The following is a 72089-nucleotide window of genomic DNA, read 5'->3' as shown; positions in this document are numbered from 1 at the left end:
ACGAATCACCACTCTGGCTGGTAGTATCCATGGAATCCGATCCCAACTTCATCACTTTGGTCTCTTTTCCCCTTATGCTTTCATCGGTATCACTCCTCAAATGCTTATTGTCACATTTGCTCTCCAGAGCTGCTTGGAACTTCATGCATTCCTCCACCGATATCTCATGGCCCATGAAGTCATGCTCTGCAGTTGAGTTGGACGTGAAGCTGTCGTTGCTGTACCTGAGGTCGCCCCCGCTGCCCAGGCTAGTGGTATCCACTGGGAACTTCTGGTTGATACTGGCATCATCTACCAAGATCTCATGATCTGAACTCTCATCGTGTCTCGTACTCTCATCTGTAGCTCTGCCCACACCACTGTCCTTCTCTAGATGGTTTGAGGTGTTGGTTGTTCCTGTATCTGTGGTGCCATCATCATCGGGTCTGCCCTCCTGCAGCACAGAAAATACCAAGAAAAGATACGACAAAAATTAAGAAAATGCTTCTTTGAATTCTAATCGAATCATTCTGTTAAGGAAGAAATAATCTTGAACGTCAAACTATCAATTCCATACTCCATTGCAGCATTTTGGCTTTTGTTACAATATACTTCAATAGCCAACTTCAAGGACACATTTCTGCATGTATCTAAATGCATCATTCATATAGTCAGGTCATGTATCTTACATGGCGTCATATTTAATGATCATCCAATATTCTAGTCACAAGTTCAAGGGAACGCTTCTCAATCTAAAGACCACATTTTACACATATCTAACATGTCTCGTCTCCTTTATTATCTCATATTCTCGTCACATTCTACCCTACCTGCTGGCGGCCCGCTAAAGTGCATTCTTGTGTCATCTTTCCTATTACCTATCCTCGGCCCCACAAGAGGCCGAGTCAACAATCCGCTGGTGAAATGAAATGTGTCCAGCAATCTCCTCTTCCTTTTTTTTTTACCTGCTTCTAAAAGCATCACATATCTGTCTGCCAGTCTGCCTACCTGGCTCCACATTCCGTTCCCTCTCTTGTCTTCTCCGCATTTTACTACATTTGTCGTTTGAAGTCTGTCTGCTAACTTGTTCTCTCTTGAATATGATTTGATAAACTCCCTCTGTTCTCTCAACTCTTGTATACCAATGGCCCTGTGTCACTTGCTTGTCTACTTTTATAATTCTTTACACCCTTATTTCTTTCTCTATCTATCCCTCTTTTTCTTCTCTCCTAAATTTCTTTCTAGATCAGTCCCTCATGCACCTCTTCTCTCTATCCATCTCTCTTACTATCAATCAGTCTCTCTCTGTCCGTGCTCTTGAATGAGAAACATTTGAATTCAAACCATATCTTCCATTCTTGTCTCCATTTCTTCTGTCGCAATCCCTTATTCTTACTTTCTTTCACTTGTTTATTCTATTTTTAAAAATCTTTCTCCTATTGTCCTCCTTCCATCTCTCATCTAAAAGAATATCTCCCCAGGTGAAACTATTATCAGGAGCTATTTTCAATACCTCATCTCATCTCTCTCTCCGTCCATCTCCCTCCCAACCCATCTCGCATCGCTCCAGCTAAAACGCATACCTCCCCGGGTGATGTGACGTCAAGCTGCTATTTGCTGAAGGTGTGCGGATATTGGTACATGTGCCACAAGTGTGAATGGTTACAGCGAAGGGAAAAGGGGGTGTTACAATACTATGCTTTTCCTGAAAGAGGTTGGATAAAAAAAGTGTGTGATATGTGAAGGCCTTTTCCGAGTCTGCCACCATCCGTCAATCAATAGAATGTTTCTCATTGTCTGTATGTTGCATTGAAAATTCATTTCTTGGAGATTGCATCTTTTTGTGTTCAATGTTCACATCGCTATACTGTTACAATGCACTCCACACTTTAAATGAGGCTATTTTTTCATAATCGAGTGATTGAATGAAGCCAGTTTTTACAAACTTTCTGTGAATTCTATCAGCATCCTCTAACATATATATATATATATTTCTACATCTAAAGAATAATCATCTAATTTGTAATTTTACCGTATATAGATTCTAATTCTACTTGAAATTCAGTAGTATTATCTCATATTGAATTACTTTTCCCATATAGAATTCCATTAACTCAATGTGTGAAAAATGAGTGCTTGCACGTTTAAGATTTCCTAAAGACAAGGATCGCATTATTGCTCAACTCTATGCTCAGAAAGTTTAGATCTTTCTGAACCTCGAGAGAGTGATTTGGTTATCAAAGAATATAACTTTTTTTTAAGCAGAAGGTCATCTTTGATGAGTAGCCGCACTAGACTTGAAATAAACAAAGTATCCGACTTCCCTTCCTACACCATCAGCTGTATACAAATGAGAATTGAGAATTCAATCTCTAAAGTGACCCTGTTTATCTACAATAAATCGTCACCGAAAGACACTGGAGAGGAAGGATGGCTTTCACCACTGGAACTTCTCAAAGTCTAGGTTGAGAAGTGATCAGGTCAGAGTTTGATTTATAATGTGATTCTCCATAGAAAGGGTCAATTCTCAAGATCAATGTGAAAGCTATTGTAAGGATTAATGATCAGAAAGAGGCTTGATTGTGGAATGAAGGACAGAATCGAATGCACAATTCAAGGTTTCCAGATTGTTATTTCATCTGTTCTCTCTCGTCAGAATTCTAGTGTTATCATCGATGCGAATAAGGACTCGGAGTTGACCAGCTTAAATTTGTTTTTCAAAAGTTTCTCTTGTTTGCAAACCAAATTCTTCTCTTGGAAATGGCTGAATAAAAAAGGATGAGTCACTTCAGTATTTCCCTCAAAATCGAAGCAAATAGAACAAAAATGTGGCATTTAGAGGGCAATTTACACAGTGACACCACTTTAGGGGCTCCCAACAGAATGAAAGGGCGGGGGTAAGGCGACTCTTCTATCAAACACATCTGACTTGCATGAGACCGCCAGCATGAGACTGTGGTCGATGGTTGGCTGCAAACCATCCCAGGCATGATTAAATCGCCACGGCACTGCCGAAATCGCACTCCCGTCTCGGCCACAAATTAATAGTCGTCGTTGGCTGTTGCAGAAAAGCGATATCGCTCATGGTTTGAGGCTATTTTGTCAGAGCAGTAATAACAGCCATCAATTTGTACTGGGGCGAGAGAAGTTAAAAATGCAAATAAACTCCTTTCCCTCCTCAAACGAAAATGTTCCTTTACTTTATCTTTGAGGACAGAGGAAGCCCAACATGACAATAGAACAAGTGTGAATGCCCTCTGATACCATCACGATTCCATCTCAAATACCTGACCGCATTCAGTTTGGGAGCAAAAAACTTCAAGAAACATAGACACCGTTCTCACTACCTTCCTATAACTAGTTTAGTGGAAACTAGTTTAACGTGTAATGAGAACGGTCGAAGCGATCTTCAAAAACCACCTCGCGATGTAGATTTCAAGATCGCTTTGCCTCGTTAAACTGGTTTTAGCGTAAGTGAGGACACAACCGTTCTTCCGGAAGCGATCTTCACACATTTTGAGCGCGCTCCTCCACACACTGAATGTGGAATGCTTACGCTGCGGTTTCAAATTTCACGCGAAACGTGTGTCACCCCACTGTGAGCTTTCCCGTAGCAACAAGATTGCTTTACGTGAAGTGATTTTGAAAACAACTTTTAGGTGATTAGATGGGAACCATAACAAAGCGATCTTCCAAACTGGTTTCCTAAATCGGTTTCCGGTAAACTAGTTTTAGAAAGTGTAATGAGAAGGGGGTCATATATTGGGAAAGCATGTATTGGCAAAAGGTCCCGTATAAGCTTTGGAATAATGATGACACAAGTGACTTGAGGGTGGGTTTGCAGGATAAAATGAGGGGGTCGGGATAATTGTCATTGATGGTATATCTGTCATGATGATGATCAGAGGTTACAGAACTTTTGAACTTGTCTATCACTAAAGTATTTCCAGCCATCTTCATTCCACAGGCAATAAATCTCTCTTTACATACCTCTTTGTGCCTAAAGATATTCAGCATAGCATTCCTGAACCCACAATCATAACACAATTTTGGACTGTTTGTCATAAAACAGGGCATTAATGTACACTTTAATTTGGAGCTGATTTATCTTGAATTGCATTGTTTGGATTGCGTTCTAAATCTTGGTGCAGGAGCTTTCTTGCCCAAAGCATGTAGGTCATTGACAAGGCAATTATTTTCATCGACCACTCTTCACCCAGGCATTAAATAGGCACCCAATAGGATGCAAAAGCGATTTGCTTTGCAGAGCATTTCAAGAACCACAGAAACTTGCTGGAAGACTCGAGAGGAAATTAAAATCATAGGTGTATGTTGTTCCGGGGTGACCAAAAGTCCAAAATTCTTAATTATGATATATCTTCAAAGCACTTTTGAAACATCACTGTTTAGGCTCCACAACTAATAAAAAAATTATTAATATTATCATAATTACCATCATGATAAGATGGTATTTCCTTGGTCCCTCACATCGATGCTTGTGTTATGGTACTGTGGATCTTTCTAACATGCAGGACGCACATACCCTTCTGAATTGTTAACATAATCTGTCACTTTGTGATACACGCTGGCATATTTTCTCTTCATAATTGATGTCCCTCATGTTGCCCCAAGACTGACTGGAATGGATGCATACATCCTCCACATTTACATACCAGGCATTTCACCCACCATGCAGCATCCCGGCAAATCGGTTAAGTCCCGGAATGTTAACCCAACAAAATCCAAACTCCTAAACATTTAGATAGTCCCACATGTCCACCGGTCATCACCACTTTCAAGTTGTGAAAGTCAGGAAGGAGACAGAAATGAGTATTTCAAAAGCATAATTACTAATAACCTGTGGTTATATGTAGATATTCGATATATAAATATATATAGGCTATATATGTATATAGAGAGAGAGAGAGATTTCCCTTGGGTGGGTCATATTGGGGAGATGAAATGAATTGAACATCAATGATAGGGGGGGGGGCGTAAGTGTCTCATCTGCCATATCATAATACAACGCAACAATCAAAATAGAGCCGACTACATCACCTCAAAGGAATAGACAGGTAAAAACACCTTGTGGGCAGTCAATCAATTCTGATCATTCTATATATAGAACATAACTAGTTCAATATAGCTTTATTTCACAATGCAACTATTAAAATAGAGCCGACTACATTAACTCAAAGGAATAGCCAAGTAAAACCTTGTGGACGGTCTATCCATTCTGATCATTCCACAGAACATAACTAGTTCAATATAGCTTTATTTCACAATGCAACTATTAAAATAGAGCCGACTACATTAACTCAAAGGAATAGCGAAGTAAAACCTTGTGGACTGTCTATCCATTCTGATCATTCCACAGAAAATAACTAGTTCAATAAAGCTTTGTTACATAGGCATATACGCATGTCTCTTAGTCCTTCATTTCTCAGTCATTCTTTCTACCCCTTCTCCACCTGTCCTCCTTTCCTTTCATTTGTAAGCTTTCCAATCCTCACTTTCTCTTCTCTTTCCCTCTCAACCCCTACACCCCCTTCTCTCTCCTCCAATCTACTCCACCCCCCTCCCCTTGCCTCAATCTAATCTCACATCCCTACATCTCCCTCACTGGCAGTGACTTCAATAATACCTCTTTAACGATTGGGCTCATCCTCCTTTTCTCCTCACAATGGCCGGGCAATTACCATGGTGATCTAACAGGCTATCATATCGCTATCACGACTCATCCTCTAAATCACACAGAGGGTAACAATACCCTATCAAATACCCATATAATACTCCCAGCTATACATTGTCTATTTATAAAGTCTTCCTACAAGACTTGACAATTTTTTTCCCTCTTAGCTTCAATCCATCTGTCAATGCAGTTTTAAATACGAATTGTAAATTATATTCTGATCATTTTCTTGGGCACCATTTTTCCGGACATGATATTTTTGTATGCATCATCAGTGCCTTAAATGTTATGTTTATGCAGAATTTGCGGTCTTTTTTTTTAAAACTATAAACTGTAGTTGGAAGCTCCTTCCTCATTCATGAATATAACTGGAATATTAGTCGTTTTCTGATGAGTTGCCTAATATAATTTTTCAAAAGGTTTCCATGGAGAAAAACAGGGTCACAGATTCAACTTCTATCAAAGGGCTTTGTGTGGTAGACAGACGGAAATCAACGGCCTTATTTATTAATGTTAAAGATTTTAGTATAGATAAATCTAGCTTCCAATGACGACCATGTACATGCCTGAGAAAAGATAGTGTCTTGTGACTAGGCTAGAATGAAAGACTCGGCAGATTGTGTTCATTCAACAGTGCTGCATCAAACAAAACCTGTGAGTGCTTCACGCTGACTGATGGACCAACTCTAGACCTTTCAAGACAATATCAGCCCTTCTCTGACTTTCTGTCTCTTGAAATGGCCTCACTCACATCCATCATCTCTATCATTTTGAAGTATCTGTGTGTTTTTTTCTTCTTCTGATTCTCCATCAGTCCATCTGTCTGTCAGTCAGTCTGTATGACTCCCAACTCTGTTTATTTATGTGTCTGTCTCTACAATTCAAGCAAAGCAAGATGTGGATATCTGCATTTTCCTTCTCCTGTATCCATCAGAGTAATTTTTATGGAAACTCTCCCCGATTTTAGGTTTATTTTCAAGTTCAATGTTTCCTCTTGTAATCATATTCTCTCTTCTTCATCTAGTATTCTTATTCTACAGCCTGGGCCATGTTGCATAAGAGTTACCAATATGCTAACTTTGCCATGCAATGGTAACTTGCATGGAATCCTTGATTCTGATTGGCTGTTGATCAGCATTACCAAGGTAGTTACCACTGGATGGCAGAGTTACCATAATAGTAACTGTTATGCAACGAGGCCCAGATAATGTAAACCCGAATAAATTCATATGTATATTACATACATATTAAAATACAGGAAAACTTGCTCAAGCCAACCTGTCACAAGCCGAATACTAACCCATCTTGAAGCAATTTTTAGATCAGATTTTGTAAAACACATTTTTTTTTTAAGTCACAAATTTCTCCCAAGTTGAACAGATTTATGTGGTCCTGATAGATCTGACTTTCACAAAGTTACCTGTATTTGCAATTGGTGGTATTGACCAATAGCGCAATCCCTATAATATCTGGTTGTAACTTGTACGCAAGTATGTTAGTTCAAGAGCGGGATGGAAGATTGTGTGCTACTCACCGAGTGTAATAGACAAGCAGTGAACTGCATGGCTTCTTGGTGCGTCTGTTCTAACATGTCCATCTGAAGATCGTCAAGAAGAGCGTTTCCTTCGTACAGACAGTCTTCAAACTGCAGAAAACAACAAGAAAACAATGATATTGTATTGTATTGTATTATATACTCTGGAGTGTAGTGCATGTTTCATATTTGTAAGGATGAGAAGCAATTTACGATCAAATTCTTCAACAAATATGCTTTCATCCCTATTGTTTCATCATTTGTCCAGCGGTTTCACTGCGAGTTGTTGAAATGGGAGGCATATACCGGTAGAGTCCACCTGATTGAAGGAAAAGTTAGAATATGAAAGAAAAATATGATGGCTTGAAAAAAAAAAATTATAACAGAAATGGAATATTTCTAGGTTAATGTAATCAACAAATATGCTTGTTTTTTAAGTTGAATAACCTGAGACATGTGATTAAATTATACTAAACTTCTTTAAAGATTGACAATTCATTGTTGCCACTTCAATCGATACAGCACTTCTAATACCCCACGTCACAAACACCTGCAATGAGCTCACTTTTCACACTTGGCTCATGCACACATCCGCTTTTGATCCACGTTGCTACATTTCTCACGCATAGATGTTTCAAAATAAAATGTATCCATGAAAGCGTACTTGATCCTCTTTTCACAAATACAAGATATACCCCCCCCCCCCTTATCATCAGCAATTCATTACATATTCATCAATACCCCTTCTGAGTAGTGAGCATCACTGCCCTACTTACATGTCATTTGACAATTTTTTTTGTTGTCCTCGCCGCTACAATCAATAGAGTGTTATCCCTAGCATAAGATTTGCGAAAGCGGTTTTAATCCGTTCGCTCCTGAATTGTTAAAGGATACACAATTCCCCATGCATTATACATGGCATGACATCATATATGAATGCATTTTGCCACAATATTAGATGCAAAGTCAGATAGCCAGCGGGAGGAAGGGTTTGGACGGAAATGATATCTTGCTCCGATCTTGCACGGACGACAAATTACAGAGTCGAATCCCTTTTGTAAGGTGGGAAGGTAATGACGGTCGCCGGCTACGCTTTTCTTTTTATGTTCTCGCCGTGGCCTGAAACCTACTTTCTATGGACTGACACCTCCTACATGAATGGCATTGTGGGTAGTCTACTTCTGCGATTCTCAGGGGAGGAGAATTAATAACTTCAAATTGGTTCCTGCCCTCAAAATCAGTATTCAAGACATGGTATGATGGATGCAAGGTGAGGGGGTTGATACTATACGCTTTGTATCAGAGCCAATAGAGGAATCAGTGACAGGGAGACGCAAGATTTAGTTCCTGTTCTTTGAAAACAGATACTGTGAAGAAACAGGCCGAGATAAAGCGAAAAAGCAGGTCAAACCCTAATATCAGAATTCTCTATAAATGGATACATGTTATCCAAGGTACAATGCTTTAAAGAGAATATATAAATAAAATCTGCAGGATTCCATTTGATACAGATTTTGAATTATTGGATCGAATATTCATTTCAACGGACGCTAAAAGATTCTATAATTGAAAAGAGGTCAGTACCAATGCTTACCTGCAAAGGTTCATAAACATTTTCAATAGAAATAGAAATATTTTTAACAGATATAATGTTCCAATTCATAACTTGAAGATGCAACAAAATAAATCTTACATGGAAACAAGTTGGACCAACATGAAATTGATAGTATACATCTGATATGCTATTACTCTTTTAAAAAGTGTTATAGGATGTGTAAACTGCCGGCTTGTTTGTAAAGTCTGCGTAGACTTTGTCACGGTATGGTTTACCAGCGAAGACTTCTTGACCTGATTGCATCCCGTTACATACAATCCCTTCTGTGAGTACATGTACATCCCAGGAAGATACAAGAAATAAGGGTGTTTGTTTTAAGCAACGATGTCTGGATGGGATGGTTGGATACTTTAGAGGTTAACAGAGTCAAGTTACTGATAATTTCTAAGTCAGCCAAATAATAATATTGCCATCGAGAAGCACACTATCAATAGAATTGATTGATATATATGAAGGCTAATATATGTTCATTTGATGATTCTGAAAGTTTATGTAATTGAGATCAGATTACATTATATATTGTTGTATCATTGATGCCTAGCAGAAAAATATATTATTTTATAAATAAATTGATTAATAAATTAGTAACTAAATGAGACATAAAGGAAATTAGGAAACTTTATACTAATTTCATATTCATATCTTCCAATTTTCATAACACAAGATTATGAATAAGAAAGAATAAAATCCTGAAAAGAGACCTGAAGTCATTACACTTCAATATGATCTGAATATTCCAATCAATAATTAATAAACAGCAAAGATCTTGTAGAAAAACAAAACAAAACTAAGAATATATAAAGAAATTAACTCTATTTTAACTTTTCAACTATATTCACATCTACTGTAGAAAGCAACAATCTCTTGTTCTGTGAATCATATTACTCACTTTGAAATCAAAGCTCGTGCTTAAAAAGAAGAGAAGAAATTAATCAAATTCTGCAACTTCTCAGCCACGCCTGTCTTATTACACCAAGGCCTTCAATCCAATCTTGGCAAACATGCAAGGCTGTTACGGGCCACTACCTCCTTTAATGAGGTATGTTTCCGTTTCATATCATCCATGGATACCAATTACGGGATTAAACAGACATCTTTCCTCCTCCCCCTTTTTACCCCCTTATAGATCTTGACATGAAGAGTTGCACAGTGAGCAGACCAGCGAAAAATGAAAAACATTCTGTTTTTCTTGCATTTCTAGCCTTCCACTTATTTCTGTGGGAGAATCTTTTAAAACATGTGATTTGCTTTTAGAAATATAAAGTCTTCAATACATAATTAATTAACTCAGATGTCCATTTAGAACTGCAGAAGCTAATGTGGATTGGTTAACACCATAACCCCACTTTTTTATCACTCTTTCCTAATCTAGTAGAGACTCGGGAGGATATGTGTGTTACTCCTCACTCTTTCACTTCATATCAATAATATTACTCATACCCAATCTCAAGTGTCTCACTACCAGGCCTGCTAATGAAATCCCCACATGTTGCAAACCAGCAAGAAAGTATATATACATAAAACAAAGCCAGGATCGCTGCTGCTTTCAGCTAGCCTTCAAATGAAGTCAATGCTTTTGCGGTCATGAACGCAGTAAGCCCTCTGTAAAGACTCTTAATGGTTTCATTCACTTATAATCTCCCATCCCAATACATCATGGTCGGCTCAATTCCATGTTACCCCCCTTTCCTTGGCGCTCTGGCTTCGGGGCAGGGAGAAGGGCTTAACATCCTGCACGTATCCATCAATGAATGACAGGTATATGGTAGGCACCCTTCCTACTCTTCTTATCTTAACCCCCATATCATGAAGCCAATGACAGAGTATGTGGACATCCCAAATTAACACCGCTACAGGGTTACTCATTAATGTATTTTCACCTCTCAGAAGCATTGCCCTGTTTTGGGGACATAAGTGCCATCATTGGGTCGCTGGAATGACAATGAGGTGGGACGGGATGAGGACTCTCTATAACAAGCAAGCAATTATTGACCGCTTTGCACCAATGCTAATGGCTCATTAGGGATACCCTGTGTTGCTTAATATCTTATCACTCCCATACAATACTGAAAGGGAAGGGGGTGAGAAAGTAGAATCTGATGGAGAATTAGATGGGGAATAGACAATGTAGGGGGTTGAAAAGGTGAGAAATCATCTTGCATAACTGGGAAAATAATTATTATTAGTACCTTACACTAAAGCAAACATACTATTGATAAAAAGATAAAGGGAGTGAAGGGAGTGAAGGGACACTAAAAGTGAAAACCTAAAAATCATGACTGCCTCAAGTTTGAAAATATCTTTTCTTTTAGGTGACATAAATCTATAGATTGAAAATGCCTCAAGTTTTTAAAATATCTTTCCTTTTTCATCTTACAACTGTTAGGATGAAAAAAAATTATCAATAACGACAAGGTTTGTGAATTGATGACACATATTTCACTGCAAAAAATAAATGTTTAAAGAGCACAAAGAATCAAAATTCAACAACAGAAAAGCAAAAATATATGTTCTTCCCAAAAAAAAGGATGGAATGAGGAACTAGGAAACGTGTGCGAGAACAAAACTATTTTTTCACTATGACTTCATATCTAATTCAGCATGAATATCATTCTCTGCCTGAACTGAGCTCCCAAGACAGTAAATAGAACTTATTAATAATTCCCAACGTCTGTAACGGAAAACTGTCAGCTATACATAGCAGATTGTGAGTCTGATCAGGCATACAGATACATAAAGCCTTTTACTAAACGCTGAATTGGGTAGCTAAACACGCACCCGCAAATCAATAAGTAACACCCACCCAAGCAGAAAAAACTTGGGGCTGCGAAAGCCGGATCCATTACAGACGTACCTGGGTAAGCGTTGGCGCTAAATGGGCTGGGTTATGCAATATTGCATGTTGACACCAGTTCAGCCATGAGTGCTATTGATTTATTGATATTTATGATATTGACATAAAAATTTGTACAATGTTTACCCGACACGTTGGACTGGTTGATTCTGATTACACCCCTAAATCATATTGCAAAATTTCTATATGTGTTTTAGGAATAAATTCAAGGATAAAGTGATACAGCATCGGCAAACACACTGCTATTACCAAGATTTGCACTGAAATTTATCATGGGTAAACTTTCATTTGAGTAAGTTCTCTTGCTGTATAAAGCCTTGAATAAATATTCATTTCAATATTTGCAAAAAATAAATAAAGATAATTTTGAATTCTCTAGTGGCAAATGGAGATGCAATTATGTAGAAATCATTTTATCAAAGTGGTAAAAAAATAAACATAAACATACAAAATAATCTGCATGATCTGAAAATCATGAAATGTTAGCAAATTTCACATTTAATGAATACTTCTATATTTGATATAAATGCATCTGTGAGATGACAAAATAAAGACTACAAAAATCGAGAGACATTAGGAGAGGTCTTTGAATAATCAATCTTTAGTAGGATGATGACATCTGATCTTTCATGACATTTAATGAAGACCATGTTTACAATCAAAACTTTATTGTTCGGTTCAATTCGAGAAAAAGTGATTCCGAGATTTAATCTGTATGTTTCTAACTCATGCATTAGCTCTTTTTAACTGGGCTAATTATTTCCCATTATTCCACATAGTGAAGAGTAATAACATTTTTCATAGGCAAGGTAATTTACCAAATATGGGTTAATGAATGATGAAAGGCAACAGAGGTAAAATAGGAATAAACTGAGCCAGAAGGCAAAACGGAGAGATGGGGGAAGTGAGACAGAAAGTAGCGGAAAAGTGAGAGGATAAGAAAAATAAACTGATTGACAAAAAATAGACTTTTGATAAAAAATGGGGAAAAAGAGAAAAACTGGCAAAAAACAGCTTGAAGAGATAGCTGAAATTAAAAAAAAAAGTACATTTTTTTGCAGTAGCTCGAATGAACCTCTTATTAGAATTTGAAGAAAATTATCCATATATTTTAACAAAGACAGATCATTTAAATGTAGTCATAGTGTCATTACATTCAGAGTATACATCTATTTGCTTTAAAAAAAAATGCTAGCCATATTGATAAGAATTAGTAGATGAAGATTCATTTTGAAAAGCAATAACCAAGAGAGAAATGATAAGCTTGATTTAAACACATGACAACTTGCAGATCAGCATAGCAACATGACGAAGGCTAAACCATCAGAGATGACAGAATCATTTCTACTTTTATATGACAAATAGGATTATGATGTGAATTGGACTTGCAATAACTGCCAGTCAATACAGCCTGGTTATGAGACGGTATTTACACAAAGATTCTTCCATGGCACGTTTTACTGATTACGGTGTTTGGAAGAGATTATGTCCACCTGAAATATTCTGACAATATGTGTGAGAAATTAGGATTTCTTACTTCTTAGAAATGAACATGACAGATGACAGGTAAATATCAGGGTATCTAAGTTGTACAATTATTTACATATCAGAACAATTTATCATATTTGCATTCAAATAACAGTAATCATGCAGAAAATGAAATGACATTTTAATATTACGTCTATCTTGCCACAAATCCAAGTGAACTGCTCCAGATTTTAAAAAAGTACTAAAAAATGAATGCTTTCTACAAAACGTATAACTACTAAAAAAAATTCCATTTGTTTTTGCTATAATATTATGTTTTTTGTTGTTCATGTTCAAGTGACTATTTAGAAAAGCAAAAAGAAAATCCCTCATATTTATTCTAAAAATTTTGATATCTATCATTTTAAAAGAACCCAAGATACAAACTAACATTATGAATGAACTAAGTGTATTCTTAGTATCAGAGCTATGCCGCTGGAATTCAACCAATGGATTTTGTTGACCTACATATCATTACCACCAACACCACAGCCATTTCGCATTGGAAAGTATCTTAACAAATGATGGCAAGTGTTGAGGTTCATACTCTTGCCTAACATAGCATAGCTGACACAGATTGGGGTCGATACTTGGTCCAAACAAACACATACGTTGTCAGATGTAGGAAGGTGGAGGGGCAGTGATGACTTTGTAGGTGTGTTTCTTGCTAAAGCTTGTTCTCACTGCACTGAGAAGCTAGGAAGACATATTTTACCATATTATCGTAATGCTATTTGGGGCTGGAGAGATGTTCTAAAAGACTATATCCAAACTTTGTTTGATGATTATTACAAGATATTTGGTGTCATTAACTTGATACACAAAACATATCCATTTTCAAAATCTGTTTTAATTTTTTAATAAATATCTAAATATATATTAATAAATTATAATTCAATGAATTATTACTTTTTCACAAATTGCTATATTGCTTGCTATGCTTATTGGTCAATTGAGGTGAACCATAGGGCAAGATTCGCCTATATTACTAATATGTGTAGGGGCCAGGCTCGACTAGCACTTGTGCTATTTTCTGGTCCATTTTATCAGCTCTTAACATATACATGTATGTTTCATTTCTGTAATATTTATATGCATGACATAATAATGTAATATGTAAACATCTGTAAATATGTTGTTATCGTTGGTGAATAAAAAATCAAATCAAATCAAATCAAATGTGACATTAATACAAGGAGCCTAACACCACTTAGGACTGTTTATGGATATTGTAAGAAATAAGAGTAAAATATCTAATATCAATGATATAGATGAAGAAACTAGGCAGAGAGGAGCAAAGATGTCCACATTCCTTAAAAAATCAGATATTCCTATGTTACAAGAAAGGATAAGCACATCTCATTTTAACATAACACTCAATCGGCCATTTCTTAAGAAACACCATAGAACATCTTCTTTAAAAAGTAGATTAAGTCATTACTATCTATCATGTTATGGTAATCTACAGAATGATCCTGATGGGATTAATAATCACAAAACCCTTAAAGTGGGGCTGGAGGGTAAGACTTGGACGAGAAGAAACATTGCCCCTTTCTACTCCATCCATAACCCCGGGCAGCAGACTCACATCCTATGATTCCTACCACCAATCATTCCACATCCAATGGGTTCTTCTGCCCTTCGGAAACTCTGCTAATGCTGTCCTAAACCAGCCATCAATCTATCCCAATCATCCAATCCATAAATCTTTTGAAACCTCCACATTTTGTTTTTTGTTTTGGTCTATTTTAAGCCACATGATTGGCGCTATTACGGCCGAATTAGAAGATATAAATTATGCAAGGAGCTGGCAGCGTTTTGCTTTGTCATTTGCCGACACGCATGAAAGCGAAACAGGGCTATCATGATTTTCATCCGTTATCGTATATTATCCTCAAGCATACAGATCTAATGGATGACATGGGGGAAATTCATGTAGAACTAGATCAACTAATTCAAAAAAACATAATGAATGTATGAGATGTATTTAGGACACAAATATTGCTTTTTGGAGTCAAACAGCATCTCCTTCAGGTAGCAACAAAATGATCAAAGAACCAGAGGCTATAACAGAAGCCGAATGAAAGCTATAGGGAGATACCTCACTCCTAGATGAACTGATATTGCTGATTACGTGGTCAAACTAAATTGCTACTATAGATAATCATCACCGATACATATCTGTTCGGTTAATTTCCCCTGACCACCTTTTATATTGCATGATTGCGCTGCCATCTTGTGCTAACATTGCATGGAGAAAGAGAGACAAGAAAATGAGAGAAGGGGGGGGGGGGAACTTGGAGAAAAGCAGAAGGGCTTGTAAATCTGTTAGTAAAACCAGATGTCTGTATTGATTCGGAATTGACACATCATCAAAATACACTTCACACCTACAGATGGATAAATCATAACCCCAAAAAGAATTGGGGGACAAGTAAACAATTTTCCGATGGTGTTTCCATATCTCTTCACAAAAATAAGATGACCGTGAACTCCATGCCAGGTTCACCCTTTTTGTGATATATTTTTAGACTTTTCCATCAACAGATTTCATATGGTGTTTTCCATTATCCACTCCACTAAAACGAAAAAGAAATGATGAAAAAGAAATGATGAAAAATGACAGAGTATGCTCTGTAGAGCCAGCGTAAGAGAACCAGTTATTGAATATAATGATGGCAGAAATAAATGAATAAAAAAAAAGAATTATGATATCAAAGTAAAAGAGAAAAGGTAAAAAAGGACAATATACATACGGAAAGAGAAAAAAAGAGGATGAAAGGAGATATATGCTGCGCAATGGTAGAAAGGCAATGACAGATAAGAAGGGTTGAAAGGGGAGAGGAAGATAGGTCAAAAGTGGAAAAATGGAGGAGAATTGAAACAAGACTGGACAGAATCTCTATAAGGGACAATATAACCAGCTTTCCGGCGATTGTCTACCCCTGTCTACCCCGAGAGACCTCAACACGACAATACAATATTAATGGTGACTATCTATGAGCCAGACTCGAGGGCAAAATAAGGGCAAAGAACAAGTGTCAGATGCACTTTGGGTACCGGACTTTGGGGATTTGCACCAGTCAAGTGTGTGGCTTTACCAGATCAGTGGTATACCATACCAAGATCATGGTATATATAGATATACAGCATGTTCAGACAACCTACATTAACTTCCCAAAACATCCTATAAAGAACGCATTGTACGACTAACAGAAGGCCCATAGATGCATCCAATTAAACTCCCCAAAGTATCATTGTATAAATACACAGATTTCTTTTGCTTATGGGGTGGGTTATTTCTTCTTTCGTCTGTGCTTGTGTTGTAATACCTTATCTATATTCACAAAATTGCACTGCATTTGGGTTAGAATATTTTTTCTTTCCCCTGTTACTACCATATTAAGCCTTGCCCATACATACTCAAAATATCTGATAAACTCAAAATATAAGACTGAACATGATTCTTTTATTCTAGTCTGAAAAAAATGCTGGTTTCATCATACGTTGCTTTGATATACAGACATGAATCCATTAAATGTATGTTTTGGTATAACCATAATTTGGGGACGTCTGAACACAGTTATGGAAATCTCTAAGGAAGTACAATGAAGAGAACTTTTGATGGAAAAGAAAATACTTCAGATTAGAAAGGCTTTCTTGTGTGATGGAAAATGGTGAAGAAAGACATAGAATACTGTTGAATAACATAAAAGAAACAATGGAATCTTTTAGAAAATCTTTATCTAACCAAAACCAAAATTCTTGGGGCTCAAAATTGGTATTTCATACGCAATTTATCTGTTGATATTGTTCACATAACTAGATGTTTTTGTCCACCACATTTCTTATAGAGAGCTCAAGGGAATCCAAAAGTGGGTGTGTTTGTCAACTGTAAAATTGTCTCTATCCCCAAAATTTCTTAAAACTTAGTTTCAATGATGTCACTTGCTTTCAAAGCAACTTAATTTTTCATTAAATGAAAGTGATTGATATGAAAACAAATCTGCTGAATTTAATGACGGGTAATAAAGATATAAAACTGGGATCTATATAAAGATGTCAGACAAAATCACTTTCCTGGAATGAGACATGTAGCAGCCAGTGTCTACAAAAGGTACCCAACTACTGGCAAGACAATGAATGTAATATGTGTTCCCTGGTTTTTGCTAATTTAATATCGTCATCATTTTCCTTGTTTTCCCCTATTCACATCTGTCAGGTGTTTTGGAGGGTAGTTATTTTTTACAGGTAAAAGGATGACAGTGTACAACACTCTAGAAATATGAAGTTGTTGTGAAAATGGTGAAAAATTATATGGGATTCAAGCATCAGCATTCAATTCACTCGCCATGGAATCATAAGTTCTTAGATCATCAATGAGTATAAAATTTATGAGGAATGTACTTGAACCTTTCAATCTATCATTCTTGTCAATATGAAGGGAGGGGAGCATGAAAACAAGGTGAACTTTTAAAAGTTACTTTGAGTTTCGATATTTTCAGAGGACAAGGGCTTCATTTTATGGGATGGCAGGGAGTGAAGGAAGATGATGTTTATCACCGAAACACAAAGTTGAAGATCAAGAGAAACCTGGTGACATGCCGACAGGGGTTATCGGCCAAGATATCAAATGGGCTTGTGGGTAGGCATTTGGGGAATTATGGGATATTTTAAAGTATGATTGATACCTGTTAAATCATGCGTTAAATGGGTAATGTGGGGTTGGGATCAAACTTCTATAGGATAACTGAACTCATTCAGTCAACTTCCTACGGGTTTACGTGTGCTTCATATCATCAGAGTTATGGAAACAACTTCTTTTTTAAGACAGATTGATAGGGAAAACCATTTTATTTCTTGCATTCAGATTATTTTCACAGGTTATTCCTCTAAGGCCATTTCATGTATGCTTCATTATCTTTTTCTTCTTGATACTACCATACATTCATGCTGTCTTGATCAGATGCTAGAGATATTCAATAAAAGTTACTTTTCCTCACACTGTTCAAATCTCTCTTGCCTACCCCTTCTTCCTCGAACTCTCTTCCCCCTTCCCTTCCGCCTCATGACCAGTCCACATCTTCCTGGAGCTCAGTTATTTGTTATTTGCAGTGATCTTGAGGGAGAACGCCGCTCGTTCAACGAATCTCCATCGTCAGCCCTCTCACGTTTCCCTTTTCTATTTGCGCGGCCGTGCAAACAGAGAGCCCTGGCGTAATCACAGACAAATCAGCATGTGTTATATTTTGAGGTCCTATTCCCACAGCTTCCAACTAGATGTATTAGGATCATTCCACTATTTAGTATCTTACAACTGCTCGGAAAACCAGCTTCAAGAAACACATTGCTCTATAGATAGTGAAACTACTGCCAAGGCTTGCCATCCTTGCTCGTGAAGAAGGATTCCCATAGCTTGCAACTAGACGTATCAGGATCATTCCAGTAAGGTATCTTACAACCGCTCAGAAAACCAGCTTCATGAAACCCCTTGCTCTAACTATTGCACAACCTCACCCATGTTCGTGAAGACCGATGGAACGCGCATTACATTACATCACAGCACAAATTTAAAGTCTAATGGGAACAAACCCTTATCCTGAGTTTTGAAGTTTGCCTGGTGAGAGGACATACTGGGAGTGGCGAGAAGAGAAGGCTTCTGAGGATGACAGTAATTTCATCTGTCTTCTCCGAAGATCTAACTGAAATGGTAGGAAGTGTCCAACTAACTTGGTGTGTTTAGGAAAGGTAAAGCATCCAAACATGGGCTCAAATGAATTCATGCCCCTGCTGATTTATCTGAAAGGTCATCAGGCATTTTCATGTTGCACCTCTAAAGATCGCATAGCGTTACAAATTTTGGGAAGTAATGAAAGAGATGCAAGCAGACAAATGTCAAAACAAATTAAGCTTTGGGAGCTCTGGCATCATTCTCACTGCTGAATACTTTTAACAGTTACAAATTAAATGTCATGAATGCTATTGAAAAGCTTCTTCCTACATCTGAATAAGGTTGTTTCAGTTTCATCTGACCATAATCTGACCAAAATACCAAAAACTAGATTGGCAAAATTTGATGAAAAAAGGGTTATTTGTTTGGCGTGGACCTTTGAGAATAAAGGTTTTCTTTTCATAACTTTTCAGCTTCATTCTTTCTGTCATTCATTGTAAGAGAAATTAGATTAAGTGAAAATACAAATCCTAATGCGTCAGAGATGCATCTCTAAGATCTTACCCAAGACATGGCAAGATATTTTCAGGATCTTAAGAAAGAACTAAATTGTGAAGGAACACCTGAAAGGTCTCCAACGAGAATCAAACCATTCCAGAGTATAGTATAAGCTATACCAAGATGAACGCTGAAGACGTGAGGGGCACGCACAAGTGCGATGCATTCTGAACGAATTGCATTCCCCTAATTGATGAAACCGTTTGGAATCAAAAGACTTTGAATACGAGAAGATGTTTGCCATTCTTCTGGACTGATTAAAGTTCTGAATCATACACCCATCACCATCTCTTATTGCCCCCTGGTTGTTCAAGATATTCTGACAGAGAGGAGGAGGGAGATGATATGACATAGGAGCAATACAAGGATACAAGGGATAGAATGAGAAACATAGAAAGAGAAGGGAGAAATGAAAGATAAAGGGGAAGGAGAAATGAAAGATAAAGGGGAAAGAGAGATTAGAGGTGGATAGAGACAGCAAGGCAAGAGACAGAGAGAGAGAGAGGGGGGGGGGGGAGATAGAAGGCAATGAGATAGAGAGAAGGTCCAGAGATGAAAAAAGAGTGATGGGAGGAAAGAGATAAAGAGAGAAATAACAACAAAGAGAGAAAGAGATGACAGACAGAAAGACAACCAAAACCTGAATTTATTAAACAAACTGAGATCTGGAAATTCACCTAAACTACCTAATTTAAAAAAAATCTTCTGAACGTCCGAGAAACATCAGATGTCAAAATCACCAAGATTCGAACTTCAAAGTTCTTACAAAATCAATCAATCAATTTTGAGTGAACGGGAGTAGCAGTGTTTCATGGAGTGAGCAACATAGCTCTGATGACGGTGTGTAAGACTGATTTTCTTATACACGAACACCATCTCCACCCATACAAGAAAATCTGTAGAGTGCGACCGATCTTCACTACGCACACCAAATATTTTTTTTGTTGTAAATGGGAGTTCACGTTGCCCTTCAGAATAATGATCAATGAACGAGGCTGAATCATGCCCCGTTCAAGTGTTACAGATCACACAGAAGAGACCCAGCACATGCCCAAGTACCTTTACACACGTGGTAAAGTGTGCACCATCTGAAAATTCCTAGAAAGAATATTTTTGCCCACCTACGCACTTCATCCCTCCTTTGAATACACACTCGTTCACATAAAAAATGAGAAAAGGGGAAGGAGAAATATAAAGTTTGGAAAGAAGTATTAAAACCCCAGATGAATCTATGGTAGATGTTGACATGGTGAGATATTTAGAGTAATTCAGTTTGCTTGAAAATCAATAAACCTTCAACAATATCTAATACTGTCACGGTTGTCAATACATCTATTGTTTGCAATTTCTTTCCTTCCGAGATGCATCAGTATGCTGAGAAAAATTACCCTTAAAAAACAGTAATGCATTTCATATGAATAGTACCAACCAGTGCCAGCAGCCTTTCTCTCATGTCGCAACTGTATGCATGAACTGATCACGTGATCACTGATCATATACAAGTTTTCTGATTTAGCCATTAAAGATAAATACCAGTTGTGGTAACGACCTCAAAACAAGTTCGAACAAAATCCAATGAAATTACCACCAAAGTGTTTGTATGTATAAATAAAAAATATTTACCAAATAGCTCTGGAAGAAAATGCGTAATTGCTGAGAAATTAGCACAATAAGCACCATCAAAATGTCAAAAAAAAAAATCGAAGCAATATTAATACGCTGTCCCACACATGCTTTTCTGTGTTAGTGATCATCAGAACGATCGATTTTGAGCTAAGATTACATGATTTTACAAAGATAAGTTTACATTTATGTCCCAGATCTAAATATATGATAATATTTTGACAATTAACCTTCATTTAAGAGACTTTCTCATGATATAATTGTTTGCTGCAACTACTGTCTTTTACCTTGAACCAAAAAATCTGTAAAACAAAAAATCCACATAATAATCACGGTGGTGGCATCAATACTACATTGAGGAAACCAAGATTTCAATGCATTGCTCCCATACAAAAATCTAATTATGTCATTATTTTACCTTAAAATGAATAAGGCAAAAAGGGTATTTAAACTTTCATTGATTCAAAATGAAAGGGGAAAAAAGGGAAGTGAGAGGGCAAAGGAATGTTGAGGGAAACCAAGAAAAAAAAGGAATAGATGGGAAAAACAGAAAAAGAGGATGGTTTACAAAGGAAGATCAACAACTGTAGAGAGGAGAAGACTGCAAAGGGGCGGTATGTTCTAAACAAATAAAGATTTTGCATTTAAACAAAATGAGATGGAGGAGTTTGGGGGGCGGGTAATTGGTTAGACGTGCAGCTGGGTGACAGATGCGTGTCAAAGAGCCAATGATCTGCCTAATTGCCGGGGTGCCGCCAAAATGCACCTTTGATGAAAGAATGGAGGCGGAATTCAAAGAAACTAGGTCATTCATTTAATCCTGATTGGTTATTTGTATTAGCTGCTTACCAGATCCCATTTGATTCATCATTCTGTCTGTTTCATGGTACAAGACTTTTTATCTTTAGTTCCATCCTTCCAACTTCACTCTTCATCTTAAAGCTTTTGGGAGGCATTTGCTTTGGGGTAAATACATTTGTCTTGTCTTTCGCAGGCTTATGAATCTGCATCTTGATTTAAATTGGCAGTCAACTGTGGGGATTCACAACACACCATAGCGTAGAAATACGTAGGCCTATCCTTTTCTAACGTAACACAATTCCCTGGTTATATAATGCGAATACCAGTGACCCCCTTAACGAGGAGTTCAGGAGAAAGCTGTGATGGGATGGCCTAAATTCCAGTTCCCTCACTCAAGAAATGAAATCAAACAAACTCACCCAAGACATGATATATTATTCATTTTTGAAATGGCTCCTTACAAAATGATGAAATCCAAACCGCAAGGCACATTATCTTAAATATTTCACCGCTTTTCAATCCACAGCGACGCCATGTTGGGAGCCGGCGATGAAGTTCAAATGGAGAGCCTAGGGTCATTAAGGGGGTTCAATGTAAAGTCAACATTGAAATCTTAATCATTTATTCATATAAACTCAAGGCTTCAGTAAGCTATCCAATAGTGTCAACGTTATCCTCATGTCTCCTCGATGTCAACCTTCATTTATTTTCTAATGCCTCCCTAAATGCATGTTGCAGCCTTGAAATCCTTCTATCACCTCATATTTTCACCTCGTAAATCAGTCACATATTGCTCAGGACCATCCCTATCTTATTTCTCAATAACATGAGAGGACTGACGGAAGGAGAGCAAGCAAGTATGAAAAGAAGAGGGAAATTTAAATGTTAAGATTTAAAAGAATAAAATAAAATGCAAGAAAATATATTTTTGTTGGAAATAATTCACATAATGTACAATAAAAATATCAAATTTCTGTTTAGTCTACACTGGTTTACACTTTCTGTCCAAAAACATTCTTGCTAATGACAAGGACAAACAATAATACAATTTGATAGGGGACACTCAGCAGTCCTCAATAAAGAAGACATGGATGTGTACATTAATTTAAAACATTACTAATACCTACTACTGCCAGCAAGGTCAAACGGAAAATGTAACCCTGTATTTCTGGGGCGACCCCTTCACCCCACACCCCTGCCCTCGTAGGGTCACCCTTACCCCCTTGAAGTCTACCCTACCCCCCTAGGAATGGGTACTACAGGGGTGACATTGTAATCCCGGGTGGTCGTCGCACGTCAAACAAGTAGCCCTGCTTAGCCAATAGGTTCTCCAGGCACAGGCACCATAATGAGAGGGAGAAGGAACGATTCTGCCATTTATCAAGATAGACAACTTTCTACTTGAAAAACTAGAGATGAAGATTCTCATTTGAGAATTATTAAGAAAAAAATAGAAGTCATAGATAGCAAAACATCCTTACACACACAAGTTCACATGGCATGAATGGAACAGGGTGGGTAAGGGTGGGGCTCTATAGGGTAGGGGCTCTAGAAAAACCTGGTTTTCCCAGGGGTGTAGCTGGTCAGAACATCGTTTGTATTCACCAGGGTGGTCCAATGTCAAGGGTAGCCAGCTTAGATTCTTATCCAAACATTGGTCTACGGGGAGAAAGAATCCTGGCACATTGGGTTAAACCGAGCGCCATGAAGACAAACAGAGACATTCTATGGTGTGTATGAAGTCTGACATTCTAAACATTCATTGGACATATTTTGGCTTTACATATCCCTAGGATAGTGTGTGTGTGTGGGAAAATAAACTAAACAAGCATTATTTTTATTCAAAATTCCTAAGGAAAACAAAGTTTGAAAATAATCATAGACAGGACATATCTCAAGTTCGCAGTAAATTTGGATAGACCCACATGAGAACGTCCCTTCGTTCTATAAGTCTGTATTTCAGCAACATAAATTCCTTTTCACATCTTGAAAATGTCGACTGCAGAATGGTAAAATTAATCTTTATCTTCTTCAAATGAACTTAAATCACTCTGAAGCCACCAAAAACAGAAAGCCCCTTACTATGGAAATCATAGAAAAAATATTCAGACCAATAATTCAATTCATATTTCTTTGCCTATTGGCCCAATGAAAAAAAATAAAAGAAACAAAACAACAACAACAACAACCATATATGTATGTAAAAGAAACTGGGGCATGACACAGAAATGTATGTGATTACACCTAGTGTGGGAACCAATGGACCTCTGATAAGCATGATGCTTTAAGAATTTGACAACATGAGCTAACTTATTTCTCAGACGTGGCATTTGTTGGGTTAATGTATTGAGAGTGGGTGGATCCGCAACCTTGCCACAAGTAATTCCATCCCAGCAAGCAGAAAACCAAACATTTTGCCAGAAGAAATCTTATAATTGACCGACTTGTTGTGACCATTACCACTTATTGCATTAGCTTCATAGCATCGGTGATGACTTGCCCATTTGTGTGTATGCTTTTCTATTGGTAGGCATTAGGGATGCCAGTTGGAATTGATCAAAGGGCCTGAAAATCACCTAGAATACAATATTTTGTACACAAAAATGCTAAAACTATGGCCTGAAAATAAAGTGCCAGAGCCTGAAAACTGGCATCCCTGAGGCATGTCAATAGGTGTATTCTCAACCATCCAAGAAAACATCCCTATATTTTGAGAATTCTGTAAATCAGGCCTCACAATACCAGATTCAATTTATTTTGCACCTCCACATCCACCAAAACCAGATAAAGTTCTTGTAGTTATAAGCAAGTAACAAGACTCTTTTTAAAATTACTTAGTAAAGTATACCTGGATCAAAATGCAACAGGTTCAATCAGCTTAGAGACAAATTAATTCATTGTCTTGAATATTTCAGGTGAAGGTTTTGTTTGATATACGACTTCTAACAATTCAAGATTGAATTCAGTGAATTCAATAACTAATTGATTCAATTGATCAAACATCTCATTTTCTAATATGAACATTAAACAGTAGCACTGACTCACGGAAGTGATTGAAAAATTGAATTCAATCAAGTCCTGGTTTCTGCTTCCACCCAATAAAGTTCTCATATTCCATGTCATATTTTTAGCTTCATGATATAGATGAAAAGAGTGGACTTTTACTCTTCCCCAATATCTTAATGAAGAAAATATTGCTTTCATATAGGCAACTGAGAATGATGAGGCCAAGGCTCTAATGCTATAATGTGTAATAAACCACCATGATATAAGAAATGTAGCAAAGAATATTCCTTCGCCATCCAGGGGAAAGTAGCATAAAGCTTAGTAATCATCAAAGAACCTTTTTTTACGATTGATTGCATTGTCTACAATGTACAGTCAATCGTGAAAATCAAGCAAATGATCAATTACTAACCGATGTGTTAAGGGACCCTGCATGTTCTTACATAATTTGTTATCAGCGGGATTCGGTGAAGGTATTCTCGAAGCCACATCCAAGACGCTTCTTTCTCTATTCCATATCTCATATCGTGTCTTGCTATATCTTGATCTTGCATCGATGCATGTTGGTAAAATCAACTTTCTGTCGTCTTATCAAATAAACGCCACAAATTATGGCAGGTCAGAGCTAAGGTGGTGCAAATTGGAAGTTTTCCATGTCGCTTAATCAATTTATAAAACACGTCATGATACGACAACAAACTTGTAAATGCTATTGATTCCGCCCGGAGAGACTGGATTTGATTATGTTTTGCCCTAAAATAGCATGAATTGCTCCCTGATACACCATGTTGTGTGATGAATTAGATTATGGATTCATTAAGGTTACATGACAAAGACCCAAGTTTCCCAGTGATACAAAAGTGAGAGAATGTGTATAACTTTGGACATAAATGTAGTTCATACTTGAGAAGTAGTGTATCAATGAACAAAGAAAAGAATTATATAGAGGATTCGGAATGTTTAAAATGCTGGTGACGCAAGTAGTATATATATACTACTAGAGACTTAAGTTTTTCTTTTGATCTATGGGGAATGAAAGGGCAGAAATATGAATGAATAAACAAACTAAATCACATGATCGTCTAAAATAATGTCATGATTAGCAACATTTTTGTTCATCTACAAGGTATTCTTTTCATTCATGAATTGACCGTACTTTATACAAGAAAGGCCCATTATGACGTAAACAAATAATAATGTTAAAACGAAAGAGTTAAAACTGAATAGCAGCGTATTGAGAAGCATACTAAGAAAACAACCATAAAAAAGATGATTTGAAAGACAAAATCTAAGAAATATGATGTCAGCTGAAAAAAGATAACACAGGAAAAAACCTAGAGAACAAATGCCGAATTAATGAAGGGAAACTGAAGAAACGGATCAAAATTGGAAGAAAGCAGCAGTGCCCTGTCTTACAGCACACAGCAGAGTTCCCTTTTCTCAAGAAAACCTGCAAATCCATTTACACATTAGCAGGATAGGGTTTCAGCGGGCCTTTCTCAAAAATCTACAAATGACTCAATTTTCTTCTCACATCTTCTTCTAAAATTGAATAATCAAATAATGGCCCTTTTTTCTCCCATCTTATCTACATCTCTGTTCATCTTTCTTTCTCTCAGTTTCTCTCAACCCCCCCCCCCCCCTCTGTCTCTCCCTCTCTCTCTGTCGTATCGGTTCCCTTTTCCTTTTAATTCTCTCATTTCAACTTCAGGAAACCCTTCTACAATCTTGTCCACATGACAGAAATATATAGAATGAAGAATGGCTATCTTGACATTTGATATGAGAAATATATAAAATTTGATTTTGTCTGACGGTATTCCTTTTACAAAGCAATCTGCTAAAAGCTTTTCAGAGCTTTTATTTTGAACAATGAATCTAAGTAGAAATTGTCTTTCATACCAAATTATAGATATTACTGAAGGACATTGATCTTGTTTGCCAAAAGGGAACAGACTAAAAGATTATCTCTTTTCTAAACCATCAGGTCATTTTAGAATAAAAATCAATGCCAGGGAGTCGGAAAAAAGATATTGATAGTTTTTTTTATTTCAAAACAGATCTCCGCCCCGAGGATAGAATCATTATTCCTAAAGAAGAGAATTGTGGAGTAATGTCGATAGTTGACCTTGCTTTTGTGAGAGATCAATTTCATAAGAGGCAAGTCACAATATGCCTGGAAGATATAAAGATTAAAATTGACCGTATACAGGTGCATATGCGATTTTCACTTGACATGTAAAATCTTAAATTAATCCAAATTCACCATATTCTCTTAATTTCTTCATTGCACCTTTATTTTAATCAAGCACTCACTCACTGCAATAGACAATACACATAGCAACAGGTACTAGACAAATAATGAGTCATTTGTTATCTATCCATCACTAAGATTGCATACAACACAACAGTTTCTAAACAGAAACAATTTTCCATGCAGCTAAATAAAGATGTAGCTCCTCTGATTTTCAAACAGTTCTTAGTTCTTTATAAGCAAGCCATATCTGACTCTGCCAAAAGTTGATTTGGGGATTTGTGAAAAAAAATTTATAAAGACATAACTAAACTGGACAATAATCAGGGTTTATTTCTTTACAAGTGAGTTTCACTCAATTTGATGCTTTAAAAAAATTTTATTTGAATTTTTGGAATGGAATTATATATAAAATCAATTAAGTTGAGCATTAAGGATGATCGTAACAGCAACTTCTAATAATTTTCAAATTGTGATTTTCATATTTTTTCATGCAGTTTCAATTCTGGCAAAGTTCATTGTGTTAAATATACTATAAAGTTATACTCTTACCCTTAGCTGCGGTCTGCATACTAATAATGAAGTACATGGCGTTTGAAGAGAGAAAAGTGATAGTGCTTGATCCTTGTTGACGACATCTTCACCATTAATCTATAGCAAGTCAAATCAAATAAAAAGCATCTTGAATTAAACCACGTTCAATTAAAAAACTATGAATTCAAATCCAATAGTGTAAAATATTCAACTTGGTAACAATGACTTCAATACAGTCATTTTAGTTGCTACATACTTTATACCGCTCTGTCACTGACTCTGAAAGCATTGTCTAACTTATCAAAATTCATTTTAATACACACATTAGAGTTTAAAGAGACATTGCAGTTTTTGCACTTATTCCTTTGCATTCATGTATTTGAAATATTAATTTTGTTCATTCAATTATTTATTTCTTCATTTATTTGTATATCTATCCCTTGTTTGAGAAGTGAAACACTCTGAATTCCCAGGATTTTGAATTCAATGTTTGGCTGGTCACATTTCACAGCTGATCTGGATTTTTTATTCTCAAATCCTTGAAATTGAGAGTCTAATAGGGAAAACAAAGATCGATTCCATACCTGTAGAATTTGATCCCCTTCTTTTAACCTTCCGTCATCATATGCTATGCTGTTAGGATCAATCTGGAATTAAAGACAAAAACATATAAAGATAGAAGATACAATTAATTCAGTCCACTAACTTTTTTTTAAAGACACTCTACAAGCAGTATGTATGTTTTGTACAATAAAAGAGGCGAGGGAAGTCTTGATTAGAAAACAAAATGGCGCTTGTACTTTTCTGATTTCTCAAGGCGCCTCGCTTGTCGTTTGTTTATTATTTTAACGCCTAGTTAGATATCTGGGTAACTATATGTGTTCGCACCTGCAACCGAGGGCTGTCTGGTTGCGCTCAACACGCGCCGGCCTGTCCCATCGTCTGGGAAAAGGTCAACCCCCCTGGGCAGTCGGGTGGGACAGAATCAGAGAGGAAAACAAGACTGCGCCGCCATCCTACAACTTGTAATCGACATGAAACGTTATTGACGGATCGAGGAATACGTAGCTGACGGCCAATTTGAGCCGAGCGTCGCGATGAATGCTCCCTTCCCTGCCCTCCCCCTGCTCCTCCCTCTCTTCAAATGAGGGGAACTTCATTTTCTTCTGGGGGCTTGCAATCGTTAAAATGAATTTTTTAACCGGCCTCATCCAGAAGAGCTCTTAACAACATCCGATACAGCCAAGTGGGAGCCTACTGATTTACTAAACCTGGTTCTGCAGGAAACAGACAGAGGTGGCAGATGTAACCAAAAATGAATTCATAGGGAATTATTCTTTTTGTTGTCTCTGTGTCCTAACTCTGAATCTTTTCTTTTCCTGCTCGGTAATTATACATTCCTCTAGCCTAGGTGTGCTCTACAATCCCCTAGGCAAATTTACCACTCTGACCACTTCTGCATGCCTGAAATTGATTTGCAAAGAACGATAGGCAGTGAGACAAAATGGTATGGACATTCCAATAGTCATATACCAGTCTGCATTTCTCTCTCTCTCTCTCCCTCCTTCCCCCCTCCAGCCCTCTTTTCTAGCGACTTCTCCTTCCCTTTCCAAACGCTTTCTTCTGCATCATATGCCTGGCAGGCCCCACAGATGCAATTTCCTAGATGTCTTTTTGGCTCTGGGCTAGTGGTTGTTTTCGATTGATCCTCTTGCCTGCCCCGTTTCAACTTTCACGCCTGGAAACTTTCAGGATTTGATCTTAACAGGGAAGGTAAGGTGGGAGGAGAAATCTCGGAAACCAAACCTTTGGAAACAGGATCCGACCCTTACAGTGAAACAATCCAAAGTCATTCTGACCTAATATGTACACCTGTACAACACGAATTCTTTACATAAAAATATAAATCAAGGGGAAAAGAGGAAAGCTACAATCTACATCTTGTTGAATAATCCAGATTAGTTGCTGCTGCTGCTGCTGCTGCTGCTGCTGCTGCTGCTGCTTGGAAAGATTTCACAGATTTCTGGTCTAATCTGACATTTGACGGGGGTAGAACGTGATACATCATCCAGTTTTAGGTCAATATATTGGCAAGGACTAAGAGATTGTAAATCAAGAGATTGAAACAAACACATTGATTGCAAAAGAGGTCCATGTAGGGTACTGTTCCTAAAATCTACACATATCAAGAAATTGAGATGCCCAAAGCGCTGCATTTACACCATTTTCACAACATCTATTTCAACAGGTTTGCTACTAGGACATTAATAAGACTGATCAAAACATACTTTTCCGGATTTTATTCTCTCTCTTCTAAGGCATTTATGACAATTCAAATGCTATTATTCAATCTCTAAATTTAGAATTCTAGAAATATGGGCTTTCATAGTTTTCTAGACTTTACTCTTATTTTCAGACATTTAGTAAGGTTTTATTGTTTACAATTTGACGACCTGCTTTTCTCACCTATCCAATAAATTTGTTGGCATATTAGACTGCCTCATTGTTTCGCTTATTCCTGTCATACAACACAATACTCACTCAACCACATTCCATATTTCTAAAATCCTAAAAATCTTCTATTTTGATCTAATATAAGTGAAACCAAAGAAGCCTATATGTGATACCTGGCTCTTTTCCACATCTAACAGATGCCCAGGAAGTCATTCTCACCGCAAAAAAAAATCATAATTACCAATAATTTTTTGGTTCATGTGAGACCTCTCAAAATGCTTCCCCTATTTTGGCCAATCAGTGCGGCACATTGGCGTAATTTACGCCGGTCGGTCGGTGTATGCGTGCGGCATGCTAGGGTTATTGATCACGGGAGAGGATACTCATTTTAACTTAGGAGTCTCTCGAGACCGTCCCATCCACTCTACATTGCTGAAAACAAATCATGCCACGATGCCACATAACCCACGCATGGGGACCAATTGCGCATCGGGTGCTGAATGCAGGATAAAACTTCCCAAATGCTGACGGGTGTCGGTTACACTTTCCTTCAGACGATCACTTGGCTATTTGGGGAAAATTGAACGAACATAAAAAAGTAAAATAATTGAGCCCCACTTGAGCAAAAACAGGGAAAAAAGGGCCACACGATATGCTTTTTCCATATCATCCGAACCCAGTCAAAGAGAAAAAAGGAGCGAGAAAGACAGATTTGACAGGTACAAACAGATGAAATAGCAGACGATTGGGAGAAATTAAGATATGACAATCTGCTGACTTGGCACGCAAGGTTGAATTGGTGATTAGGGTTTGGTTTTGGGTGACGGTTATTCAAGCAATCAAGGATTGTAGATCAGTACACCTTTCAGATTAAACATATGGAAGAGTCATCTATCAAAGTCATTCCCATGACCACATATGTACAACATTGAAAAACAATTTGAAATGGATGGATAAATCTGCTTTCTTTGTGTAAAATGAATGAGCTGGTGACATATTCTGTCTTTGATTGACATTGCAGTCGACCCCTCACTGATATAACGTGACAATGTATGAGATCGTTCATTACAGCAATGGATCAACGAGCCTACAGTTTGTCACGTTGCCACAAAAACATACTTTCACAGTTCTTTTCAGAAGTCAAGCTCAGAAATATTATGATATTTAAGCTCCCTCTATTAGAAATTAAAAAGTGACAAATTTGTTGCTTTCTCATCTAGGGTATGAAAGTCAAAAGCAGTACTTTGTCTCCATAGAATATGACTGTTAAGGTAAGTTTTACAATTGGACGAACAATTTTATTTCTTAAAATGCTGGCTAATATTAATCCTTGACAGAATGCATATACATGTAAAATAGGAAATGAATATGCATGTATATCCCAATTTTAATAGTTGGTTCCAAAACTCATCAAAATAAAGCATTTGGTATAGAATTCATACACAGTACATACATCCGGGCAGAAAAGGAAAAAAGGAGGGAAGAAAATGTACAACACTTTGGGGAGAGACTATTTTGTCGCTAACTAGTCAAAGAAGATAAAAGGCTGCCCCAGTAAGGTGGTCAGCTGCGAATGATTCGATTAGCAATCGGGTCAGCGCCTCGCCTTTTCTCTTTCCAAATACCTCGCCCGTTTCCCTTCAATGGTAATCACATCACGTGACCGCTGAATTCGCCTGATTGCGTTATGTCCATATTGCCAAGCACTTGCTAACACCTTACCCGACACGTCCCACCTGAATCGAGCCCTCTTCCTTTTCATTCTTGCCCAGAGCCCGATGCGCCCTTTTTTATCCTCTTGCCTAATTGCTTGCACTTCCAATGTAGCGAATCAAATGAAATCACACACAAGGAGGGAGAAATTAGCATCTTTTGGCGGAAAGAGCTGGTTGTGTCGGCACATCTGGGCTAAAAATGCTGATTTACCATTACTGCTGCATAAGGTCCTAAATCGTTGATCGTCATGAAAAACACATAATTGACATTCTTCATGAAATCCTGACAAATTCATCAAAATGCATGCATGCACATGTGACATTCAACAGAATTAGCATTGGCATCACACTCACTATGCATATCAATGGTTTCCAAAAACCTTGTCGGAATGAAAATGACCCATGTATGAAAAATACATCGAAGATAGTTATTGCGCATGATAAAGACAAATTACATTCAATAAAACACAAAAGAGATGGAATTGTCAGTTTGATGCAGACAAAGCTTCAGTTTGGAATGACTTTATCCCATTTAGTAAAGCAAAGTAAATGAGCAAAGTCAAAGCAAAGGCAAAGACATAGAACCTCATGAAAATTTATCTTTGCAGCAAACAAATAAAAGAAGGGATAAATCAAAATAAAAAGAATAAGTGAATGGTGGGAGTTTGAGGACCATACACAATATAACATCATCATCCCACCAAAGCACTGGCAGTCCATCATCTTCAAAGAACTTGAAGCCAAGGTATCCTAAGGGAAACAGAATACACCAAACTCCTAAATCTCTGTCCCACATCTATGCAAATCAGCTGAAAATGGACCTCCTCACCGAAAACAATACCCTTGACTTTTGCCACCGTTTCCATGTTGCATTGACTTTCAATCTTTCTAGACTTTTCTTTTTTTTAATTCACTCCGGGAGGCTAACTTGTGAAACAAGAGTTCATCTGTGTCTCCAAAACATGCTTTCTTGAAGAGGATTGTTGAAGCATCCTTGTTGGCTTGGGTTTCCACTTTGTCTGGAGGGAAGAACATAATACTCTTTCTAACAATGATCATCTTCTACCCAAACGAGTCTCAGATTTTCACAATGTTATCATAGGCAAGGTCAAAATCTGATTTCATCTTTGCACAGTTTCATTAACTAATAAAGGTGACTGAAATGAAAGAGTATTAATAAACCATAATTCTATCAACTTGGTTTCAGCTTATTAGTAAATGCCAGGGTTTTAATCTTAAAATTCAAACATCAATTTTTTTCTCATTCAACCTTGATTTTTTTGCATTCATATAAAATATAATTCCATCTAAAATAAAAGACGTGAGAGTCGGGATCTAAGTAAGCACTTTGAACTTTGATGTACTTGAATAAATAAGAAAATTTCAACCCTAACTCAAGTCCGTTTTTTTTTTCTTTGGGGGGGGGAGGGGGAGGAGTATATTCTAATGAAATATTCACACTAATTAGGCTCACGTTTTCTCTGCGGGTACAATACAGGGTATGTATACATTAAGCTGTTTTGTTGTGCAAATTTCTCTTTCACCAATGCTCAATTCAAGGTACTGCGTGTAGTATAGGTGTATGCTTTCGTTGACTATAAGCGTTGCACACACTGTAAGCCGACAACGGTCCTTAATTTTCTCGCAATTAGGACGTGTTAGTAACGGGGAATATAGCAGGCTAAAAATGTCCAGGCTCCGTAGATTTAAAGCTTTTACCCCAATTCCATAGATTGATGAATGGTAAGATTGCCCATTTAACCTGCAGCTACTAAACAATGACGTTGTCATAAACAGGGAATGGGATGGTGTATTGGAAAAATAATATGAACAAAAGGGATAATGCAGGTATACTGGGATGGGGAGGGGGGGGTTAGGAATAAAAGGAAATCAAAGAGTGGGAGAGAGAACGGGGAGGAAGGGGGGCGAGAGAATAGTTAGTTAATAAAAGGTCAGGAGAAAAAAAATAGAATGAGAAAGGAGAGAAAATTAAGAGAAAAAGGGGAAAAATGCAGAGATGAATAGAGACAGAGACAAAAAAAAGAAAACTAAGTTACAACATAAGGATAAGGAATAAGAAACCTAATTCCAAAGAACCTCCAGCTCTTAGAAGCAATGGGCAAATGGGCCACAGAATACACTACAAGCTGTAAATATCAGGACTCTTTCACACTGGTACAGTTAGAAAGATATATATTTCAAACCCTATAAATAGACCTGCCTATCTACTGCTGATGTGGACACACTGTGTCACAAGCATCTGGTATTCTGTTTAACCAACAAAGCCAAAATTCATTACTGATTTGGGGGATGTTTAGAAAAGCTACAGAAAAGAAAAATCAGTATCATTGTGAAAGGGCTTTATCTGTCTTCCAAAGGTATTTGGGAATTTTCAAGAGCTGATGTGCTTGATGATAATGTCTATCATTTTTGCTGATATTTATTGCATTAGCAAGAGAACATTTATTTTGGTATATCAATAGCAAAGGTAACTTGAATAATTTTTTTCCAGTTTGATATAAATCAGAAAGCTCTGAAATGCTTGGAAACATTTAAACGTTGCTACTCTATTGACCTTACGACCCCGATCTTGTTCTTTAATCAAGACCCACATATTTATCTACTGTCGCCAGTGAATGACAGACTAATTAACCCTTTGCTTGGGCAGCGCTTGCCTAGTTCAAACTTTGAGAACTCTTCATGATCTTTGATATTTGCACTGGAATCAAGCCATCGGAATACACATGAGGAAGGGAACGTGCGATGCGGTGGGTGGGACTATAGCGTCAATCAGAGTAGGGATCGGCGGGCTTGGGCTGCGTAAACACAGAAGCGATACAATTCCACGGAGATGAGAGCCAGGAGTATTACAACTTTCACCTGTTTGCAATATTCGATACAATATTTACTTCTCTGATCAGCGGGGATTGCGTCCCACCCAAAATAGAAACCCTAGAATGGAACACAGCAATGAGGTGAAGATGGCTTCAGAGCAAGAGAGAGAGGGGGAGCGGGAGAAAGGGAGGAATTGGATATCATGTAGGTTAAATGACACAGGGAGAGTGGGGAAAAGAGAAAGACCTTAAAAAGGTAGAAGAAAGGTTAGACAGAAAAGAGAAATAAAGAAAGCAAGAGAGAGAGAGGGAGAGAAAGGTGGACACTGAGAGGAGAGAGGGAATATTAGGAAGGTAAGATGACAAAGAGGTGGTAGAAAGAGAAACGAATGGAGCAAGGGTAGAATGAAGAGAGAGCGAGAAGGAACAGAGAGGGAGAAAGATAGAGGAATAGAGTAAGACAGATGAAGAAGAGTGACAGATGCGCGATAGTGGGGGGATATATAGCAGAGATTTGAAGAATGAATTAAAACAAATACCACAGTAGAACATAACGTCGATGAAGAAAGGCTGAAAATACATGAAACTTGAAATTAAATGTGTGGGGGTGGGGCCAAAGATGCCAAAATAATGGGTAAGTAAACCAAGCTAATTTAACCGAGAAGTTTGGAAGAGTAAGCTTAGTTTTTAATGAAAGCCAATTGAGTTTTGTCACGGGATTTGATCTACATTTCAAGGTCTTGAAACTTCAATTACTTAGTGATTTAGTGGGGAAATCTAATATATGCTGTGTGCGGTACTTCACACGTATCCATGAACTTCATCGCCTTTGCAAGATGAATTCACTTGTGAATAAAAGCAGTTCTTCCATTTCAGATAACTATTCCACATGAATAAAAAGGAAATATTTCTATCGGCAACAAATTGTGCATCATACATTTACACAGGAGAAAAAGAGCAATATTGCATTTTCTTGATATGATTTTTAATATTACAGTTTCTCAAATACTGTTTGAAAAAATTAACAGTGAAATAATATAAGGTCTTGGACAATGTCTTATTAGTCCATATAATACAACAACCTAGAATTACATGTACTATTTCTATTGGAAAATAAACAAGTAAGACAAAAAATAGTGATTGGTGATACAACATTCATATCTTTTATCATTAATATCTGAATAGTTGACCATCACCTTTGATTTCATTAACATAATCTGAGGAAATGCTTTAGAACAAATTACCTTGTGTCACAATTCTATAAAAGCCTTCACAAACCTTGCTCTCTTTTGGGGCTGTTTTTCTTTCTAGTTATTGCAGCTGCTTTCAACAGTACTGTCAGGCAGCACAAGGCTAAAGTTTCCCACAAGCCCAGCAGTGATGAATAATTTCATAATCATTCTATATTCTCATAAACTGATTCTGAAAAGGAAAGTAATCCCAGCCTTACAATTAAACCAGATGTATTCACATCCTCCCTGACCCAGCTTCAGTTCTTGTCTTTTTTTTAAATGCTTTTTCTTGTCAATGTTTTTTTTTTATAAAGATTTTCCCTCATTTCAGCAGATGATATTTGTTTCTTTTGAAACATCACTCCACTTTTTTTCAGTTGAGTTTAATAACATTGTACCAGAGACGTGATATGTCAAATATGTAAAGACAAAAACTTCTACCAAATTTTGTCCACTTTCAATCGGGTGGTTTACAGTGCTTTGGCTGAAAGCAATTTCATCATAAGTCATATCGATATCATTAAAATTACATTTTGTATAGTTAGAATCACTGCAAATTTGCATATTTATAAACTTTTCAATAGTAAGAAAAAAATATATTTACTACCAATTGAAGAACATGAAAGCTATGAATTTAGACCTTTGATTTTTTCTGTAACATTGAGAAGATTGAGAAAGTCAAAGGCACTTTGTCCAGTATGTCACGAGATGCATCATCTTTGTGTATGATAATAATAATAATCAATGCGCCTCGGAATAGATTATTTCTAGATAGATGGCGCTATATAAATAACAAATGCCTATTATAATTATTTTTATGCATTTGGTATCATGCTACAGTGTATATGTACAGGCCTATATGTTATATGATGTGATGAATAAGATTATGCAGGAGGAGGAGAGTTTGGACGTGTTAAAGGCCTCGGGGTTGGAACAGAGAAGAGTGTAGAAGTAAAATAAAAAAGAAAGTGCACTTTGGGATTAAGCACTAGAGGAGATTTGAATAAACACTCATTGAGACAGAAGAGAGAGAGCCTTAAGGAGAGGGGCAAACAGAACAAGGACGAGGGGGAAGAGTGGGGAGATTGAAAATGGCAAAGAGATTGAGAGATTACGAGAACTAATAAGACTGAATGGAACAAGTAATACTTTATAGTTTTAGATATTGCAGAAGAAAAGAATGTAACTTATGAAAATGAGATGATGTGCCCCCCCCCCCCATCCATTGGATTGATTTTCACTTAAGAAGTGATACATTGTGCTGTTTTCCTTCACACTTATTCATGAATATCTGCTTTTTTCGTGGGTCAATAGAACATCGATAAATTTATATTGAATGTAAAGACATTTCAAAGTTCCCAGATGTCTATTTTCTGTTTCTACATGAGGTTCAAAGAACTAGACAGCAGGAATGTCCAAGAGAATGCAAGATAATACAACATTCCTGTAATAAACATCCCATTTGAACCAAATCATAGCTCATCTATGCAGCAAAGATTACAGAACATAGCCCCATAGTACAAAGGCATACATCAAAGACATACGGCCACTTTCAAGAATTTGTATTTGATATTTGAGAAAAGAGAAAAGTCATGTAGCTCATATTTGATAGGACAAGCAGGCAATAACATGGGTTTGCCTTGATGAAAAAAGTACTGTCATCATTCTTGCATCAAAATGCATGATGTTGGCAAGAGAACAGACGCCCCCCCCCCCTCTCCCAGAATCTTGGAGAAAAGAGGAATACAAGATGTCATGCATCTGTGAGAAGATGGTGCAGAGAATGCCAAAAAGGAAGCCGAATGTGCATGGAATTCACATCTTGGGTAGATTGCAGTTGGATAATGACTTTGACACCCCGTCATCCAAACATCAGAGAGCCAAATAGATAGAATGCTAATTAAACAAGGAACTCGGGTATGAAATGATGCAGCGGAATGCATGTCTAGCGTAATTTAACCAAGGTCCTCTCATACTTTGAATAGCAAATGTCATCAACAATCCCAAAAGATGGAAATTGGTTTACACTTTTTTAAGAGTAAGGTCATACAAATGCTGCCCGACACCTTTTTTTGAAGTCTAGTCAGTTGTTCTTAAGTGTAAAGTAATTTGCTGTAATTGAAAATAACATTTGGATTTATTGAAAGTATGATTTGATCTATCATGGATGCATTCACGTTTGTCTGGGGATTTCCTCAGGGATAATTTTGAATTAATCACTAAATGTCAGGCATTGTCGATTCATGGTATCCTAAAAGAAGCATACTCCACATAAGCTCTGAATACCAACTAAGTAAGTCACAAAATGTCAGATATTAGTAATTCAACGGTATTGTTCATGAGAAAAATACCATAAAAGAAGCCTCATTTGCAAACATTAATTTAAATCAGTAATGAATGCCAATTTTTTAAATCATGATGCATTTGAATCAATCAATGAGTGTTGAGCTTTATAATTTGATAATAATAAAGGAATGAGATATTTTGAACTAAATGATTTACAAAGAGTTCAACCAGAGTGTGAACAACAGTAACAAAATTTTGCACTAAATCAATGATCAACAATGGATCAAAAAATAAGCTTGACTTTGGCAGTATTTATCAACAAAGAAAAAAAGTTAATTGAAATTGTGTAATGACTTTGACAGCCTGTCCTCGCAATCCTTGTGACATAAGTTCATGACAACTGTTGGATCAACTTGGCATTTTCATTTCGCCCTGAAGTCGGGTTTGAGCTTTCACATTTGTGTGGTAACAATAATGCCCGATTGCTGCATATTAACAGTAAAAGAAGAACACCATGGAAAGGGCCTCTTTCAATCAGTCTTCAACGCTTCTTATCAAAGAAGATGACCTTTAAAACATGACACTTTGATCATGCAAGAAACCTACAAACATGAGACATTCCGCGCAAGAAAACGACTACGTTGTCAAATTGCAGCATCCTTTCCATCCCTCTCCCTGCTCAATGTAGGCATTATTGGTCAAGCTTGAGCAATCAGATGAAAGATGGACTTCCTGCCTTTCTCGTAGATTTCCTCTCTCTCTTTAACCATGGTGATGTCCTATATTCATGCTTCCCTGAACACGATGGGGATCTCCAGACTGCTGGCTGCCTCCTGCCTGTCACAGACAAGTTCAAGGTCTCGGCTTGGTACAGGAGGCCCGCATTGGGGGCTTAGGATGACTTTATTCATGCTGTCCGACTTCCTCTCAAGTCAGGCGAGATGGAAGGGGTGCTTTCCGTTGAAAACCATGAGATGTGCGGGAATTACGCTTTCTCAGAGAAAGTACTTTAGGTATTACTGATTGTAAGTACCTCCAGATTTTAGTGAAAAGAAAGTTTTTTTCAATATCGTTTTAAAAAAGAGATCTTATTCAGGCCTTTAACTTCTTTGGCCATTTCACTAAAGTTTTGTCGAATATGAATAAGACATTATTACTATTATTATGAATATTAATGTCATATTTCGTATACCCTGACAAAAAGCAAACATTACATTTCTCAAAGATTTCTAACTTTACAGAGAAAAACTATTCCGCATTGGTTTTCCATTTCCAACATCATTTTATGATATTTTAATCAGATAAATTTTAAGCATATCAATAATCAACGATGGGGGGAAACTATCCAGCACTGTTTCTGATCTCACCTCACTTATAAAGATACCGGAATCTTCTTCTGAGCCGTAACAGAGCGTCAGACCGAGTTTCTCTTCCAAGTTGGTTCGCTTCAGGACAATATCCTGCCAAAGAACAAAGACACACAGATAATGAATGATAAGTGTACAATCGAGAATGATATATGTATCGATGTGCAATTAAAGGAAGACCAAATTCAAAAGAAATATATCTATAGCTTTGAACAGCAAAATCTTACGGGTAGATTGGGTAAGTGTTACCAAGATCAGGATCAAACATGGATCAAGCATGGATCATTCTTCTCTTAGAAGTGTGTCATCTTTAGACATATTTAAAAATACCAGAATATGCTTGATGATGGATCAGAACTCGTTAATGAAAAGGTGCTAGAGCATAGTGGCACCCCCTTAATTCCAACCTCATTTTAGTTGGCATTACCACTAGGAAGGTCGTCAACAGAATCTTGAATTGTTATAGCCCACAGGCATTGGCGGGTCTTCTTTTCCTTTTTTTGCGCTCTCTTAAGTCTTGTTTTATTCATTTTGCGCATTTTATTAATCATTTTTATCTTTGTACTGATCTTTATCTGTCCTGGAATTATTATTTTTTCATTTTTCAAAAACAATGTCATCAGCAAGGAATCACAAAAAAATTAGGAGCCTTTACGACACTATCAATATGGTTATAACATTGCATGTTATGAACACTTTACAACTCACATCCATTAATCTCTTCTCAATATCTTGCAATTCAGTTTTGCAGCTCACAATATTTCCCCTGGATATTACTCAATTTCTCACTAATCAAATGCCCCATGACATTTCTCACAACTCCTTACCTGCTGTATTTTCCTTCTCTCTTTTTGAAAGCAATCATGCAATTCACCAACCCAGAGGAAATAACAATTCACTTATAAGAACCAAACCAATCCATCAGGTAATTGTTCCAGGTTGACATAACGCAAATTTGCTACAAATGAATTTCCACGCACCATTGGAAAAATGAAATTTATATATTATTGAGGAAAAAATAACTTGCCTAAAGCTGAGTTCAAAGCAAAATTCTGGAACAAAACTACCTGACTCACTAGATTGTTGACATTATGATTGTGTTTTATCTTCAACATTACATCATTAATATTTTCACACACATTTCTCAAGATAAACAAAGCAATTTCATTTTTTTCTAAATATGTACAGAATGCAAAGCTAGATCACATAAGAGAGAAATAGAAAATGGTAGACAACACATATTGTGGTTACATATGAAAAAAAGTGTAAGAAAAAAAGGTGAATAGATTACAATAAGTTGGTTGCTAAGGTGATGATTGATACCAACCAAATCCCAAGATTTGAAAAAGGGAGAAATTTGTGCCTTAAGATTTGAGAAGAGTCCTGATGGACTATCTTTTCAATCAGCACCTAGATTTCGCTGACGTTGGATCACAAAAGATGGGATCAGTCCTTAATCCGATATAAATCAAGATAGAGTTATATTTTTGGTAGCATAAAGTAATTTTATGTAGCACCTTTTAGAAGATTTCCATGAAATCTTTTTAAAATCTCTTCAAGCACTTATAATGATCACTCATAAGTAAATCTAAATAAAATAAAATCCTCCATAATGTCGATTAGTACCTATCATTAAATGACGGAGTTATACAACCATAAAAAATATCTCTCTTATAAAGGCTGGTCGTATTTCATCCTTATGATGCTTTTTCACTGTGCTATAAAAAAGTAGACGGAATACAAAGGGGAATATCATAGTGAGACAGTAAGTGAATGCTTATAATAGCATTACAGATCAGCCATTAGACTTTCAGTTATTCATTTATTTTCATAATTTTCTTTTCTTTTCAACATTTTATTTCTTTATTAAAAATAAGTGTTTTGAGTAGCATCTATTTTAACTCTTTCACAAAAATGCTTTTGAGCAATGACCTCAACTCACATTCCTCTTCCAATTTGAAACAAGAGACTATAATTCATAAATAATTTAATCAATAAAAGTAGTCTTATGTTGATTTCATATCTCAAATTCTATACCTCTTTCATTATTTTTTCATTTATTCTAGACCCCCCCCCCTAAAAAAACCCTATCATATAAACCACAAAATAATTCAACAAGAACAAAAAAGGTTATTTTGGCACTTTCTCTGGTACATCTGGGAATTTACTTTCACGAGTGTGAGTCCGTTATTTTGTCTCACCACAAATGTGGAATGATTGTCAGGACAGGGTTAAAACCATCTTAGCCAATCAATAAGCGCTAGAACATCGCCACTCTAACATTAACCGTGCACTTGTCTTACCTAGATTTGGTGTTCTTATGCAGCTTTCATCCTTCTTAACCCTAATCCACTGGGTTTGTGGGTCAACTAAAATATCCACCTGCCCGCTTATCTGATCAATACGACTTCAAGCCCAATCCCTCTCCTCATCTTATATTCAATGTCAATAAAAAGCACTTCATGAGAGCAAGATGGACGTGTATCCATTTCACTGTCTTTTGACTGATTGCATGGTTGAAATATAATCTTCACTTCATTTAAAAAGCTGAGTTTTTAATACAAAAGAATTATGATAATGATTACTATATGAAATAGATTATTAATGATTCAAGTTCGGATAATTCAGAAAAAAATATTATCTTTGCCTACCACAAACACAAAATGATCAGCCATTTAATGAATAACATATGTAAATCTACATTGTGAACAGGTGAAAAGGAATGAGAATTCAAAGTAGAAGAAAAAGAAGAAGAAGAGTAGTGACGGAGATGGGTGTAGCACTTGATAAAATTGATTTTTGTGTTACCCCAAAACATTTTCTTGCTCGCTGAGAAAGTTTATAATTTCTTTTTATTAAATCATTGCTTTTTACTGTAGGTCTAACCAAACTTCAAGATACCGAATACTTTATAGAATACAAGGTCATAATGCTTGTAAAGATTGTCGTTGTACTTGTTTATTACTTCTGACCTCATACCCACAACCACCATCATCATAACCACCCCCACTTCCATCACTACCACCACCACAGCTACTTTTATCATCATCATTATCATCTTTAATTACCTTATCATAATGATATTATATTGTATTCCTAAGCAGTGTCACTTCCATAGAAATGACCATAAAAGTTACCGTGACATTAATGGTAACTTCCATAGAATCTTTAATTTTGATTGGCTTTTAGGTACCATTGCTGGCATAGTCACCACTGATTGTAAGTCAAGTTATATGCAATTTGTCCCTAATATTGATATGAAATATGTGTACTGATCTTCATATGGTTCAAGCAATCTTTAACTTATTCTGAAGCAACTTTACTGCCTGCAGGATAGTATACCATGAGGGAGCTTCTACCGCATCTCTGTTTTATGACAAGCCGGTGTGTGTGCGTGTGTGTTAAAAGTGGATCTATGGGATTTGAATGTGATTGCAAGATGGTTTATTGATTGTTTAAATGATGCAGCCCTTAGTCTAGACTAGGATGCACGCCAGGCAACGGGGACCAGGATTGCACTCCAGCGGCCCTGTGATGTGGTAATGAGTCTCATTATCCTATCAATCGATCACAGAGCGCGCCCATTATGGTTCACTTTAAAGGGGCCTATTACCACTCTGATGGGGGCCATTCATCCTTTATAGCCACTTTGTTAGAGTGATGATGCACTCTGTGTGGAACATTTGAGAATGGATGAGCATTTATCAAAAATTCAATAGTGAAATATTAATATAAAAGAAAATTTGATTACTTGAACTTGGGAATTTATTGCCACAGAGACAAATCCTTTTCAGATATTGGTTTCTGTTGCAGAAATATTTTTTTGTTTTGACCTACTTACTAGACGACTATGATTTTACATCCACAATGGGGGTAATTGCATTTCCACATATGTAATAAAAAAAAGAAAGTCCTGGGAATTTACTCCAATTTATACTTCTGAGAAGTATGTATGGTCCTTTTAATATCAATACTCACACCTTAAACACTGTGACTCATGTTCGATGGAGTTTCCTCTTATATTATTAGGGTAGATGTGCAATATCTTTAATAAAGAGGCACATTCATGCATGCAGTCTATCAAATTTCAATAAACCCATTGCCGACTGGAACCGGGGGATCCCTGTACAGAGTCTATGAGGATCACACATTTTTAGTAGTCACCATGTTAATACATACATCATCAGCAACTTCTAAACACAACATTGAAACATAATGGTAAATGGATAGAACAGAGAGAGGAGAATCTCAAAGAAGCTTGATGACATTGGACATACCTCATACTCCATCTCATAGGCCCTATCTAGGCAGTCCTCTTCATCCAGGATAGGTAGGTCTAGGTTCCCTTCCATTGCCTCCAGCTTCTGGAGCAGTTCAGAGTCCAGGACGGACAGTGGGTCCTCCGCATCCAGCTCACATAATCTAGGTGAAACAAACAAAACATGGACCGTAATGAACGCAAAATATAACTAGCCCCTGGTAGGTGCTTCGTGAAGTTGCTTGTAAGTTAAAAATGACTTTACATGTGACTGGTAACCCTATCTTGTGTTAAATTATATATCCTATGTTGACTTCAGAACCTAAGAATATGCTCATTATGTTCCAGTCATGTGCAAAATTTTGCATGACTTTACAAAGGGCTTTGGGAACACCCACCTGGGCCCCGCTGCATAAAATTTACTATAATGGTAACTTTGCCTTTCAATGGCAATGTGCACGGATTCCTTGATTCTGATTGGATACTGATCGTTACCATGGTAGTTACTATTGAAAAGCAAAGTTACCATAATAGTAACTTTTATACAATGGGCCCTGCTGTCTCAGGTAGATAGCTTGAGAATAGTTTGAGAATGAAGACCTATTGAGTTGAACAGTTGAGAAAAACTTAAACAACCATTACGAAATAGATCCATCTTCTGCTTATGATTTTCTGACAGAAGATACCATGCACCCCAATTCTGGAGCAAGGTCTGGCTATGCCACCAAGCTTTCAGAAGCGTCTAACGATTACCACCGTTTAACGAGACCAACTCTCATGTTCAGTAAATGAGCTTCATGTGTGATCATAATGAATGGCATACATGCTGGTAATGATTATCTGGAAATTCCTCTTGGCAGGACCATCGTAAGACAAGGAGGAGACTCAAAAGAATGTTTTGAGTATGTTCAGAGATTGGCTGGGACTGTCCACACTGCATGAGAACATGATGATCAAGAATAAAATAGTAATTAAATAAAAAGGAGAAAAAGCAGAATAAACATATAGAAAAGGGGAAGAGCAGGTGAGAAGACTAAAGACAGAAAGTATGGCAGATGGTATTGAGAGCAAACTGATTAAAAAAACCATTTTAGATGCAGCCATTTCTCAAAACATCACTGAGAAAATATTACATACGAGAAAATTTGAGAAAACGGGAAGAAACGGAAAACAGTAAATACTTGGCAACACAGGGGCAAAGAAAATAAAAACTGGTTATAAAATATGGAAGCACGTGCCCAAGAGAGACATTGGCACTCAATAGAAAAAGAGATAAGACTTTCCAACAATTCAATAACAACTTGGCATTCAGTCAGAGCGAGACAAACATAAATGGAGTCTGGAGACATACCACCGTGGTAAAGACAGTGTATTTCATTTCATAATCCCACATGATGAGAGCCTTTGAACTGGAAATCCATCCTCTACACTGGCTTGTGGGCACAGGAAAAGATGAATGATGATGCCAAGATAATCTTTCCACCAACATCCAAGGGAAAAGAAAGGGACGATGATGGGAAAACTAGAACATTACCAGAAGTCAGAAAGAGAGCTTTACAGGAAGAAATGAAATAACTGGTAATCTAGCGAAAAGAAACACCACCGGAATACTCCTAACCCTTGACATCAAGATAGTCATGTGCAATAGAACATCATTCTCTATGGTTGATTTACATGACTGCTGAGATAGTATTCATTCTAAAAGAGAATCAACCTGACCAACAACTACATGTCCTATCTGAGGGACAAAATGGTAAGAATTGGAGCATCATTAAATGCACATTGATCTGGTACCATAAGAATTTCTTTTTATTCCATAGGATAATATCACTGAATGTAACTCCATGCTTTTAAACAATTTTATAGGTCTAAGTATATAATGAAATTATGAATGGTAATTCCTGCTACAGCAATTCTTTCAGAAAAAAAATCTCTTTTAGAAGAGTGAAAAGGACTGTAGAGTTTCATAGAAATCATAAGTTCTTAAGAGCTAAAAGATAATTTGTGTGAATAAGATTGTTTTCATATGAACACACAACTCATCTGCTTTCAATGAAAGATGCAGTATTTTGTCAAGATCATGAGCCAATACCTCTGAATGAACGGGCAATATATCATCAGTATCTTTGCTCCCAGGGTAGGAAAGGGGTTAAAAGAGGGTCCCAGATGGAAACCAAGAAACATATATAGGAAATGGAGACAGTCTACATGACACCCTTCTGGAGCTAATCACAAAGATTGGCAATGAAAACAAGCCAGGTTCGGATGTCGACTAGCCGTAGGACAATTTCACCATCTTTTAATTCGACGCCAGTCAATGAGGGAAAAGAGAGGAGAAGGTTGTACCCAAAGGATTAGCGCCACCATATCAACATCTACGATTACGACGCGCGATAGGGTAGATCGCTGGTTAGGGAGGAGACGGCAGTAAAATAATAAGCTTGACTTCTTTACGCTTGTATAACACGGTATTGATGCGGTATGCTAATGCCTCGTTTGGAAAGATAAATTTCCACTACCGATTGCAATTTGTACTTGTTGAACAGAGAAGCCGAGGTAGGTTGGTTTACAGTGAGGCTACTTCAGAACCATTTCACACATAAAATGCCATGCAGTTTGGGTGGATTTTAGGGAAATGTGCATGTCTTAAAACACATCTTCACTCAATCTTGGGAATTGAAAATGTAATTACAAGCTGTGATCAATCATGTTGTAACAATCTGCCATTTGGACATCCAACATTTATCCATAAATCATTCGTGGATTCAAAACAATTTGATTGCTATCAAAAGGGAAACATTTGTCTACTGACAATGCACTGTTAATTTGCAGTAAAGCACACTGAACTGAAGGTAGAATGTAAAAACCTCTTTGCTTTCTTTGTCAGGGTAGACCCAGACAGCACATCAAACAGAAGCAGCCAGATGTTCAAAGCCATTATTCTATTCAGTGATATCAATTTGTTACACAGTCAAATCCGAAACGGACTGCTTGGTCCAAGTGGCCATATGTCACATCCCGTTCATCATGCGACTGTCCTTGATATATACGGGTCAGTCGGACCTATTATCCACAATATTGTACATTGTGAAGATACCTATTATCAACGGTTCAGCTACACCGAGCCATGGGCACAGTTTAAACCTCTGTAAGCGCATTAAAATACATGTGTAAAGAGGAATAAATTGCCTCTACAATTATTCAGAAAACACATTATTGGACTTGATTCTGTTTGCACTCATATTTCAAAAAGGAGGGGTAAAAGGAATTAAAACAAAGAATTCTGGTTGAACCACTGTATGGTTCGTGTCTGCATAGCAAATTTGGCCCACAGAGCCCAATTTCAGAATCAAATGGGCATTAATCACATGGTAAGAAATCTTGACAGAAGAACTGAAACTCACCCATCTAACGGATCATCGCAGTTCTTGTCAGTCGGCGGTAGCGAGCACCTCTGCAGGACCTTCCACAGTAGATCCTCACTCTGGAGTTCCGTCTGAGTACCTACACTGCACATCGTCCTCTCCACGGGACCGGGTACCGCACCTTGACCGTTGGGCGTGGTGCTACCGTTCTTGGCAGTGCAGGGTGACCGTCTCATCACCTGGACGATGATGGGTTCTTGGGCATTCTTGAAGGCTTCTACGGCTTCTTCGTGGGTGGCTTTGGACAGGTCTTTACCATTTACCTGGAAGATATCAAAGAAAATAAAGATTATAGCTAAACTCATGTAAAGTGCAGAATACCATTTATTATTATTACTCGGCAATTACCTTCTTTTTTTACCAACTTAACACTCCAGTTCACTTCGTTGGATTCTATTTGAACTCATTTTATGATCGTTACCACAACATGAGTTAATGTTTAATCCAACCATAACAAAATCTAAGTGTTTAAGTAACACTGACTTGCATCTGAATTCTGAACAATATTGAATAGGAAAAAAATGTATAATTTTTCAGCAGCTCAACCTTATTCTATAAAACTGTTTGAGATACTCATAAAGCCACTGCAAGAAGCTACAAGAACAAGTTACTGAAATCATTGTGCAACCCACACACTTATGTTGAAATATATCATGACCTTAGAATTACCACAATCTCATCAAACATGAACCACAGGATTTACTCAAGAAAAAAGATAATCTCCAGAGAGATTGATGTGAATATTTGATCATTTTTTGATGAATCTGACATTATACCCAATGACTTTCTAGGCTAAAACCTTGATATTGAATAAGTACGACTTCTCCTAAAAAATATGAGATGTATAAAAATTCATGATTTCATATATTCCTTCTAGTCAAGCGAAAACCTACCTCCCAATATTCGCTTTCTTCACTACAATTTATTATTCCGCAATTTAAAAATCCAATCCCATGCAATTTCAACCAGATTCACAGATCAATATTTTTGCAAATCAGAGAAAAGATTAAGTGTGATTCCATCATTTCTATGGGTTTACCATGCTCCCAAGAGATACTTGCTTGACATATGATGGAGAGGTGTTCATGAAAAAAGAATCTACAACACAATTGAAAAAGGCTTTGAAGAATTCATTCATCTCGATAAAAAAAACCACCAGAACCCTAATACCACAAGAGTTCAAGCATATTCATAAGGATCTAGAAAGTGTGACCTTGTCAGATTTCTATACAGCAATATCCTGAATATCAATCCAAGGAAAGGACAAAAAAAATAATAAATGGGTAGGAAAAAAAGTTAAAGAAGCTAAATTGGTGCGTGTTAATGATGAAGACATTTCAAAAATACAATTTAAAAAAACAAATCTCACTACTTCTAGCAATCCAAAAAAAAAATGTTTGACAAGTAGCTTTGATAGTCATAACAAAAACACAATATTTCTTAAAGTTTAAAAAGAATCACCAACTGTGAGGTGTTTTTAAATTTGTTCACCTTAACTGACAAAAAAAGTGTCAATCAGACGAAGAAACAAATTTCACGATTGTTGTATCCGTTGAAAGGTGCCAGTATTTGAAATAATCTTTTCTGTTGACATAACTTCAAAGATCTTTTCATGTTCTATATCACAACAAATCCCCCGAGGATTCCATGACAACATGCCTCTGAAACTGACAACCAAACAATCCCAAGTTAATTCAAATGAAAATATGGAGATTTGCTGCTTCACTGAAGGTACAAATCATTCTATTGTCCCAGTCCCAGATATAAGCTTTTCTGCAATTGTAAGGCATGACCTTAATAGATCTATGACCTGGATTGGATGTCTGCTAGTTGTTCATAATATTATTATCAAACATTATACAGATGACCTAAAAAAATTGCCAGCCCATACATATATCATATGAAATAAAAATACATGCATATAAAGTCAATACACCCTACAAAATTTGAATAAATCAAATATTGACTATTACAGATGTATTTTGTTTATGACAATACCCTTTTGTAGGGATATTTGTTATATATTTCTTTATTATTGTATCACAAACAGACTCGGTACACAGAAGCACTTTAAAGGTGATTTGTTTTTCAAGTATATTTTCTTTTCATCACAGGCATAAAAAATGCTTCATCTTGACAATGACATCTTTTTCAGCAAGCGATGCTTTTAATATATGTCTATATACACTTAATTAATACAAATATCCAACACAGAGCAGAGAAAGGTTAAAGAAAAGTGTCACCATGGGAATGAACAGACATTCCAATAGAGATTCTATAAAAATACATTGAGAATTCATCCCCCGCTATCAGCGGCTAAAAATCAATTCAATTATTGCAAGCATTTTCAGGCTTGATGCAACTATTGATTCTGTTCTCTTATCTTGCAAGTGATATGGTGAAATTAGAAGATGTGCCCAATGCAGGGTACATAATGAGATATGAATCATGTCGCTTTAAAGGGATGCTTAGGTTGTACAGCATTTCATAAAAATAAATACAAAATGTGTATCTTAACACCTGTATCATAGATACAATACAGTGAAGCCGATATTCCAATACAATGCAACACGTCCATGAATAAAAACTATATATTATACTAGTAAGCTAACCAATAAATCTCCAAATAAAAAAAAATGGCTAATAAATAGCAGTTGTTGGTTGCCAATATTAGTGTCATACTTAGGAAGCAAGCCTGCTCAATATATTGAACACAATAATGTTCACGATTGAGATTCGACTAGAAATGTTCTACGCAAGACTAAGATCCTTACTAACAGTGGTCTATCACATTTTCAATTGAAGGAGACTGTTACCACGCATTCCAATACATCAATCTTGCTGGAGGACTGTCCATCCTTTAATCTTCCCCCTCCCCTCCTCCCGTTCCCTACCATCGTCCATCCGAGCCTTTATCAATGAATAAATTATCAGCCAATGGATCACTGTTTTTGTTTGAAACCATCCGACTACAATCGCTACCGCGCTGCCATACCAGTACGTTTGACTTCGCCTCCCGAATCAGGCAATTTTTATGTCTGATTACCCACCAGACAAACTCACTAATAAACGTGTATTTACCAGATTTCCATTTCACCCCTCATTGGAGGTTGATTTGACAAGGATGAGCACTGAAGTGCAATGTTGTTTTTTTACAAAAATATCTATGAAATTATCATTACTGATCTTTTTATGGGGGTGACTACATAAATATGAAAAAAATATTTTGGTGTATAACCAATATTTATCAGAATTACCAAATTTCTCACACCTAATTTCATAATAATAAACAGATTCTGTTGTATATGATTTATTTTACATACTTCATGAAGGTTTTTCTTCTTCTTCTTGAGGGGAAAAAATTAAATTAAGAATTTTACAACATTCAAATAATAATTCTTAAAATCTTTTAACATGCCAAATGATGGCATTTTCTGTAAATTTTTTCGTCTAAACCTAAGATTTTCATAATTGATCTTTCACGGATTCTCACTGATGACAGTTTAACGCTACATAAATTCTTGCACCTGATTGGCTGGGTATGTATCTTTCATTGGAAATCAATAACAGGACCTTTCATTAAACACTCCCTTGAAACCAAAAGACTGGTGTTTATCTACTGAAGATATGAAGTCTCCTATATCAGAATCCTTACCCTTTCGCAAAAGTGCAAGGGGCAAATTTTTAATTGATTGATAAATGCTGCCCCCCATTCCCACAGGATGATAAACTAATGCATTGTAAAAAATAAAAAAGAAGTCTTAATTTAGAACACCACTGGTAAGTGTACTGAGAGAACATATCCTAAGGTGTAAAATATACACCATGGAAATTGCATATAACACAAAATAGTGTTACAATGCCAAACAGAATATGTTATATCACACCAATGGATGTTAAACTAAACTAAATGAATATAACACTTAACTAAAATGATTAACCACACTGGTGGTGTAATTTTAGCACTACTGTATTTTGCAGTGTAAACAGAGAAAAGAAGAGTTATCTGAATGACAGGTCTTTTGGGTCTTTTTTTATAGGAAGAAAAGTGTACTTGTCTACTTGACATAAAAAAATCAGGGCAGATAAAATCTACCCAGAGGTCATGTTTGCATGATGATTGTCATGAATTCATTATATCATATCATAAATTTATGCTTAATGAGGATGGCATGCCTGATCTAGCGCCCTCTCCCATGCATCTGTTCCTGTTTTTGAAATCCAATGTGGTAATAAGATTGAGATTCTCTATCAAATCATCACAAGGTATGTTGAGATAATAAACATGACTGTGGGCATGACAGTATGGTGGTATTCCGTCTTAGAATGTTTCTTGGATCAAGCTTGAGATGTAGCTTTCCATCGGGTGTTGAAATGAGTGAGATACTAGAGTGCTTCTCCTGGTGGTCGGAAGGTGGAGTTCAAGTCTTCCTTCTCAGACATCTGAAGAACAGTTACTCCTAGAATAGGCTCCATCATCCTTTGATCACAATTTATTTTTATTTCTGTTTTTTTTTCTTCATTTTTGTTATGCTATACTTTCTATGTAATATGGATATGTGGCTCATATGACCCATTTTTGTGGTAAATGATATTGCCAAAATGTTATCATTAGTGTTGATTCAACTTGTAAGAAAAGGTCACCAGTCGTTCGTAAGGTCGTTCTTAACTTATGACCAGCTTCATGAAAACCGACCTGCTATCATTCAAATCCACAAATAGCTTGAGAAATGGAACAAAAGTCATATTACATCTACCAAAATGAAAGTCATACATAAGACAAACTAATACAATACAAGCTATGTTTGAATAATGGTAGAGAGGATGAATAAACCCCCCAAAAATGAATAATCCTAAGAATAAATACAATAATATAAAGTGAATAAAACAAATAATGACAGAAATTAGGTAATTGAAGTAAGTCTTTGAACAGAGACTATAAGGGGGAAAGAGAAGCTGGCATAATCATCGTAGAGTGTCTCAGAAGAGGGGAAAACTTGCCGACATTTTCCGCTAATGACGCGGATGAGCTTGGGGTAATGAATGAATGCTTTTTGCAGTCTGCCGTGTTATGATCATTAATAATAATGTTTGGATGAGAAGGCTTAGCATTGGAGACAGAGTATACAAGCATGGATGGGTACAGGATGCACAAGGCCATGCAGGTGGTGGCAACTGTATCATAATCCTGCAGTTAACTACGATCTTATTTTTAAATTCTTCCTTATTAGATTATTTTGTAAAAATTTCAACAACAAAAAATAATAATAATGTTAGCATATTGCCCAACAGAAAAGAAAAAAAAATGATTTGTTCCCAATTTTGATCTTGAAGACTTGGAAAAATACAAGCTTTGAGCATAAGATTAATAAGATAGAAGGGAAAATGATGCCAAATGAAAATTGGCATGCCATACCAAAATATTCCTTTATTCCCCTTTTCTCTTAATTTGGAGGTGGGAGATGGCTTGAAACAGAAAGGACAGCATCTGTTTCAAGCCATCTCCCACCTCCAAATTACTTCTCTTTCAATCAAAGGTATCATTGACATTTTTCTGACCTTTTAAATACCACTCGCATCATCTATATGCAAAACAATTAGCCTAAATCGCGATATGAATTTTGAATTCACCCACTTCTTGTTTGCATTCCTAGCCCGAAGGCCATACGTCAAACGATCATTTGTATTGGGGAGAGCATCTCCGACCAAGTACGCAAACCTCCCTGGGGAGTGTTCGGGGAATTACTATGGATCTAACTGAAATATTAAATGAAATATTAGATGAGGGATGGAGAATTCATGACAACAATATAAACGGCTTGACTTTGATAGGGACGATTTCCTCAACAACAAATCCAGGTAATTATCCACTTTCTATGCATGGCATCCTGGAAGGCTTTGCTACTGTACTTTTTGCAGTGTCTTAATCTTGTGCATCAGCCAAAATAGAAACGGAGGAATTTACGACCCCCTTGCACTTGTTTGGTCTAGGTGACCCCTAAAGTACATATCATTGAAGTTCTGCACAAACAAAAGTGTTCTTCAATACAAAACTTCCTCATAGTATGAATACTCCAGTCTTCCAAGATATAATACTGCTCGGCCGTATCACAGTCACATTTTGAAGTTGTTTCCTTCTTAAAGTTCTTTGAAGCTGGTGAAAAATCCTTGCAAGATCATCGAAAAAAAAAGAATGAACGACTGGGACTGGAATGCCAGCTTACATGTGAGTTTCCAATTACCAAATAAACATCCTTTGACACATTGTTGGTTGGGTTAGTAGGATTAGTTTAAACAAGACTTAGTCCCACCTCAGACAATCTGACGCGTGGTATTGCCCCTCCAGGTATACCCCATGCCAAATAAGCCAACACTTCTGAATTGCTAATTGATTTCCGCCCACCTTATCAATTATACGATTGTTCCCTTGACTTTGAGGGCTGGATGCATTTCTTGTAATTTAACAAGTCAATTCCACACCAAGCACATACTCCATCAAGATTATCCGACCAACAAAACCACACAAGCCAGGCAACAGTTTCATCCAGGGGAAAGGAATTAATCTTGCAATTATTCAAATCAGGATTTCCTTCGACTCTTCGAGGTGCTTGAAAAAGATAGAGAAATTTGTGTATATTTACCAAATGTACACAATGAATTTCAATCGTTCTTTGAGTTCTCTTTAAATACATGGCTAAGCCTCAAAGTATTCAACTGGGTCATGTTTGGGATATCCCTCCAACATTTTGACTGTAGTGCAACTGTGTCACACTGAGATCATAGGAACTACATGTAGGTACCGGTAGCCTATTGCTTCAAACAGTCAGTATGGCTACGAGGATCAACAATAGGCCCGCAGGGTGTCTCAAGTGATCCTTAAAACCAAGTCTGTGTCTGCTACTCTTTTGTACAAAAAATAATCCACAGGAAATTGCTTCCTTTATGGCTATTACTTTCCCTTTAATGGCTCTAGTGGTAGGGCATAAAATAGTTCACTTCAGAGGGGATGGCTGTGGGGGGGGGTGAATAAAATGTTATTCATCACTGATAGATTTGAGAAAGAATGTACATGCGCATCATAGATGACAAATCAAAATACTGTTAGTTTAAATCATTGAGCTATAGCAGGGAATCGTACTTCTATAGGCATAGAAAAAAACTTTTTTATTTCAATGATAAAAATCAGATATTAATATTTCTTCAATACAAGCTTTCCCTTTCGTATTGAGATAGATTTCAATCTTTCACTTCAGAAGTACATCTCGAAGGAGACTAAGAATAAAAAGAGAATGAGTTCAAATCATGACTAATAATACCTCCATACTTAACATGAAAATAAAGAGGGTCAATTGGTAAAGGCGATACGGCTCACTTTAATATATACTTTTTCCCCCTAAACATTTCTCATTAAGCATGGATGGATAATACTTCAATTTCCATGTACAATTCAACTGCAATTCCTTTACCATTTACATAGAAAATACAAGAACAATATCTCCCTATCACCCCTGCATTTTGGTAACAGTGTTCGCTGGTATCCCAGCTGGAATGTAATTTCCCTCGTGCATCAGTTGTCTATTGTTGGTTCAATGTCATCCAGCACGTTTACCATCGAGGCGAAACATTGTCCACAATGGTGCATCTGCCTCGGCTGACAGTGCCTTGTCCCGTTCAAGCTCCCTCGGGGCACGCGGTTTACTCTTCCCATTACTACCATTTAAATGCAGCTTACTCATTCATTTGGACAGAGATGCAGGAATGATGGCGAACATGAGGTTCCATGTCCCGTTAAATGAAAAGTGCTCGGCCGCCGTTCGAGATTACGCCGTGTGCCAGAACATATACGCACATACTCCATCATTTCCTACTCATGCATCGTCCGTTTCTATGACAAGGACTAATGTTACTTTGTATTCTCCCAACATGATGTATTTAATCTCCTTCAACGTGGATAATCAACTCTCGTATGGATACCACTTGGCTGGTATCGATGACATGACTTAGAGCTCCGCCGATGTTCAAGAAGTAATCATGCAAATTAAGGGGAAATGTAAATGGGGTAAAAAATAGTGAATACATAAAGTTATGAATGCAGGTCAACGAAGCCCATCCACCTGGTCTCATTCATTGACGGAGGTGATTCACCGTCCGCTTGGACACTTCCAAAAAAAATCCATTTTACATGATTCATCTTCAAAGACATTGATGGCCTTGCACCCCCCAAGTGGGTTCGGACTCTTGGCCTCTTTCCACAAAAGCACCAGAATTTGAATGAAACCAGAGACCCACCGGACCATCACCCCAATGACCAACGCAACCAGAACGAAGTAAGGAATGGTTAAATAATTCTAATCAGATGCATATTAAGGTGAAGCGAAAAAGAAGGCAAGAAGGTATCATATTTAGGCCATCCCGGCAGAGGTGTGTGGAAGTGAGTAAGAGCGATACCAGAACAAGCAAGCGAGAAGATGATGATGATGGAATTTAGGAGATGGAGAAGCATCCTCTCCATCCAGCCAGCATCATCAGTGGCCACGCTAGCCTCTCCAACACGCAGTGGACACGGCCACTTAGTCCAGAAAGCGTGGGGAGTATCAATTGGCCATTAGGGACCCCCCTGATTCTGGGAGTGGAACCACTGGGCGAGTGTCCGGGGTCACTCGGCCTGAATAATGCATGGTTACAAGTGGCTTTGTATCCCTGACTTTTTGGTAGAGGTGTCCACCGTTCCCCATAGTCTCATCAATCAGACATGTCACAGGTTTACCGATCACACCTTGCTGTATCATCCGCATTGACCATTGCAACCTGTATAGAACAAGGACCTCATTTTCTCACTAAATGTATATCTTCAATTACGACTTCATCAATGACCATTGGAAGAATACGCTGGAATGACATTGTAATATTAAAAATATACAAAATCATCATCAATACCACTAATAGCTGTAAAAACCTGCAAAACTGCAATAAAGCACCCAACACTATCTTTGTAATGCACTGTTGTTAATACAGAACTGTTGATACACCGTTATGATAGCCTCATTACGGAACAGATAATAGAAATAAGTTCCTTCAAAAATTACATATTTGCAGTATGCGCTCTACGACTACACCCCCAACAGACTTCACGATGGTCTGTGTATTCAAAGGGGTAGAATTACTATTTGGCCATCAAACGGAACACAGGACTCTCTGAGGGAGCTACAAGAAAGGAGGGGAAGAGTGGTAGCCGATTGGGATCCACGCCAGGGACCCTGCATCAATACCTTCATCCGGTATCGACCCAGTTTTCTATTGACAGGAATGGGAGTACGACCAGGGTTATCATAAATGCAGAGTTGCCGACCGACATAAAATCATCTTTTTTTTTCTCTCTCTCTCTTCCTTTCTCTCTCTATCCATATTTCTCTAAGCAGGCATACATGATCATAAAGGGGCGGCAATTTATGTGGCCTCCTTTGTTCTTGACCTCATATAGACAATGCTTGGGTGTGCTGCTCAACCCGCTAAATTCATTTTGAGACGGCGCGGTGGAGTCGAAAAAGAAAGTTCTGTTCTGGGAGACTTGGTAAAATCAACAGTGATTTAACACCTCTGTTTTCTTAGCAATGAACACTCCAAAATATTTCCTCTAAAATTACCGAGGTGTAGAAAGAAACAGGTCCCACCTGAATAATGATGCAACACTCAGCTGCAAAACTCTTTGTTTTTGTACCCCAACCATAACCCCCATATAAAGAATGGGAGATTTATGCTTCCTTCTCTGAAATCGTAAAAGCCATGAACTTCGCCGATTCCTTGAATATAACAAAAAAATATGGAAAATATTGTAGCCATGGGAAGAACACTTTTGCACAAGTAAAAGACTTATCAAAGAGATGATTGAAATTACAACTAAGCTGAAGACATATAGGGCTAGAGGTCTAACTTTTTTCCACATAAAAGGAAAAAAATACTAATAATAAAAAAAGGGAAGAGAGCAATAGTGCAATAACAAGCCTAGATTTGCAAAAAGGTTCTTTTAAATAACTGAGGGAATTTTCACCAAGCAAGATCTCTTTTTTTGGACAGGTCTACCATTTTGTTATCGACATCAAGCCGGGTACACTTCTCTTCATTCATGACAACGTATTATTAAATGAGAATACCAGATAATACTGCATTCAATATCCATTCCTCAGGCTGTAAACTAAAATTGATGAACGATAATCTAGCACAAATCTTTTGGTCGATTACTTTTCATAGTCAAACCATGTCTAAACTTTATGAATAAACAGTGTTTTGACGATACCTTTTCATTGTAAAAAAAAAAAAGAGAGAGAGAGAGAGACCTAACACTGACATAATTCCAAACAGTGTCTTAGCACAAGCAGTGCATGTCAATGACATGGGGTAAATAAAAAGCTCCAGAGCGCAAACTACAAACGCTCATCTCTGCCAACCGAGGGACTTCCCTGGAATTTACTCTGTAAACACGGCGAATCGTAATATCACCACAAAAAGCTGGAGAAGTAGGGCGATCAATCTAGTTGTAATGACAGACTGGAACGATCCTTGATTTCTTGCTTCGGAGAACCAGCCAGATTGAATTGGATGTCAAGGAGGAGAAGCAGAGGAGGACTAGTCTGTTGGGCAAACCCTTCACTCGAGTTAAGGGTCTGAATGTGCAGCCTACTCATGCCTTGTGTACTGAAGGCTCTCTCAGCAAGTTTTGTATGTGCTAGTTTTTGCGTGGAGGCACACTTATTGATCAAAGTTCCAATCAGGGTCTGTGCCTGCAGACTAGAGGAGGACTGGTGGACAGAGAGAGAGAGATAACGAAAAGGGTGATAGTTTTGAAAGGATGGAAGATTCAAAGAGGCAATATGAAAGCAAAATCTGTGCAGGAAAGGAAACGCATGATTGAATGAAAGTGTAATGAAGAAGGATGTGAAGACCCAGAGCAAAAAATATATACAAAAAGAAATATAGAATCTAAAAAGCAAGAAATGGGAAGAGAATAAACTTCTAAGAAACAAATAATACATTCATCAATCCAGGGAGCAGCAGAAGACAAAGTGGAGGAAAATAAGTAGCTGAAGATGAAATGGATCGCATCGTCTAATTGCCAAAGAACATGTAGATCTGAAGAGTGGGGTGTCATCATGCACTAGGTCAATAATGACACACAATAGATGATGTATCGACATGACAACTCAAGTATGTAGCACGCTTCATTCATAAATGTACTCTTGGTCGCGTGAACGATACCATTCAAAATAGAGAATTCAGGAGCCCGTCTAGGGTTGTAATAGTTATGATTAAGACAATTAAAATGATTAAAATGTTGAAACTCATAAAATGAGTCATTCCCTTTTGTTCTTTAATCCAATAGATTCCCTCATTTTTTATGATCATCCTTTCCATTTGCACATTAAATTGGCTGGTAGGAACCAGAATGGCATGACATATTCATGCACTTTCAGCTATCAGCAAAAAAGTTGCTATATGTTTTTTTTTATTATATCCATTATTGCACCCAATTCATGGCAAATGAAAAGCACCTCCACCACCTCCTCCCCCATATCTCCTCCATCACCTCCACCTACCACCTCCTCCCCCTCCAATATCTCCTCCTCCACCTTCTCCCCCCTCCAATATCTCCTCCCCCACCTCCTCCTCCCCCCATATCTCCTCCCCCATCACCTCCTCCCCCATATCTCCTCCCCCATCACCTCCTCCCCCATATCTCCTCCCCCACCACCTCCTCCTCCCCCTATATCTCCTCCCCCATCACCTCCTCCCCCCATATCTCCTCCCCCATCACCTCCTCCCCCATATCTCCTCCCCCATCACCTCCTCCCCCATATCTCCTCCCACAACACCTCCTCCCCCATATCTCCTCCCCCACCACCTCCTCCTCCCCCCATATCTCCTCCCCCATCACCTCCTCCCCCCATATCTCCTCCCCCATCAGCTCCACCTACCACCTCCTCCTCCAGCTCCTCCCCCTCCAATATCTCCTCCTCCACCTTCTCCCCCTCCAATATCTCCTCCCCCACCACCTCCTCCTCACCCCCATATCTCCTCCCCCATCACCTCCTCCTCCACCTACCACCTCCACCCCTCTTCCCCCTCCTGATCCTCCTCATCTTTAGTTCTCCATGGTTTCACTAACCTACCAGCACACAACCATCTCACTCTGTAAATTTGTCTTAGGCTTGTCCTATAATATAGCTCCTCCTGGTCTGGATGAGAGTGATTGATGATAGAACAAAAAAAGGCTAGATGATGACTAATATAGTAATGGATGCCCCCATCATGAAGAGACACCAAGTCAAGGGGAATCGTCTGTTACGGATCACAACCCTCTTTCGTCACTTGACATCTTCGTCCAATCAGGGGCTTTATTCTGTAAGGTCCGGGCAAAGTTTTATTAGAACTCATTACACCTCAATCATCATACTAATTATCAAGGAAGTTTTCATTCAGCTGAGGTCTCTAACCGTCACCATTATTACCCCTGTCATCAGCACCCACATCAAAATCATCACTATATCTTTGAAATCTCTCTATAAAAGATACCGGAAGCCGATCTGTTCAGAATCTGATGTCATTAATTTCATCAATGTAGCCTATATACATATTCAGTTTCAGATTCCAACTGCATTTGCAAAAGCATTTTTACAAATATATGTAGTTTTCGCAGCTTTCCAAAGTATCAATGATCAAATATCAATTGAGAAATTTCTGCTAAAATTAACAGAAGCTTGTTCTGGATTTCATCCTTTCCATCATCAAGCACAGACACAATCAGTTTGTCCAATTCACTAACTGAAATGAAAATATGGATTTTAAGAAATAGTGCACCAGCAAAGAATGAATACAGAACTGTTTGCCGCATTACTCTTTGCCACATGACTTCAAGCTGATTAGGTGTAAAAAAGTCTATTCAAGTGCAATAAAAATTCTCCGATAAGTGATATGTTGACTTTGAAAGCATGAATAAACTCATATTTCATCACACACGACGCAGCTAGCTGGAAGGCGGACAGACAAAATATGCCTTCTTTAGAATTACCAATTTCAGCTCGGCGGGGGCATCACATTATCGTGAAGCTTTTACAGAAAAACCTTCTTCCTTTGCATTATTTTCTGCCCTCTCAGTTACCACTCTAAGGCTTGACAAAAGGAAAGAGAGAATAAAGGTTGCGCTTATTTGATTAAACGTCATATCATACAGCAATGATAACACAATCAAGCTTTAATTCCATCGATACTGCACTTCGCTTCCCAGGAACCCCCAGTGCGAGATGCTCTGAGAGCTTGCGAGTTAGTGGATACAAATCAAATTTTGTGCGCAGGTGAATAATCGACGATGTGGGCATGGGCAACCGGGGGAGAGTAATACGAATATGACGGTGAATGAGTAAATATGTGTTTCCATGTTTCATGCATGAATGTGTTTTGTTAACAGGATGAATCAATGTGCTGTAATGAAATATTCTTTTTTCAACCCCGACCTATTAAATTTCACATCCCAACTACTTTCTTATATGACTTATACAACGTGTGTTCCAGGGGGAAAAGATGCAGAATTGCATGTAAAGGGTATGTTTATCATGGTTATGGGAATTCTGTAATGTATTTATTACTTTCGTGAGTAAAAATATTGAAGGAAATTATAAATAGCAGCACACACACAAAAATTGTGATTTTCAAATTGCATTCTATAATATTCTTGATTGAAAAGGAACCAAACATTTTTGTGCAAAAAAATGAGCAAATAAGATTGATATACAGTTTCACGAGTAATGATCTTGATACTGATATCCTGACTAAACTGATCATTTCCGTTCACGGACTGATATCCACAGAGTACGCCGGGTGCTCGGAATAATAATACGTAATAACCGATTGAGTCCTAATCTCTATTCATCCCCTCTTAAATTCCATGATCATGATGATGCATCAATGAAGCCTTCAGGAGATGGGGCATCCTAAAATTTTCAAGATTTATTGGTGTGTTTACACCCACCATGGCCGCGGCAGTCAGCGGACATCTGTCTCTACTCAATAATCCAATACCAGCCAGGGGAGCTTTTCACGAAGCATCTCCTCGGTGAGTTTTTAATGACAAATTGGCTCTCGACCAATCAGATGCAAGGATTTCAGTAGCTTATTAACAGCCATCAGTGAAAATCATAAAACATGGTACTTCATGAAAGGCTTTAATGGTTTTCTCCCTTTGGCCAGATTAATAGAATATCAGAAGATGATGGACATCAAATCCTTCTTTGGAATGAAATAATTTCAGTGAAATAATCTAAAGTCATCTTTTCTCTGGTATCAGTACCAAAGATGGAGAAATGGCGCCGAGAGGGACTATTCGCTTTTTCTCTGCATTGTGACTTGAGCCTTTGATGAGCCACATGTAGACATATAAATCAAATTCATGTTGATAATTAGGTAGTAAATATGACTTCATACTTTAATTCAAAAGCAAAAAGGGGAAAATTAAGAGGAAATTAATTCATGAAATTCATAAAACAAATGCCCTTTCAATTGTGATGGAAATGGGTTACATATTTTATGTAGGCTTACATGATATGGGTGCCTAAAATTTAATAAAGACATTAATACATAATAAGTTTAATGTTTCATATACTGCTTAATATATCCAGATGACAACTCTAAGTGGTTAAGATACGTAGTATCACCCTGATTACATCTTCAATGTTCTGCACTTGTGTGAACATAACTTAATTTCGTCATGAAGCTGTGAGTCCCTTGAGAAGTGAAGTAGGTTGGAATAGGAAGGAGGAAGGGGCAAACTACTTGAGTATCCCAAGATGACTGACAGCGCCAAAATTATGCAGATTGTTTTCCTCAGATATCAAATTTTTCACCTCAATTTAAAATGCATCTTCTTAAGCATCATGTATATGAAATAGGCTGTGAAAGATTCCATGATGAAAGCCATACCAAACTCAGGAATGGGATATACTTGTCAGATATATTACTATTTTATATGAATTTGAAAACCTCGCTTGACTGAAAAGTCATTCACTCCCTGAAATTGGCTTCTGTTCCACGTTTGTACACCTGATGTGATTGGGCATTAAAATGAATATTCTTTTTAAGTTTAAACCTTTACAATTTGTAACAAATGATAACCGACAATGATAGTGACAGCTCTTTATGAATACAACGTATGAATGGAGAGGTAAACATATGGAGAAGCGGAATGAAAGAGGGAGACTGAAGGTGGTTTCAGACCGCCTCGAAGTTCGTCAGTTCCAGGTATTTTCTGATCGGAAAATACCCAGTAATATTGGCAATGTGAAAGCAAATTACGAGTAATCTCCCCGAAAGAAAATACCCACTAAATAGTAGGTACTCGTCAAAATTACGAGAACTTTCGCGGGGATTTTTCCAAGGATCGCAGGTATTTTGGCAAAGTGAAAGCAATTTACAGGAACTTTTAGCCCAGCGTGTAGCTGGGCGCGGGCGCCGTGAGTGGCTGCTGAGCTAGTGATATTGAATCTCGCGCCTTGCCTGCTTATCAGACCATACTGCGCATGCTCGTAACTTCAGGAACTTATCCCAAAGGGTATGTTTTGGGGCGGTGTGAATGCAGGAATAATTAATGGGTATTTTTAAGCATAAAAAAGTTCTCGTAATTTAATGGGGATTCTTATGATCGAGGCGGTTTGAAACCACCTTGAGAGAGGGTAATGGGGGAGATCAGTCATCGACCAGTCGCTGTTCAAAATGTAATCTGGGCTGTTGATTAGCTTGTTATTGAATATGTGCGTTTTCAACAAATTATATCTTCTAGCATATTACCACCCAGCTTCACACATTCATCAACGTGACAAACGAAACGGAGATGTATTTAGTGATTTGTTAATGGCCTTCCATTGTACTCCACAGTTTATACACAGCAAAAGAGATGGAAAATAAATGACTGATATACTGTGGAACAGCATTTTCCAATCAAAATAAATAGGAAAACACCTTTCAATGTGATCTAAAGGAACAGAAAAAAAGGGGACAGATATGAAATATTGATTGGAAGGTTGATAGTACAAGCGGAAATCTAAGTGCAATTGACCAGAAATGAAAGAATGGCTCCCATTGTATCCAGGTAAAAAGCAAACATCCTTTACTCTTAAGCTGGAGCAGGGATTCTAGCACTTTTCAGGTCAGGGGGGTTATTAGTATCATTTTCATAAAAAGGCTCCCCCACAATCAAAGAAAAAAAAACACAGTTGTGTCTGAGATGAGGATTAAGGGAACTTCATTACATGATGATGTTGTTGATCATCCAGACTGACAGCTTACAAATTACAAATTTGAATGGAAAACATAAGCTCCCTTAGCCTTCAGAAATAGAATGATAAAGTGAAAAATGTCAATCTACTATTTAAAAACATACTTGTTTGTATTAAAGTGGTTTATATGGCATGCAACGACAGCAAACCAGACCAACAGATGACTCACTTTTATTCCTGAATACAGAATGATGTCCTTCTTATACAGAGTTAGGAGGATCAAGTAAAAACCACAAGTAGAAACAGAGTAATGACTGTAATTTGTAATAAAGATCTTTACCTGATATTACAAGGTAAAAACCACAAGACTAAAAGGAGAAGATTTTGATAGATTGTCAATGATGGAATTTGGGCTTTTGGCACACGAACTGGTAAAACAGATTAATTTTGTGCAATGTCTTCACTTACAAAATTAAGTTCTTCAATATTTTTTTCACTAATATAGGCCTATGTGTTGAACAAATGCTCATCTTCATCATCATTATCATTATGAGTGTGTGTTGGTTTTTTTTTTCAAAAGGCATTAATAAATCAAGATAATACTTTTTTGGGGTTGTTTAAAGCAATTTACATCTAGGATTGATATCATAGTTCATACTGACATTGATTTATGTGATGAAATCTATTCTATATTTATTCTATATCAATGTAATTACCAGAAATTGAATGCAAGGGCATACCTCTCACTCGCCATACAGTATAAAATATTAGTTTCCATTTTTTTAGTCAATATCTCATCTACGACGACGGCTACTTCTCGATTTTTTTTCTCTTTTAACGAAGCATAGTACTACTACAGAGTGTGTATGAGAATGCTATTGTAATTTCTACCAAGGATAAGTTAGCTGCAATTTCCTAGGCACGTGAAGAAAGGAATTGACCTTCAATTTTTTTTTCTTTGCCACAGCCACATGTGCAGCTCTAAAGCAATACTGAAAGCAATGTATATTTTACACACATACCCAATCACGTAAGTTTACACTGTGGTTTCTTCTCCATAATATAATGTGACAATGCAAAACACAATTGATTTCAAACTAATCCAATTAATATTTATTTGGATTCTTGTAACATGAGTAATACATTTTTTTAATAGAGAGACAGAAAGTAAATTCATTGGATAGTACAATATTTCAGTAAAAACAAATTCTGTGTCAGAGTAAGAATGTTTAAAAAAAAGGTTGTAATTCAATGCGCAGTGCATGTCGATTGTAAAGATTTGTAAAAATATTGACACCTCATCATAAAAAGGAATTAAATAACCAATATGAGCAATTTGCTTTTTAGGTACTGGAATAAAAAGGGAAAAAAACAACTACTAGTCATGAATTCTACATGGAAGTGTTCACATGAACTCACAATCAATCGTCGTGGCAAGGTTCCCCTCGTTTTTCACGCCCCACTACTCCATGTTCCCATACAGCTGAAGCGCAAAGAAAATGTGCCCTCGGTGGAAAGTGCACATCTTTTCTCCCAAGGTGTCACAAACCACGGGATGATTGAGCAAAACATCCACTCCGTTGCTTCATAAATTTTCACATTAATTCCAGGGCTGTTTCCACTGCTTGAAGTTTATACAAACCATAGAAAATAACAATAATGATAAACTAAAGAATACAGGACAGCTGAGAGCTTCTGAAGTGTTACTGGGATGTTGAATTACAACTCACACTTTCAAAACCGTAAGAACAGAGTCATGGACACACATTTTGAAATAAAACTTGGACAAACTAGAGTTTTAGATTCCCAGTAAAAAATGTAAAAAAACAAAACAAGTTATATGGATAAACACTGTACCATGATCTGCACTTTCAAAAAGCACCGTGGATACTGTGGCGTATAGCCATGGCAACCTTGCAAAAACGCTGTGGATTCCAGTGATCCACAGTGTGGAAGCATTTCAAAATGTTCACACACAAATAGAATTCTACAGAGGTTTAGATAAAAGTGTACCACACTATACCACAGTATACAGCAGTATACAATGTACCACAGCATACATTGTACCACAGCACACCAGTATACCAAATTATACCACAGTGTACCACAGTATACCACAATGTAAGTGGCTTCTTCCAAGCTGTGGATTCCATAGTGCAATGCAAAAAAGCACTGCAGTGTGAACTCTCTCTTCACACATAAATCTTTTACGTAAAACGTTAAATGTCAATCTGAAGGTAAAAAAATACAGAAATGTTTGGTTCATCTAATACAGTTCCACAAGCTATCAAAGGTTTGAGGGGAAACCTATGTTCATTCATTGGCTTAAGGTTGAAAAGGTTTGTCAATGTCACCGAATTAGTCTGGACAACAGGTACTAACTGATGTGAAATAGCCAGACATTCAAGCATATAAATTTGTAGGAACAACATTGAGACAGGAGTTGCCGTTCTGATCTACTGTGAGAAAGAAAAGGTGTGTAAAGAATGTCAACATATGCATCTGTCTCTTTCCACAAGACTCTTAAAATTCTTCAAATAACCAAAAATTTGCTAATTTTCATCATCCCACTCACACATTTTTTTTTTTTTTGTCCAATGATGATTGCACTTCCTTGGCAAGATCTCTTGAAGACCACTTTGAAAAATGAAATATGACATCTTGAAATAACAGATAAATGCAGAACAAATTACTTTCTACTTAGCGGTCGGGTCAAGATAACAAACAGATCTAAAATGTAATGCCGGTTTCAATCTGGAATTGACGATCTATTGATGATCATTCACCCCCCCCCCCTCCCCCCACCTTCCAGACATTATCAATTTTTCATTCCATCCCACTTGTAATCCTGACTCCATTTTGTCTGGTTTTTCTGCGGCCAATCTCCCTGATGGACTAATCACCTGTCAGCGGGAGGAAAATGACCCAATTAGGCCCTATCTTATCATCACAGAATGATTGAATTCACTGCCAACAGGCAGGCCCTGGACACTGGATTTACCTAGAGGATGTGCAGGAAACCCGATGAAAGAAAGGACCCGACCGACGATCAGAAAGGATGACCGGAGCTTGGCTTGTTAAAGATAATAGCAGGATACTTCCAGTTATCTACTGAAGATTGGAAATAAGGTGCCATCCCAACTTTTGAGTGTTAAAGCCATCATAGCCTTCGTAACATAAAGCTTAGCAATTGATTGTGGGGGTGGTTGTTACAATTGATTGAATTGACTACTGTGTATGATCAAGCGTACAGATCAGCCCGGGATCATTCACTATTAAAGCTTTCTATTATGGGACCTATATTATTGGCCACAAAAACATTTCTTCTGGAACACTCTCTTATGATGTCAGTCTTACCATTTTTAAAATATATTCTACATCTGGAAAGCAAATAAATAAGAACTACATTATTTTCTGCACCTAGAAGTCGATAGGAAAGAGAAGATAGTACCAGGCATTCCCCTGTCCAGCCACAATATCTTTCAAGAATGGAAGAAAGTGCAAAATGTCTTTCTTCCGCGACCTTAACACAGCAGAATTATCAATCAATTGATGTTGAGGGTCAAGACACGGGGTAACTGTATTCACTGACTCGACTCAATGTACATATATAAATATATATATAGGCCCACTTCCATGAATGAACTTGGCGACAAAATGGACATGTCTAGTTTAGGACAAATGAATGAAGGAAATGAGGAAAATCTTGGCCTTTGGATCTCTTCTAGACAAAGTGAGCAGTGGGCAAAGGGTGTGTGGTATTCTTTACAACGAAATAGTAACGCAATTCTTTATCCAACCCAATGTTTATTTAACCTATATTAATATTTCCTACCCACCTGGTGTAGCAAGATATTCCATTTCATTCATACATTAAATCCAATTGAAAATTCATTCTCATATGCCCTCCCACAACTTGCATTTCCTGAATCAAACATCCAGCCTGCCTCTAAAGAGAACATTCCGCTGCTTCATTTGATCATAAAATCAAATCTTTTGAGCAAACATTAACACTCCATCATAGCCCTCGCCGCAATAACATCCGCTGTGACAGCACATACTGACCAATCACACACGCATATATAGCCAGCCAGCGAACAGGGTGACTTTTAGATGACGAATAGACCCCAAGTATACATTACATGCAATTTACACTCATTACAGTCAATTAAAATTTCAGGACTGATTCGAGTTTAATTTCAATCCGTTGAATCTCCGGAGGAGCGTTAATTGCACGATCATCTGTCGCTTGACTCCGTTGGGGGTATCATCAAAATCGGCGGGTCCAGTGATTCATTAGCATCAAGGTGTGATGTGTTAAAAGCCTTCTCTCTCTCTCTCTTCAATCTCAATGCAAATTTACTCTCAATCACGGAGCCTGGAAGAATGGAACTAATTAGCAAATAATACGGATTGTCGTTAATGATGTAAGACGTGTAGGTGTGGGTCATTGCAAAGAATAGAATAATCTTTGCACTGGGATTTCAATCAAACCATAATTATTTACCTAACGAAGGCTTTGCTACTGGACAATTGATTAATGTCTTCCAGATATCAATTAATCATGTTATGATCGATTCAAAGACAGAGACTTTGCTTTGAATAGTCAACAAGAATATGTTGCTCTATCTCTTGCTACATATTGTTTTTAAAAAGGAAAACTCTAAACTTTTAACACCAGAACATTAACTTTGCTACAATAATTTCAATTGCTAAATCTTATCATATAATTTCCAGCTCCTTCCTTTGTGATGGTAAATACGACCCGGCTGTCAATATAGACATACATGATGTACATGGTATATATAAATCAAGTTCCATCAATTATACCTCATATTCTTTTGAATTATATCTCATATTCTTTTGACAAATAAAACCAATAATTAAGCATTGACCTTTTCATCTTCCAATCTGCTGTATTTAATTACCGACCATATACTGCTTTATCATCACTTTCTGGGTTTGTAATATCCTATCTGACATCCAAAATGGCTTTGATAACAAAATGCACAGGGGCATATATTGCACTGTCAGATGGCAATATAACATTCATCTATCATGACGGACGTGCATACAATTTGAAATTCTAATCATTCTGGTCATGATTTTTTTTCTTCTTCTTCTGCAAAGGGGCAATAGCTAAACAGTGTCTTCATCCTCGTTATATGCAAGCTTAATACACTCCTTGGAGACCATGACATATAGGCATGCTGAAATACAATCAGGCAGTATGTATTCCACTAGTTGCATGGTTTATCGGCCACGAAGTCCTACTTTTTTCACACCTTCCATGGAAATGAATATGTGGGACAACACTGAAGCACGGTCTCTCTTTCATACAAGTTCCTTCATACCTGTTACAAACCCCCAAGGAGGGGGGTTAAACTTAGTCTAATGGTCACTGAATGATGATCTGCAGAAGATGTGGAGTTGGTGTCATTACCAAACTGTCAACATGGAAAGTACAATTTAGCACACTCTTTTACCCCTTTAATCTCTATTGTTTTTGTTTTTTTCTTAACAATATTGTACAACATTCATAATCTGATATGTTTCATCTTTCTCCATCTATTATCATTTTTCTCAGAGATATATTTTACTATTCCACTTTAAAAAAATTCTCTGCCCCCACCTTTCCTCTCCTCACTTGTGTGTGTGTCTCTCTCTCTCCCTCTCTGTCCGTCTCTCTCTTTTTCTCTGACTTTTTACCTGTCCTTAAGCTGACCCCCATCTCCCATTTATTAGGCTTCTCCTTTCCCCTTATCCTATTCATCATAATCATGACTTTCCTTCCTAAGGCTTATCCAAACTCCCGGGTCCCTTCTACCGGGTTCTTTCACCCACTGACATGTCCTAATTGGTGGGTTGTTATGCTGGTTAGCGATTGCGCTACTGTTGCCGCTTGGGCCCAGCATGAGAACAGCGGGCGACCGGCCAGTCACATGGAATGATGTCACTCTTCAATATCTCCATTCCAAAATACCAAATTTTCCTTTCCAGGTCACTCTTTATATTCTCTCAATCTTCGAATAACGACTCCTAGCAGACTTTCTATGATGAGCATTGCAGGTCAAGAATTAACATAATAGGCCTATACTGGCTCCCCGCCAATGATAAATTTCTTTTTAGAAAATTGTTTTTTGACCGTAGTTCTCACATTTTGTTCTACATCACACATACAATAATAAATACATTCATAATTATACTTCATACCAAGCATGGCATTCAATAATGATAATAATAATAGTATGCAACATTTATATAGCGCTTAATACAAATGTTTCTAAGCACTGCATACTATTACCCCGGCTTTAGCACGGCTACCCTGATCGGGCGCTCGAGCATTCAAATAATCCCTTCCGTCCGAGAACCCATTTACTACACCTGGGTGAAGAGTGGCAAATGTAGATAAATGCCTTGCCAAAGGAGGGGACTGCTGCGGTGGGATTTGAACCCCGGACCTTGTGGTGCAAAGTCCAGAGACTTATCCACTGTGCTACAACACCTCTACCATCACACATTTTTTTTTCTTCAAAATACAATTATCAAATAATGGAAAGGGGTATTGTAATGGTTTGATGCATATCTGTTCTACATGTACATTACTCATGGTTCTTTCAAAGGTCTTTTTCAGCAATGTTTTAAAGAGCTGCAAAATAATGCAAATATGGATTTAAAAGGTTGATTACAGAGCAAGATAAATGCAACTGCTGGAAATTTGTTTATGGTATAGGAATATAAGCTGTGAGGAACCGAGCAAGGGCTGCAGCTTCTGTATCATTACAAGAACACAAGAAAATAATGGAGAAGAGCCGAGTAGTCGGATACCTTACTGACAGCACCCAGATGCCTAAACCAAATCATTACAGAGATATGGACCAACGATAAGACTTGTTAGGTCTGAACTAACAAATCATGGCACGACACAAGTTCTAACTGATTAATTGGATTGATATGAAGAAATAATGGTACTATCATCTGATTCCAAAGATAGGACGTAACTAAAGATACTTCCATACGAATGCAGAAATCTATATGGTTAAAAAAAATGGAAGGAAATATCTGATGCTTGGTAATTATGGGACAAAGTGGCTTTTGGTATTGAGTAAGAGAGAGTGTGAAATGAGATATATTGAAATATGAACAAAGATGTTGGCTTAAACACTAGGCATCCAGCATCAATTATGACAAAGAAATGGATGGGCCCATGCACAAGCATAATAGCGTCACCATTGTCCCAAGACAATAATCGGGCCCCTGAAATGCTTTGTAGGATCTGATGCTGGATACGCGCCTGTTAAAGGTATACACGGTATGAAAGTTTCAATGTTGCCCTTTTACAAACAGATGAGAGGGAATAAATAGATGATCGACTTGAGGAGAAATGAATCCAAAAACTCCACGATGGTTTAAAAAGTAATCTGCGATGAATGTGGAGCCCCCTAATTGGCGCAAGATGAATTGGTAGGCGGCAGGAGTACAGTGAGAGTTGGGTTTGAGAGCAATAAGGGTGCGTTGATGAGACTGATCAATTGTTTCAGAACCAACTCCGATCGGGACATACACTTCAAACGAATCTCCGCTCTGCCGACCTAAATTGGGAAAGGTCAAACGATGACGTCCCCATCCCCAGGTTCATCACGACCTGCAGTTATCACGGTTATGCAAGTCGGATTTCTAGGTTTATGTTTCAGATGGAGATATCGCCAATTTGGTAAGAATAAAAAGTTGCTGCAGGTTCAAGGCTGAGTGTCTTTCATGACATCCTCAAAGTACTTTGATCCTGATGGCATTCTTGGGATATAGATATCTGTCTTGATGGGCAATAAAAACCAGACAAATCTGATCAGTGGTTTGGCAATGCTGTTTGGTACGAACCGTGTTTGAACTACCTTCAAATATGTGCACTACCAACAGAGTTGCAGACAGAAAGAGATATTTTAAAACAAATATGACTTTCAGATAACAAAATAGCACAGAAAACATTACAATGAACTCTTTCCAAGAAAATATAGGCTGAATGCCAATATCATGAGATAATTTTTACTTATTAGAAAATGATTTACAAATGTGATCATACCCGGGTAATATAGGAGCGCCTTGAGCACCTAACAAGGTGGATATGTGCGCAATATAAATACCCTATATTATTATTATTATTACTCTTGCAGCGATGAATGAACTTGGTAGCAAAATGACCACATGGCTGATACATATATATAAATGAATCATCGTTAAATTCTAATCTAGGCCAACGCATCTTAAGCTCACGTGTGCTGAATAGCCAAGGTGTTGAAATTCCACGCACACACACCATATCACACGGTTCAAGGAGCTTCGCCTACATGTGCAAACGACGACCAAACGTGACATAATTTTGCCGCTACCAAACCAATTTTTCCCCTCTCTGCTAGGGATATTGACACGGGAGTCCCGTGCCCTGTGATGTGCCGACACACCATTGTCTGGATGTGTCATCCTGTGTGACCTCACCTTCTCTCTGGTCTTGTGGGTTTGACACTCCTAGGAATTTGCCACCATGTAATGGAAGGAACAGAGGAGGATTAGAAGGGACACAGAACCGCAGCCGCAAAGGAGTGTTTGTGGTTAA

At 37.5% G+C, this 72089-nt stretch overlaps 2 protein-coding genes across 2 annotated transcripts in view; both read right to left on the bottom strand.

The window, feature by feature from the left end:
- The window catches only part of LOC129255940 (E3 ubiquitin-protein ligase PDZRN3-B-like), a 13116-nt gene extending 5777 nt beyond the window's left edge, over nucleotides 1–7339 (bottom strand). The window contains exons 1-2 of the mRNA XM_054894257.2: nucleotides 7206–7339; nucleotides 1–433 (exon numbers count right to left, since the gene is read on the bottom strand). The exon at nucleotides 1–433 is cut by the window's left edge and continues 5777 nt beyond it. Coding sequence (XP_054750232.2) covers nucleotides 1–433; nucleotides 7206–7268 — 496 coding nt within the window. The 5' untranslated portion in view covers nucleotides 7269–7339. The remainder of the gene's footprint in view (nucleotides 434–7205) is intronic.
- A 28852-nt stretch (nucleotides 7340–36191) lies between these two features.
- LOC129255941 (PDZ domain-containing RING finger protein 4-like) lies at nucleotides 36192–47524 on the bottom strand. Its single transcript, XM_054894258.2, has 3 exons — nucleotides 47199–47524; nucleotides 43814–43958; nucleotides 36192–39629 (listed from the first exon to the last, which is right to left on the bottom strand). Exons 1-3 carry the CDS (start codon nucleotides 47522–47524, stop codon nucleotides 39453–39455), a joined length of 648 nt encoding a protein of 215 aa, XP_054750233.2. The 3' UTR covers nucleotides 36192–39452.
- Nucleotides 47525–72089: the final 24565 nt, after the last annotated feature.

This window comes from Lytechinus pictus, chromosome 3 (assembly GCF_037042905.1).
Source record: "Lytechinus pictus isolate F3 Inbred chromosome 3, Lp3.0, whole genome shotgun sequence".
NCBI classification, from domain to species: Eukaryota; Metazoa; Echinodermata; class Echinoidea; order Temnopleuroida; family Toxopneustidae; genus Lytechinus; species Lytechinus pictus.
The sequence above is the reverse complement of the archived record's forward strand: the minus strand, read 5'-3'. Positions and strand labels throughout refer to the sequence as shown.

Excerpts from the sequence above, each read along its gene's own strand:
- LOC129255941 (XM_054894258.2), bottom strand. The coding sequence starts at position 47,524 with ATGAGTTTAGCTATAATCTTTATTTTCTTTGATATCTTCCAGGTAAAT. Across the intron at positions 43,959-47,198 it reads TGCGATGATCCGTTAGATGG|ATTATGTGAGCTGGATGCGG; the intron begins GTGAGTTTCAGT and ends TGTTTCACCTAG. Across the intron at positions 39,630-43,813 it reads CCTATGAGATGGAGTATGAG|GATATTGTCCTGAAGCGAAC; the intron begins GTATGTCCAATG and ends GTTCTTTGGCAG.